A 67,346-nucleotide genomic window follows, 5' to 3' on the forward strand; every position below is an offset into this window, starting at 1 on the left:
AGTGTACAAGGAAATCATTTTTAGATGTTACTTTATGATAGAATCAAATGTAAAGTTCCCTGATTTTTTGGGTAACAAAGAATTTTAACATCTTGGATTTACCGGAGTAGTTGGGATCTCTACATTAAGCTAAAGATGTTTCCATCATGTTAGTTAAAGATACTTCCATCATGTTAGTTCGTAGTCTCTGTCACGATCGATGAATAATTCCAAGGTCAATCGAGCCAAAGTCTTGCCTAGAAGCCTGGAGTTTAATGCTGTTTAGAATGTTCAATCAAATGGCGTCTATTCTTATCTTCTAAGCAAAAAGCTTTCAGACTATACATCCATGGACATGGATATCCTTTCTTTCAGTGCTTGTTTCCTCATCATCTTCTCAAAAGCTTCCAACGCACTCGACAAGATTTCTCCTACTGAACCACTCATTGATGGCAAGACCTTGGTCTCTAGTGATGGAAGCTTTATATTGGGTTTCTTCACTCCGGGGAGTTCTAAGAATCGTTACTTGGGAATTTGGTACAATAACATCCCCATGCAAACTGTGGTTTGGGTTGCAAACAGGATAAACCCGATAAATGACACCACTGGCTTGCTGAGGATAGAAACCACTGGCAGAGTCGTGCTTCTAGGTCAGAACCAAACAACTGTTTGGTCAACTAATTCCACAAAAGCAGCTCAGAATCCGATTCTGCAGCTCCTGGATTCAGGCAATCTTGTTGTTAGAAATGGAAACGATGGTAATTTAGAGAACTACTTTTGGCAAAGCTTTGATCATCCAACTGATACAATGTTACCCGGGATGAAGATTGGTTGGGACCTGAGAACTGGTTTAAATCGAAGACTAGTAGCATGGAAGAACTCAGATGATCCATCTCTTGGGGACCTTACTTATGGGGTGGAGCTCCAAGGCAATCCAGAAATGGTGCTGCGGAAAGGCTCAGAAAAGTACCATCGCAGTGGCCTATGGAATGGCGATGGATTTAGTGGCGCGACAAATCACAGATCAAATCCGGTCTATGATTACAACTTTGTCTGGAATGAGGAGGAGGTGTACTACACATATTACCTCAAAAATAAATTGGTGAAGTCAAGGTTAGTTTTGAACCAAACTGAAAAGTTAAGACAGCGGTACACATGGAACCTAGAAACTCAAACTTGGGATTGGTATTCCAACTTGCCAAGCGATTATTGTGACAGATATGGACTTTGTGGTGCAAATGGGAACTGCGATAATTCCACGCTTCCAGCTTGCCGATGTTTGAAAGCGTTCAGGCCCAAATCGCTTGAAAGATGGAACTCCTTAGACTGGTCTGAAGGGTGTATACACAATAAGCCATTAAACTGCCAAAGCGGAGATGGATTTATTAGAATTGAGAGGGTGAAAACGCCAGATGCCTCACATTCTTGGGTGAGCAAAAGTATGAATCTCGAGGAATGCAAGGCGAGGTGCTTGCAGAACTGTTCTTGTATGGCATACACTAATGCAGATATTAGAGGAGGAGGTAGCGGCTGCGCCATGTGGTTTGGTGATCTAATTGATATTAAACAATGTCCATCAGCTGGCCAGGATCTTTACATCAGAGTCTCTGCTTCAGAAGCAGGTATCAGTTTAAAATCGCAACATATTCTTGTTACAGCTTGTGATCAGGGGCGGAGCCTCAAACAGTTTGACCTCCCAGAATTTTAAAATTTTTTTATATTGTAAAATTTTTTAAAATTTTTTAATATATTCTCTTCATGGTCTTTAAATAATTTTTTATTTAATAATTAATACAAATAAAAAATAATAAAAAATATCCCACATGCTTTATTTAATTTTAAACTTTTTTATTTTTTAAATTTATATTATTATTTATATTTATATTTTTTATATTATTTGCTTATATGTTCTAAATTTTTATAGATTTGTTTTTTCAAATTTCTACAAACCATCAATCATATTCTTTTTTTTTTTGTTATGTCATATGTAAGTTTTATCTTCTACTTATTATATTTGACTTTTTTTTTACTATGTGAATTTTATTTTTCATGATTTTAATTTTTAAAATTAATAAATTATTATACAATTTTCAAATATAAGTTGTAGTGATGCACTGTTGCTTAAAATTTTATTAATATATCATTTTTTGATTAATCTTAATTATGTAAGAGGAAATTATCTTGAGTATATATGTTTTATATGCTTTACGTTTTATATTTAGTTAAAAAAATTTTTCTTGAATATATAGTTTTTGAATAATCTTAATTATATAAGAAGAAATTATTAATCTTATATATCGTATTTAATTATTTATATTTTATGCATTATAGTTTCATGTTTAGTATTATAAGTTTAAATAGAAATAAAAAAGAATATTGCATGTTGAATGTATTAATTTGATTTTTCAAGTTTGATTAAAGTATAAGTAAGTTGAAAACAACTAACAAATACTTTAAAAGAAAAAATACAAATCGTCTAAATGATTCTCCTACACTTGAGCCATCAAGTCTTAATACTTCAACTCATGAATAAAAGCCATATGAATCAAAATGTCCAATACTCAATCTTAAAAAAATAGATTTTTTTAATATATAAATTTTAATTGATGAATTTGAATTTAGAAAATATAATCGAGCACAACTTTCTTAAAAAACTATTATAAGTCTTTTTTTTATTTACATGTTATATAAAATTATTTTTTATTAACAATTTTATGATTATTGATTAAATTCAATATATTAATTTTTAAAATTTTTAACTTTTCTTTGTCTGTTTCTAAACCCTTAACAAAAATTGATTAACTCCGCCCCTACTTGTGATAATTTCTTTTGAAAATTGTTTAATTATATTTGTGCTCCTTCATCAATATTGATCATCAGAACTGAACAACAAGCCTAAGGCGAAGCTGGCTGTGATAATTGCAACACCAATTTCTTTGTTCTTGGGGATTCTTGTAGTCATTTATTACATCCGGAGAAGGAGAAAATTAGAAGGTAACATCGACTATGGTCCTCATGAAGCGGGGGAAAGTTGGTATTTGATACAAATACCGAAATCATTTTTGCTCACAGCAGCGCTATCAAATCCCTGCCCTGTTTTCAAGAAAACAGTAATTCTGACATTTGCCATTTCACTTATATTCCTTATCAAATTTGATAATAGATGGTTTTCAATTTTGTTTTATGATCTGACAAAAGAGGGAGTCCATCAACAATCGGTTGGATATTTTTTGTTTTAGTGTTCAGAAGAAGCATACAGCCTTTTTTCTTCTATCTAAATCTATCAATATGCATAAGAAAGCATATTTCTATGTTGAATGCTAGCCTATTTTCACTACTGTTTCAGATGAAGCTGAAGAAAGGGATGAAATGGATCAAATGAACCAAGGCCAGAGTGAAGATATGGACCTTGCTGTATTCCAGCTAGGTACGATAGCCAGAGCTACTGATAATTTTTGTCTTGATAACAAGCTAGGTGAAGGAGGTTTTGGACCTGTTTATAAGGTAAAGTTGACAGCATATTACTGAAGTGATCTCAAGTACAGAGAATTCATTTTTATTGAAAGCTCATCAAAATGTTCTTATTCTCCAGGGCACACTTGCAAATGGACAAGAAATTGCTGTGAAAAGACTTTCAAAGAGTTCCGGACAAGGATTGAACGAGTTTAAAACTGAAGTAAAGTTGATTGCCAAACTTCAGCATCGGAATCTTGTAAGGCTTCTTGGGTGCTGCATTCATGGAGAGGAGAAAATGCTGGTTTATGAATACATGCCTAACAGAAGTCTTGACTCATTTATTTTTGGTCAGCAACCTTTCAATTCTATATTTTCTGCTCTCGGCTTGTGAAATAGTTTTCTTTTGCTGTTTCAAAAGGTCAAATAGATACAGAATTAACATGAATGCAGTACTTGACAGATCAAAGAAGATGCAAAGTATTAGATTGGCCCAAGCGTTTCCAAATTATCTGTGGGATTGCTAGGGGACTACTCTACCTTCATCAAGATTCCAGATTAAGGATTATTCATAGAGATCTGAAAGCTAGTAATGTTCTGCTTGATAGTGAGATGAACCCAAAAATTTCAGATTTTGGCACGGCCAGAACTTTTGGAGGAGACCAGACTGAAGCCAATACAAACAGAGTGGTTGGAACTTAGTAAGTCTACTTTTTCTGCAAATTTGATCTATAGATCCCCATGAAAATACATACTTTTATCTGACAATGTCCTGCAGCGGTTATATGGCACCAGAATATGCTATCGATGGCCTGTTTTCAGTAAAATCAGATGTTTTTAGCTTTGGCATACTGTTGTTGGAGATGATTAGTGGAAGAAAGAATAGAGGATTCTATCATCAAAAGCAAAGTGGCAACCTTATTGAACGTGTAAGCCTTTTTGTCATTATCTTTTGTTACTTATCTTCAACTGACAAATTGTAGAAATTTCTCTAATAAAAGAGAAAAATAAACTACGAAGAAAGTGAATCTCAGAAAAGGTAAAAAACAGGCGAGCAAAAATAATGAGGAAAACCAGAAGTTAGGAAGAGAAGCACCCACCCATTTTTCATATTTCATATATAAAGAAAGTAGCAAACAAAACCGACCACACAATTCGGTATTGGAGAATGAAATGCTGAGGAATAACAGCTAAGCACAGGATGCCAGACTTGGAATTCTGTGTCTTGCAACGGACACTACAATGGTTCTGAAAAATAGTCAAACTACCAGACAAAAAAAAATTGTGGCCTTTTAGCCTTACACGGACCAAATAAAACGACACAGTAAAATGGCATTTAGCCAAAGTACAAGAAACAATAAAACGACAAGCCTATATTGGTTTCATAAGTCATTAAACCAATAGCTGAAATGTCACCGTATATTTCTCCTTCCTTTTTTCAACAAGTTGTTGATTTGGCACCCAATTTCTTCTTCTTCTTCTTCTTTACCAGATGGAATTACAGAACTTTTAACACAAATGATAAATGAATTTCATGTTGCTGCAGGCATGGAGATTATGGAAAGAAGGAAGACCTTTGGATCTTGCTGATGATTTCTTGGCAGAGACTGGCAATCTATCACAGGTGTTACGATGCATGCACATTAGCCTTTTATGTGTACAACAGCATCCTGAGGAAAGGCCAAGCATGTCATCCGTGCTTCTGATGTTGGGAAGTGAAAACGAATTGCCGCTGCCTGAACAACCTGGTTTTTGGCATCACAAGAGTCCTTTTGAAGCAGATTCTGCATCCGGTAACTATGGATCATCTTCGATAAACGAAATAAGTCTATCACTATTCCAGGCTCGATAGAGGCTGATATGCTTCATTAAATCTATTATGCTCCAAACTATCAGTAATGATCCCAATCCCATATTTGGGTCATGTGCTTTTAACGCAAATGTTGGCGAGAAATGTTTCAAAAATAAAGAATGCAATCAAGTACAAATAGTTGTGTTCTGTTTATTCCATGGATAGATAGATTGAAGGACCAAACTGCAGCTCCATACAGTTGACATATACAAATTCAATGCAATCTCATCATTTACAAGTTGTTGACTTATCTTGTTTGCTGCTGCATTTATGTAAAATCAAGAGCCACCTAATCTTGTCAGCTTGAAAAATAATAATTGTAATGCATGATGAGCCCATCTTTCCCCTCAACATGAGTGTTAATTAGTGTGATAAATGAATCAACAAACTAATTTCATTGTCTTTATATCATTCTGTGCATAATCAAGCCTTTGTTATCAACAACAAGAAAAGATCATTCATAACTGTGATTCCGCAGTTCCTTTACTTAAATCCAGAAGTGAATTTAGTACCATGAGATTGTAAGCTCTTTTTGGGGCACAAACGAATGAACTTCACATACAAGATTAGTCAAGCTAACTAGCAATTAGATCATTAACAGAGGCTACAGATTCCGTGTTGAAAGAAGCCGACGGGGTCTTCAACAAAGATATGTTGCAGTTTAAGCCTGTAGAGTTTCCATCTTCATCTTTGGTTATGGCTTTACGGGGGCTTCAAAAGGCGCTGGAAGACGTGTTGTTGAGGCTGTGAGGGCGCCGCAAAACAAAAAGACAAGGGTGGAGCGCGCTGATTGTACGCGACTAACAGCTGATACGAGGTTGGCTTTGTCTTGTTCCAGACAAAGATTGGTGGGCCCAACACGTTTGCAATAATATGATTAAGAAGTGGCACTAGCAAATTTAGGAACGGGCCTAAATCATCTTTTGTAAATGGCGAAGACATGCTTAATGGGTTTGTAGTGGACTAGCAATTTTCTAGTGGACTTTTAGTGGATCAAGAAATGTCCTGATGGGCTTTCATTGGACAACAAATATTGCTGTAGTGAGTTTGTCAACGATTTCTCTTTTTTTTTTTTTGGAACGAATTTATTTATATTTTAGAGTCTGTTTGGTAATTACAAAATAATTTATTACAACACCCGATCAATTAAGTTGTTGATTAGTATATGATCTCCATCTCAAAATGAGTAAGACTCGAATCTTTTTTTTTTAAATACAAAAAAAAAAATTATTACGGAAATTTTTTTTCTTGTATAAAATATTTTATAGTATTTTTTATTTTTTTGATACACTATTGAAAATATTTTTTATTGTTTAGATCATCTTGTGGAAAAAAATTTCCACCCTCACTCAAATTATAAAAAATTTATAAAAATCCCAATCTCTAACATCTTTATAAGTCTAAAAATATTAATATTTATTAATTATGTGAAAAATTTAAAACTTAATTTTTAATAATTAAAAAAACCTATTCGCGAACCGCTTATTAAGTCACTAATTTTTCATGACTCATGAGTATATACAAACTTATAACGACATGATAATTACCATAAAATATTTATTTATTCATCTATTTTCTATCCAACATAATGAAAACTCATAAAAATATTATTATTATCATCATCATAGTTATAATTGAAAATGATGGTCAACACTATTTTCAAAAAAGTAATTATCTTTTTATTAATTAAAGTAACAGTAGGAGTAGTATAGTAGTCATTGGCATGTGAGTGGACCCCTTTGGAGAAAATAGCATAATTAAATAACCGATGGTTGCTGCTTGATGCCCGTATGGAAAGTCATAGTGAAGCTCTCGCTTTCAGCTTGATTTTGTCATCACAATAACGTTTACTTACTGATAACAAGTTAAACAGTATTAAGACATAAACATGGGCAAATCACGTTCCGATGTTCATTCACTCTGTATTTTTGTCGGTTTTTTGAAATTTCTTTTTAGATTTGCCGGCATGAAGTAATAAATATAAACAAAACGAAATTATATAATATATGTAGGGTATTATTTTAATTATTTTTAGTAGAAGGATTTCATAAATTTTGGCCTACAAAAGTCGATGTAAAGCATTGTGAATATTATTATATTAGATTCATTAAGTTATTATTAGGAGTAGATCCATAGGTTCCTTCTAGCACCTAATCTGTGGCAAAATAGGCATAGAAGTCTGGCAGCTAATAATAATTTAATTAATTTAAAAAAAAAAATTAAAAGAGAGAAAAAGGACCGCTCATGGATTCATTCAAGCTTCAAAACGACGCCGTACAAGTTATTCACATTTTCTTTGGAGAAAGATTAGCACTAGGAACTTCATAGAATCTCTCTCTGTCTCTTTGCATGCAAAAATCCAAAAAAGTTTGCTTTTTTTTTTTTTTTTTTCCTTAATTTAAAGAAATGGAAGTAATAAAAAAGGAAAAGTGAACAGCGGGATCTCTCCTGGTGTAGGTCCATTTGCATCAGCAGTTCAGCATTGACACCCACTTCACCTTTTTTATTTCACAAAATAATTAAAGAACCAATCTTTCTTTTGTTCTCATTTCCGTTTTCCACTTTGGGATTTTCAAACGCATTGAAAATCGGTTATTTTTTTTGCTGGAAAAAGAGATCTGATGTAACTGTGAACGTGGGTTCTTCAAGATTCGGTTCCTCTGTCTTTTGCTTCCATTTTCTCTTCCTTTCTTTCTTTCCTTTTTGTTTTGGTCCAAGGAAAAGAGCAAATATTGAACATTTATTGCAGAAAGACAGTTCAGAGTTCAGACAGAGAAGACGCATTGAATGTTTTGACACGCAAAAAGCAGTTGAATATCAGCGCTCTCTGTACTGTCTCTTAAAGGTTTTGGTTTTCTTGGTTTGTAAGGGTAGTTTTAATAATTCAGCGTGTAGTACCTGGATCAGGCTTTATTTTTTCATAAAAGAAAAGCTGAGGAAACGCCACCTAACACCGCGTGTTTGGCGTTTCCTCAGACTCAATACTCATACACAACAGAAAAGCTCTTACCTTGATTTATGCTAAAACTTGGGTTTTGTCTGAAAACTTGAAACAGGAATTTTTTTCCTGTTTAGTGTGTTTTTGTTGGTTTAAGTTCAAATGACAAGTACCTTTTCTTTTTTTGGCTTTTATCCTAGTTCTTGATTGAAGTGTTCATATGCTGTAGTTTAAGAGCGAGCTGAAAGGGTTGAAGATTTGGTGGGATAAGTTTGAAGACTTGGAAAATTGTGTCTTGTTCTTGAAGTTAAAAGATCATAGTTTGTTGGTTTCATGTTAATGTTATTTGAGATTAGTTTAGTGTTAGATGAGTGTTGCAGTAGATGTTTTTAAAGATTTGGGGAAGTAAGTTTTTAAGACAGGAAAATTTTGTGTCTTGTTCTTGAAGTCGAAGATCATAGTTTGTTGGTCTTTCCTGTTTATTGTTATGTAGGATTAGTGTAGTTTAAGGTGGAGTTGCAGTAGTGTTTGAGAGATTTTTGTGTGGGGGATTAAACTTTGAAAGAAAGATTTCAGAGGGTTGTGAATAGAGTTTTTAAAAATGGAGGAAAGTGTGGACAATGAAAAAGAAATGAGATCACTGGCATTAACGCCAACATGGTCTGTTGCTACTGTTTTGACAATCTTTGTTGCTGTTTCTTTGATTGTGGAGCGCTCAATTCATCGCCTAAGCCATGTGAGTAGCTGGTTTTTAGCTTCCAATTTTTGTTTTGTTTTTAAATCATGTTTGTTGCTTTTGTTAAAAGAGATGTATTATGCGATTATGACTATTAGAGAAAGATATTCAAAAGACTTTGGTAATGATATGTTTATATCTACTAATAGTTATTTTCGACAATGAAATTCTGTTTGGTTCAACATTGTTAATTTATTTATTCTATGACTAATTGTGTTGCTGGTAGCTGATAATCGGCCTTTAAGTGGTGAATTTGTTATTAATGGACAAAGCTCTGTAGTAGTTTCTTTGATTTGCTACCCAGTTCACTGCAAAAGCCATGTGTTTGTGGTGTCTATCTTGTACCTTTGGATATTTCTGTTCTTGTTACATTTGTTGACAGATGTGTACATTTGATTTGTTATTTTTGTTTTTAAATCATGTTTACTACCTTTGATAACACCTTATGAATTTTCTATTGCTTTGTTTCAGTGGTTAAGGAAAACCAATCGAAAACCTCTGCTTGCAGCTGTGGAGAAGATGAAAGAAGGTATTTCCATATATTTCTACCTGCAGCCTAGTGAAACGCCTGTATTTTCTGATTTGGTGTGGACTAAGAATTTTTCTTAAACAAACTTCTATTACCTTTCTTTTTGTATGTCATATTTATCATTGCTTTATTTTGTACTTTTGGACTTCCTTTTACAGAGTTAATGCTGCTTGGATTTATATCGCTCCTTCTAACAGCAACCTCTAGCACAATAGCCAATATTTGCATTCCATCAAAGTTCTATGATAGCACCTTTGCTCCATGCACCAGGTCTGAGATTGATGAAGAGCTTGAGGATGGTTCTTCGAAGGAGCGTAAGCTTACAATGGTTTCTGGTTTTCACTTATTCAGGAGAATGTTGAATGGCATGAATCAGAATACCTGCAAAGAGGCATGTGACTAATCCATATCTTGACTGCAGATTCTGCTATTGTCAGTTTAATTTGTTCATTTTTCCTTTGGCTATAATCATATTCTCTAAATATTTAATTATACATATAAGTATTTAATACTTACACGATGTTCCAGCTTGAAATTATTCTGTTCTGCAGGGTCATGAACCATTTGTCTCTTATGAAGGTCTTGAGCAGTTGCATCGCTTCATCTTTGTCATGGCAATCACACATGTATCTTACAGTTGCTTAACAATGTTGCTGGCAATTGTGAAGGTTGGGCCTTTTATTGTAATAAAGTAACTCCAACTTAAAAGTTTACAAATATTGTTCTTGTTGTCTGGCTGTTGTAGTAATCATAGGTTCTTTGGGTACTTGACATCTTTCTTCCTAGCAAAAATATTTTGCATTTCACAATGCAAAATTTTTTATTCCAAGTTGCTGATCAAATGCAATATTTGACAAGGATTGTACATACTAGGATTGTTATGTAAAGTATGTTTAGGCAATTGATTGGAGACAAGCTGTCTCTTCATTTTTTTGTCTTTGGGGGACTATCATGCAAATATGGCCAATGATACTCCCCGGGGTTGAGTTTGTAATATTATTATTGGTCTGTTGATAACAGTAGAAGGTGATTACCTAAAGCCATGGTTAATGATTCCAACATATGAGAACACTGAAGGAAAAGGAAATTATGCAATATTGATATAGCTGGTAAACAATCTTAAGCAGTCTATTGCACAGATGAGAATGATTTATTGCTGTAAAAAAACTGTAAACTCTGAACTAGTTATATTTCAGAAATGTTTTACTTCTGATGAAGGCATGAAGCTGGAACTATGTTGCTGTTATTTGCTTACATTTTGAATTGTAAATATTTGGTAGATTCATAGTTGGAGAGCATGGGAGGATGAAGCTCAAATGGATCGACATGATTTACTAAATGGTAAGTTCAAACAGTCTACTATTGGTAGTTTCAGATAACAGTTGTCTCTGTTCATTTATGTTGATTAATGTTTTCTGACGGAGAACTTATGCAGTAACTATACAGTTGCACGTTTATTAAATTCCTGATGATGTGCTTTACTGATTAGTTTGATTTCTTGATGTGTGTGATCAATTGTGCTTTAAGTCATGTAACAGTTTTTACAAATCCCTTTTAGATATTACATGATGATTTCAGTTTACTTTTGACAGAAAGAGCACGAGAGTCGATACTGCGAAGGCAAACAACATTTGTCAAAAACCACACATCAAACCCCTTGACCAAAAATAGTTTTCTTATCTGGGTGGTAGGTAGAGAACATTTTCTTCTTGCTTTCTTTACAATGAGAGTTGTTGCTCTATTAGATTGTGATGCATTTTTATTTCTTATAATTTGCATGATAATCCTGCAATTCTTTTGTGCTACACATGCACTAGGGTTTGCCACTTTTTTTTTTTGGCGGTATTCTTCTCTAATGAAACTATTACTTATCATGGAAAAAGAAAGAACATATAGTGTACATGGAGGGAGTATGAGAGAGATTTTCCCTAGTGCAGAATTCATTCTCACTGCAACTGGAAGTCGATCACATTAGTAAATTGCCTTAAGCACGATAGAATAGTTTTAAGTTTTCTTCCCCATTTCTTCTTCTTCTTTCAAAGTTCCCCCGTGTCCTTTGAATAAGCAGTTCCTCCCCTTTTTCTCCTTCAGTTTGATTATTAAGAACTTTTTAATTAAGGTTTTGGAAAGGCATTATTTCTTTAAAACTTCAGCTGCACTTAAAGAAGAGAAGCTTTTCTGTTATAAGTTCTTATTTTCAATTTGCAGATATGTTTCTTCCGGCAATTTGGGCGTTCAGTGGTTCGTGCAGACTATCTGACACTCCGCAAGGGCTTCATAATGGTATGTGTTATTGGTAATCTTATTTATGAAGTATTCTGTATTCCTATTGGATTCAAGGGATTGCTTTTCTGACAGAAAATTCCTTGAGTTTTTGATGTAATCGCAATTCATTCTTTGTCCATGATAAGATTTCTATTTAACTGTGGTGTTAATTTTGAAGATAAACTAAAATTAATTCATATGTGCCATGAATAATTGCATAGCATTTGTGCTAGTCTGCAAATCTTATTGGCCTGAAAATTCAAATATTTTACTATATAAGAAATTTAAATGTACAGCCAAAAGTTGGTCATCTCTTATGGATGTTCTTGTCTTTGTTGCAATAAATCTGGACGGGGGATGCTTGTGGATTGGGGTGTAAATGAGTTAAGCAACTTGTGATCTAGTCGGGCTTGACTTGATGAAGACTCAAGTTCGACTCATTCAATGTTGAGCAGAGCTCAAGCTTGAACTTGAGCTACTTGAGTAATGAGTCGAGCTGAGTTCAAGTTTTGTAATACTTGACTTGAGTGGCTTGCAAGCCTTAAGCTTTTGATTTTTTAATATTTATACGTATTTATATAAAATATAATATTTATTTACATATTTTTAAGTATTATTTGAGTTTTTATTTGGAAGCCAAGTTCGAGCTTGAGCTCAAGCAACTCTATTATTTTTTGAGCTGAGCTCGAGCACAAAAATATAAAGCTCAGCTGAGCTCGAGCCAGGCACTGTATCAGCTTAGCTTGAGCTCGAGCACAAAAATACCCCTACTTTTGGACCATGAAAAAATACTACCATTACTTTTTAAAACATGTTTACTGCTATTACTATTGTATTTGTTTGCTTTTCTCTTTGACTGGCATGATGAAGGGTAATGGGTACCTATTGGTTTTGTGCTTCTATCTCATTATTAACATTTACCATACTGAAAAACTTGGTTCCTTTTGTTCTTCCATTTCTTTTTCTTCTTGTATGCTGAGGAAAATTTAGATGTGAATACCTCTTGATGCTAAACTTCTGGTTGGTTTTGAAACAATTGCAGCATATGAATATTTATGCCTTTTGTTTTCCTACTCATGGCAGAATCACAACCTGATATCAAGCTATGATTTTCACAGCTATATGATTCGCTCTATGGAGGAAGAATTTCAAAAGATAGTTGGTGTTAGGCAAGTAATGTTTTCATATGATATTTTCTGATTATGTTCTCTGTCAAATTGCCACAAAAGTTTGTTATTGCTAGCACATAATTTATATAATGTTATCTTTTCTTCTCTATTGATGGATTCATGGGGTCATATATCAACCACAATGGCATATCTTTTAGTGTGATTGAATTATGAACATTTATTGGTTTATCTAAGGTGTTCAGCAACTGAAATTTACTAATTACATCATTTGCGTTATTGCTTACTCTTGTCAAATATTTATTCCATATAGAACTAATTTAAGATAAAAAGGACTGAAATATTTCTCATACAGGTTGTCTCTCTGAAATATACATATCTCACATTCATGCGGGTATCTATTTCTGCCAGTGTGTGTGTTCATTATGCATGAAAAAAAAAGCAAGAAAGTTGGTAGTTAAACCTCTTTATAGCAATATTAAGTATAAACTCAATAGCACATGTCTATAAATTTCTTCTCAGGCCCAGGCTAGCTGCTAATAACTGATATAGTTGGATTATGACCTAAAACTGGATGTATCCTGTAGAGTAAAATCTTGAAGGCAATCTTGACTGAATGGTTAAGATGTGTATCAAGACCTAAAACTGGATTTTGCAAAATCTGAAAGGTTTTTTTTAAAAAAAAAAAAAAAAATTGGGGAAGGGGGATTCTATCTGAAAGGTTAATGTAATAACTCATTTCATTTTAACCATGAAATGGATCAATAACATTAAATGAGCAGCACTGCAGTACGAATTCTACCTGCTTCCTCACCCTTATCATTTGTTTTTTTGCTCTTTCTGTGGTGTGGTAATCATAATTCACTGGAATTGTACTGTCAATTGGTTTATACCTTATTTGGGTGATTACTTCTTGGGTGTCATTGTGGATATCATGGTTGAGTTGATTTTGGGATTGCTAAAGTTCAGTTTGTTTAATCTCCTGCAGTGGTCCGCTTTGGGGATTTGTTGTTGCCTTCATGCTGTTCAATGTGAAAGGTGTGTGCAGTTAATATGAATTGAATTATAAATATTATGTTTTTGCTACCTAGCTGTACTTTTACCATGAGTATGCATTTCATGGTTGTTACCCTCAAGTGAGGATTTTGGCTGGTTGTTTAGAGCACAACAGACTATGTAGGAATGACAGTGCTCAGCTTGTTGCCTATTTGAACAGTGTGTTATCATATTGTGGCAGTTTTGCCAACTCACTGGATTAATGATTCATAGGCCTTTTTCCTTCTTACAGGGTCTAATCTGTATTTCTGGATAGCAATCATTCCGATTACTGTAAGTCTGTTGCCCTTGCCTTGCTTTGTATTACCTTGGTGTTCACCACCATGATGGATACCCTTGACTAGAATTTCTAAGGGTGCTTGCATACACTGACAAATGAACACTTGAAGAGCCAACTAGTGTTGTACTGATAGAAAATGTAGCTATTGTGATTTTTAGGAATATTCCTTTGTATACATTTTGTTAGATGGACTCCTAATATTTCATATTATTCTGATAATGTTCATAACTTCATATGCAGCTTGTTCTTCTTGTGGGTGCAAAGCTACAGCATGTCATCGCAACCTTGGCACTGGAGAATGCTAGCATAACAGGCTTTTATACTGGAGCAAAGCTGAGGCCTCGAGATGAACTTTTCTGGTTTAACAAGCCAGAATGGTTGTTGTCCCTTATCCATTTTATTCTGTTCCAGGTTGTTATTTAGGGCAATGCAGTCAAGTTGAAGATTTTTGTACATTCAGACTCTTAACTGCCTGCCACAAGAAGAAAAGCTATTTACAACTTCCTTTTTCATAGAACTAATGTTCTTGTCTCATTTCTCTGCAGAATGCATTTGAACTGGCTTCATTTTTTTGGTTCTGGGTACTTCCTCTTTCCTGACTGGATTATTATCTAATAACACTGCTGAGGATGATATTAAGTTGAACATTAAGCAATCTAAAATTGCCTTCAAACTTCATTTCTGTCATTCTCCTGGGCTTCTGTGCTCTATTTTTTTGACATCGGTTGTGTACTCATTGTGATTTCACAGTCTTTGAACATGTATAAAAAGCCCTCAATAAAACATGAAATTGAAGAGGAAATATAAATATAAAAAACAAACTTTGAGTTTATGGGCGGGGATGTACGAGTTTGGCATGTTAATAACTGTCTGTTACTATCTTTGCAGTGGCAGTTTGGCTATAATTCATGCTTCATCCGGAACCATACTCTTGTTTATATAAGACTTATTTTGGGGTATGAATACATTTTAGTTAGTCTTGATTTTATTATGCAAATTTCATCAATTATGGATCCTTAAGTATTTGTCCTTATCTTATAGGTTTGCTGGGCAGTTTCTCTGTAGCTACATCACTCTGCCACTCTATGCTCTGGTTACTCAGGTAATATAATTATTTATTAACATCTCTTTCTCTTGGGGAAAAGTAATAGAACCAAATTGCAGCATGACCAAGGAATTACCGGTATGTAGAGGATTAGTTGCTAAAAAAGTTGTGCTGTCTACTGTAATTCATGATTAGTAGCATATGCAGGTCTGATGAGTCTTCAAACTTCAGCCATGAATTTAACATTCTGACCTTAACCATAAATAATTGCTGTTGAACATATGCTTATGTTCAGGGGTGGAGCTACATATGCTATTGGAGTGTTGAATATAACTCCTCACCCCCCCTCCCCGCCCATCCCCCCTTCTTTTCTTTGTCTTTTTTTTTTTTGTATGTATCTCTTTTCAAGCAATTGGCTTTAATCCTATGTCATGCTTTCTTATACTTTTGCCCAACTGGATGCTGTTATTATTGCAACCATTGCAACTGAGGTACTGCCAGTTTCAAATGATTCCATAACCTCAGAGTTTATCACTTGAAGGAATAAATTTATGTCGTCCAAATTCTTGAGCATTCTGAATTAAATTTTTTTCCCCTTTCTTAGGAAGTTCTTAGAAAAGCTTGCATAGGGCAAAGTTATGTTTTTCCCTTAGAACTTCGATCAGTTACCTCCTACCAAGGAAGCAGCTGTCAAGTAACTGCTTAAAGTAGACTCTTATACTAAATTTTATGGTAATATTATTTACCTTGATGTGCAAAGTGAATTGTTTCAGTGGACAAAACTATTAGCAAGAGGTGCTTGTGTCTGAATTCATTAGAAATGGTTTCGGGCAGCACTTACTAAAGTTTCGCTCCTCCCTTCAGATGGGAACAAACTACAAGGCAGCACTAATTCCACAAAGGATAAGGGAGACAATCCACGGATGGGGTAAGGCAGCAAGGAGAAGGAGGAGGCATGGGCTTTTCCCTGATGATTCAACCATACACACAGACACAAGCACTGTAATGTCGCTTGAGGAAGAAGAGCACCAATTCATTGATATTAATGAAGCTGGCAATGGTACACACACTGAGATAGAGTTGCAACCACCGGCCAATGTCACAGCCAGTCCTTCCCCAGTTGCTAATGAAACTTCGAGTAGGGTTGGTACACCTCTACTTAGACCATCAGCTACTATTTCGTCATCAACTATGTCTAGTCTTCAGAAGGAAGATTTCCTAAGATCATCTTCTATGCCTGTTAGAAGAGAATGACACCAGTACAGCAATTGTGTAGTGTTACTTGTAGGCATACGGAAAAAAGACAAACAAAGTGTATACTATTACTGAATTAGGCTTTGCATGGTTTTTAAAATGTATGAGGAAATTATATGGAAAGTGCTTGAATTATATTCCTTACAGGCACGCAATTTCTTCACATTCCCCTCTGTTTAAAATACTCGTAGGTTCGCAGATTGTACCATGTTGTAAGTTGTAGCTACAAATTTATAAAACAAGGAAACCGATACGTGGGGTATATAGTACTTGATTCTCTCACTTTCTGATTGTCAATTTGCATAGATAATATATTGGAATGAGCTTGCACTGTATTTCCTTACATCCCAAATACATGAACATATGTTACTATGTTTGGCAGGAGAGAGAAGGAAAGAAAGTGCAAGGAAAATAGTCTAAAAGTTCCCAGTTACCACTATGTTTTATCCTTTCTTCCTCCAATGACATGGTGTAAAATTTAGATGCCTACATAGATCAAAATAAGAATAAAAGGCTTTAATATGTTGCAAAAAAGTTACCAAAAATTATTTGAGTTTTAATTGTTCTTATTCTATTGAGTCAGCTCGGTTATGTTGTAGACCTTTCAAACATCAAGAGCAATATAGAGAAAGAAAATGAAATATTTATTCTGAACTTCACCTGAAGCTCATGATTCTTATTAGACAAGACACAGATCAGTTCTACTCATTCATGGCTTACTACTATTGGCTACATCTGGTGGATAGGGCTCACTAACTATGTTGATAGCCTCTTGTGTCTCTTTGGCAGCTCCATTTTTGGATCCTTTTGGTATTTTATGGCCACAGCCAGGATATATTACATGTGGACACTTTACAGTCCCATTATTACATCTTGGATCACAGCATGGATCACAGGGGATCCCAATGTCACTTCCTGTACCAACCCCATCACCAGACCCGTATCCAGTTCCCTCACTTCCAACACCTGTCCCGGATCCGGATCCAATTCCACTTGATCCACCTCCTGATCCACTTGTAGCTCCAACTCCATACGAACCATACACACTTCCACTTCCACTTCCTGCACCAGAGCCTCCCTTTGACCCACTTCCACTGCCATAGCCAACACCAAGTCCTTCCACATTAGGATTTTTCACTGCTCCGTAGTGAAGAGTGTCCACAGTTTTGTAGTCATCAGTGGCTTGATCCAAGAGGAACCTATGAGCCAAACTGAAGCTTAAGGACAGAAAGACAGACAGAACTATGCATGCAGATTTTAGTGTTGAGGCCATTTTGCAAATTTTTGGTCTTTCCCGTGCTCCAAAATGAAGGCTAATGATTACCTTTTATAGAGTAAAAATGCCCAATGGAAGAGAGAAGAAGCAGAATTGCGTGCAAAAAATGCTAACTGCCTACGGGGGTTGTTCTTCGAACCCGTGATCATGGACCTTGCATGAGCAGCGATTTACGTGCTTATCCTGCAAAACCGATCCCTCACCATTCAACAAGCAGGATAGAAGGGAGCAAAAACTAAATGGAGAGCGAAAGTAAAGAAAACAACCCTTTCCTGAATTTAACGTATCACCTGTTGTTTCATTTCAGGATCACGAGATATGCTCAACTGTAGCCTTAACTAATGCTTTGAGATTTTCATTGATGGTTTGGTGAGTGGGTGATTTGAATCTGCAACTTCCTCTTGATGTTTATTAGTATTAATTTAAATCTTGGACACAGTGATTATGGGAGATTTAAGATAAACATAATGTAGTAATTCAGAGTTATGATGAGTAAAGGCTTGAGTAACACTACTCGTTACTGGGCTGCATATAACCATGTTTTCAAAGAAGAAAATGTCTGTAGAGTGTAGACTGACTCTGCGTATGAACAGGACAAGCTCTATGTTATATTCTGGTGGTTGGGAACAGGGAAGCGAATGAAAACCTTATCCATTTTTGCAGCTTTGATTCGATAGTTAGACTTAGATCACAGGGTTAAACCTCCACCATTTTTAAAACCCGATTCCTTTCATTTTGTTTAAACGCTTAAGTATGAACCAAGGTGGCTGTGCATTCTATCCTCAAGAGTTAGTCTTCAAGAGTTTCTCACAATTCTATGTACTATCAAGACGAACAAGATTGAGAGCACATGACTAAGGGGCAGGTGACCATTTCTCGTTCATATTCCAAGTAGACATTTATCATCGGTTTCAGAACATTTTCATCTGTTTAAAATTGAGAACAATCTTCACTGAATGGTTAAGATGTGTATCAAGCCCTTTGATTTTGCATTATCTGAAAGGTTTATGGAATAACTCATTTCATTTTAACCATGGAATGGATCAATAACATTAAATGAGCAGCAGTGCAGTACAAATTCTATCTGCTTCCTCACCCTTGTCATTTTCTTTTTTCTCTTTCTGTGGTGTGGTAATCATAATTCATTAAGATTGTACCGTCGATTGGTTTATACTTTATTTGTCTTTACTACTTGGTGTCATTGTGGATTTCATGGTTGAGTTGATCTTTGGATTGCAAGAGTTCTCTTTGTTGTTGCCTTCATGCTGTTCAACGTGAAAGGTATGTGTGTTTAATGTGAACTGAAATTGATTTATTATGTTTGTGCTACTCGGCTGTACTTTTACCATTGAGTATGCATTTCATGGTTGTTACCCTCAAGCGAGGTTTTTTGTTGGTTGTTTAGAGCACAACAGACTATGTAGGAATGACAGTGCTCATCTTGTTGCCTATCTGAACAGTGTGTGATCATATCATGGCAGTTTTGCCACTCACTGGATTTATGATTCATAGGCTTTTTCCCCTTCTTACAGGTTCTAATCTGTATTTCTGGATAGCAATCATTCCCATTACTCTTAACTTTTTTGCCCTCGCCTTGCTTTGTAATACTTTGGTGTTCACCACTATGATGAATACCCTTGACTAGAATTTCCAATGGTGCTTGCATATACACTGACAAATGAACACTTGACGAGCCAACTAGAGTCGTATTGACAGAAAATGTAGCTATTGTGATTTCTAGGAATGTTCCTCTGTATAAATTTTGTTAGATGACCTCCTAATATTTCATGTTATTCTGATACTGTTCATAACTTCATCTGCAGCTTGTCCTTGTCGGTGCAAAGCTACAGCATGTCGTTGCAACCTTGGCACTGGAGAATGCTAGCATAACTGGCTATTTCCTTACGTCCCAAATACATAACCATATGTTACTATGTTTGGCAGGAGAGAAAGAAGGAAAGAAAGTGGAAGGAAATTACTCTAAAAGTTACCACTTACCACAATGTTTTATCCTTTCTTCCTCCAATAACATAGTCTAAAAGTTAGATGCCTACATAGATCAAAATAAGAATAAAAAGCTTTAATATGTTGCAAAAAGGTTTACCAAAGATTATTTGAGTTTTAATTGTTCTTATTCTATCAAGCCAGCACGGTTAGATTGTAAACCTTTCAAACATCCTGAGCAATATAGAGAAAGAAAATGAAATATTTATTCTGAACTTCATCTGAAGCTCATGATTCTTATTAGACAAGACACAGATCAGTTTTACTCATTCATGGCTTACTACTATGGGCTACATCTAGTGGATAGGGCTCACTAACTATGTTGATAGCCTCTTGCGTCTCTTTGACAGTTCCATTTTTGGATCCTTTTAGTATTCCATGGCCACAGCGAGAATCTATTACTTGTGGACAATTTATAGTCCCATTATTACATCTTGGATCACAGCATGGATCACAGGGGACCCCAATGTCACCTCCTGAACCACCCCCAGTTCCCTCAATTCCAACTCCTGTCCCGGATCCGGATCCAATTCCACTTGATCCACCCCCTGACCAACTTGCAGCTCCAACTCCATGCGAGCCATACCCACTCCCACTCCCACTTCCACTTCCTGCACCAGAGCCTCCCTTTGACCCACTTCCACTGCCATAGCCAACACCAAGTCCTTCCACGTTAGGATTTGTCACTGCTCCGTGGTGAAGAGTGTCCAAATTTTTGTAGTCATCAGTGGCTTGATCCAAGAGGAACCTATGAGCCAAACTGAAGCTAAAGGACAACAAGACAGACAGAACTATGCATGCAGATTTTAGTGTTGAGGCCATTTTGCAAGCTTTTGGTCTTTCCCGTGCTCCAAAATGAAGTCTAATCATTACCTTTTATAGAGTAAAAATGCCCAATGGGAAGTGCATGCAAAAAATGCTAACTGCCTTCGGGCGGCCGGGGGGGGGGGGGGTGTGGGGGGGCGGCGGTGTGGGGGTGTGTGGCTGGTGGGGAGAGTGGTTTGTTCTTCGAATCCGGGATCATGGACCTTGCATGAGCAGCGATTTACGTGCCTTTCCTGCAAAACTTATCCCTCACCATTCAACAAGTAGGATAGAAGGAAGCAAAAAAGAAATGAAGAACCAATGTTAAGAAAACAACTCTTTCATACAGCTGAAGCCTCCTCATCAGCTCCTGAATTTAATGCATCCCTTGTTTTCAGGATCATGAGATACTTGACTGTGGCCTTAAATAATGCTCTGAGATTTTCATTAATAGTTTGGTGAGTGGGTGATTTGAATGTGAAACTTCCTCTTGATTTTATCAGTACTAATTTGAATCTTGGACACAGTGATTATGGGAGATTTATGTAGTAATTCTGAGTTCTTCAATTGTTTTTACGTCTCCTTTTCTGTTGCTCTCCATGTTTTCGAGGAAGAAAAGTCTGTAGGGTGCAGACTGACTCTGCATATGAGCAGGACAAGCTCGATGTTATATTCTGGAAGTGGGGGACAGGGAAGCGGATGAAAACCTGCTCCATTTTTGCAGCTTTGATTCGATGGCTAGACTTAGACCATAGGGTTATATCTCCATCATTCATAAAACCCGATTCCTTTCATTTTGTTTAAACACTTAAACGTATGAATCAAGGTGGTTGTGCATTCTAACCATAGTGTTGTGAAATCTGAACAGGTCCCAGTTGAATCTGTAGTCAGGTAACATCTAAATATGGTGTCTTAGTCTTCATCTCAAGCAATCAACTGCTTGCTTAAATGCTATAAACATTCAATTAGACTTGTTATTTCGCCTCTAGGAGGAAAACACCTTCATGCAAGGCAGACAAAATTATGGCATTTACTAATGGTTTGGGGGGTTAAGAACATGCCCAAAGGGGTAAGGCTAGGAAATATGCTCATTTCACAAGTGATCATTTCTCATTCATATTCCAAGTAGACATTCATCATCGGTTTCAGAACATTTTCATCTGTTTAAACTCGAGAACAAACAAATTATTACCATAGGAGACAAAATCCCTCCATTCCAAACATCAGAAACCTTCTACACAAAAGGGAGGACCCCATAGAAAATGTTGGGGAAGCTCTTTAACTAGTTTGTGTTACAAAGTAATTTATGAACATCTAAGCATGCCAACATTCAAACTTGCTTGCCGCTTCCTTCTGATTCAATGGCCTTTAAACTTTCAGCCATCATTTTGTCTCTGTTCTGTTTTTGTCTTTCCACAGCAACCATATACAGGCCTACACAAGAAATGGTTGTGAACTATCAGATGAGCTAGGAAAGAAAAATAACGTCTATGATTCAAGAGCATAAAGAATTCAGTAAATAGTGGTTCAGCAATCATATAAATTATGTCAAGCAATAAACCCAACATCAAGTGTCTACATTACATACCGATTGCACTTCCAATTGCACAGACCCAGAGAATCCTCATAGACCACTTATCTCCAATAACTCCTCGGGTACCCATAGCTGCAAATACCCATTGAACTACTTAGTATGAAATCAATCTAGATACCAAATATTACTGCTAACAAAGTCAAATGCAAAGTAAAGATTCAGAGGGGAAAAAAAATACACTTGGTTTTAACTTTATGGTTAAACTCTTCATGTAGTCTCTTTTTCTACCAAATTCATTTTATATCATGATTTGCGCTCTCAAAGAAAATCAGTAACTATTACCACTTTAGTTGCTGAATCATTTGATACGAGGCCTTTTTAATTGCATGATAAGTGATACCACTTGACATATGGCCTTTATTTGCATAATAAGATAAAATAGGTGACCAAGCTTGTTAGATTTGAAATCTATTCTGCAAGATGAGATGGTCAGAGCTCAAATTTACTATTTCTTTTGATACATGGAGCTTTTATACATATTTAATAACGCAATATGCACTCATTTCTATGCTCAAAATGGAAGAGGCCCTATGAACTTTAAATTTATACTAATTTCAGTTAACCAAAGCTACTATCAATAAGATAGTTGCACTTAGAATCTGCATACAGTAATGTTCATTATATCATCAATGAACTATGCCTGTGAAACATTAGAAAAATCTGATAACTCATATGCAAAAGAAGGGGCAAAAATATATGGTGCACTAGCAGTGAGAAATTCCACAAAATCCCTCTCAAAGCCAGGAGAGACCATTTTAACGGTTCAAAAGAAGTTTGAAATTGAAGTAAGCCGCAAGAAGGCATTATGTTTCTGATAGGATTTGACAAAGGTGAAAAGTGTTACACTTCAATCTTCTCTATAATTTGAAATCAGTTAATCCGAATTCTTAGTCTCAACAAATTTAGCACTGAAAAAATGTAATGTGGATTGTTTCTTCATATGTTACAGGCCCCAGAAACTAACTCAAATTAGAAAGATGGTATTAGATTTTAAAAGCAACATGCTTGGATTCAAACTTGTATAGAGTCTAACGAGTACCAGCGCATATAAAAGCAACCGAGTGCTTTTGTCAACTTTAACAAAACAAAGAACAAAGCATCTACACCTTTCACAACTAGCTGGAATACCAATCAACATTCATGAGCACTTTGAGGAAACCGATATAAATGAAAGGAAACAAGATCTTAGAACTCCATATTCTACACTACTGTGGTTCCACATACCAAACAAAAAACCCGCAAAAAGAAAATGCCTTTCAAGTCAAGCACCTAAGCTTTCCTGGGTCTACATGGTTACAATCTAATAACATTCACTGCTCTATTTTTTTTTTCTAATATTAAATTCTGCTTTCAGGAACTGACTGCATTTCAATGATACTCATTTCTTCCCCTTTCTTGGAAATGGAAGTGCAAAGATATGAACTTATAACTACAGTTTCAATACATTAAAAACCAAAGCGTTTTTAGCTAGAAATATCAGAGTAGAAAATAAACCAAAACCCAAAATCCAAGTTCCAAAAACACAAAGTAGAATTCATGTATCTGACCAGTTAAACTAAACAACAATTATAAGCTATCAAGAAAAAAATACCCAGAAAAAGTATCAATTAATGTAAATAAAGAGAGAAAGAAAAGAGATTACCTTTAAAGAAGCTAAGCTGGAAAATGCAAGATTTTTTTGCTAAAGGTGTGGAATTTTGCTTTTGGGTGTTGCTTTAGGGCTTTACAGCGAGTGAAAGGGGCTGAAAGTGGGTTTATGGAGCGTGTTGGCAACGCTCTTTAACATCGCGTGGTAACTCTATCTCTCACCTGACAAGACAGAATGCAACCGCCGTGGTTTTGCATTTTTCTCTGAATTATTTTATTTATTTAATGACGTCAGCATTCAAACTATATAAACATCCCCCTTCACAGCTTAACCTGGGGAAGGAAAAGCTAAAAAGGAAACTCCTTTCAAGTAAGCCAATACCTCTTTGAATTCTCTTTTCTCTCATGCATTTTATTTACTTAATCGTAGTAATTATTAATCTCTCAATCCTTCATTAAATGACTTAAAAGAACTTGATTAATCACTGCTTTACCTCAATGACCAACTTTAATTTCCTCTTTATTTCCTTGCATTGTGAGTTTCGATCGTCTGTTTGGTTGCTGAGAAACCTGTGGACCATAAAATGCAGAACGAAAGTGAAACTCTTTTGATCTTTTACGGTTTTTTTTTTATGTCATTTAATGTCACGCATTGTTTCTGTACGTGGGTTTTTGTAGTCATTTCTTTTGCATGATAGTTGGATTTGTTGTATTCTTCAGTCATCTGTTTTGTTACTGGGAAAGTGGAAAGAAAATTGACAGAAAAGAAAAGTAATTTCCTTGGTTTTCTTTTTGTGTTATCGTTTATGATTAATATGTTTAATGGGGTATCATATAAAGTACATTACTTTTTCAAAGTTACAATTTATTTTGATTTTTCATGTCTAAGACTTGCTGCTTTAGTAAGAAAACAGAGGTAAAGGAAAAGAATGAATTCTGATTTAAATTTTTTTTCTTGCAAACTGGAAAATGGAACAAGTTTACATTACTACATATGTGGCAAAGTTTGACATTGTGATTGGCGATTGCTATAAAATATGGTTTCGCTTTGCTTTTAAGGATCAAATTCAGCAACTGCAATCAAATGCAATTCCAATCGCAATGCCAAACAGAAATGATATTCTTAGAATGGTTTTTGGTTATTTCCTGATTACTGGTGGGTTGATGCTTGAAATGAAAGTCATTTGAATGTCTCTAGAACCATAAATAAATTAATAATCAAAGAAATTTGTATATTGTTTGTTGTTTGTAATTTATACCATAGCTACCTAATTTGCTAGACCCCTTTTTGAATTGCATCCTGGATCATGCGACCCCAATTGTGGTGCATATGCAGTCCAGAACGTGGAAAGAGATGAGCTGTCGTTTCAACTTTCAAACTCTTAAGGTTCAATTGTCTGCTACATTAAGTTTTTTTTATGATTTTAATTCAATGAAACAAATCAGATAGTAAAGGAATATTGTGGATTTCAAAACTTGAGAAGGGGTTGCAAATCTGGAAAGTGTATCATTACTTTTATTGAGTTTAGCTCATCAGCTAAATTAGCCATTTTCTTCTCTTTTTTTGAGTATTTCTTTCTCAACCGTTATTTTCTTTGAATTAACATACTATGTTTATATAGTTTTGTATGTATGTCTCTTAAATCATCTGAGCAAATGTTTCTTTATGTTTCAGAACCCTAAGTAATGGTCCTATAAAGCCTACCACTCATACCGCATACTGATTAAAGTGCCGCATCCCATTCCCGCACCTGTTCTTCAAACCCTAGTGCACTCCAAATCTGTTTGCCTTGATTTATACTCCATTGTTTTGGTCTTCCTCCAATATCCTGGCTGTTTACCAAAATTTTTATGTTTTCCTTTTCCCCTCTTTTGTGAAGGATATATAAAAATGAAAGGAACTGTATTTGCTGCACAGCCTGATGAAGAGGCTCTCAAAAAGCTGCTTGATGTATTTGGTTCTCAGTTTTCTCTTGAGGACATAGCTTCTGCTTATTACGAGTCAAAAGGGAATGTCAATGTTACGGGTGAAATTCTTTGTGCAAGAAATGATGGAAGGACCTTAAGTGCTAGGGCTAATACATTTGAAAATAAGTCAGCGGGATGGGAAAGTGTAAGTGCAGTGTCTTCAGAATATACATCCAGCAATCCCAGCACTGGTGCATTAAAGTCGAAAAAATCTTCTGTATCAATGGGCAGTGTTACAGGGGTGATAGGAAAAAACTTTGTCAAACCAGGGCCATCAAGATTGGACTCTCCTGTGACTACCAAACCTGTGAAAATAGATTCAAAGAAATATCCAGTCTCTGTGATATGGAGTGAAGAAGGTTCAGCAAGTAGGACAACAAGGAATGGCACCACACATGGTGATCTGAAGGAATTTCTGTTCAAGATGCTAGAAGATGGTTTTCAACTTGACAACTCTGTAATTGAAGAAGTACTTGGTAACTCTGCTACCTCCCTTTAGCCATTTGAGTTGTTTACTGCTCCTGTCATGCAAGTTGCAATACTGTCTGAAAGTTTAGTGACAGTATGCTTCCAGGTGTGTTTATTATCTTTCAATGGAGATATAAGTGTATGAAATATCATTTTGGATCTTATTAGATTTTTCTGTCTTGGTATAACTGCTTTGACATTATAAGTAACCGTATGATGAAATGAATTAATAAAGTGGAACGAATACAGACAAAGGAGAGTATCTTATGTTATTTTGAATTTCTGTTGTCTCAAGTATTTTTAGCTCGCCACTTAAATTATCCTTGGCATGAAATTTTATGTTTCAAATTTTATGTTATTTGGCATGTGTTTTTTTCTTCATTCATTATATCTTGTAGATCTTGCAGTGTATCAGTAATTTGTTCCTTTTATTTTATGTCTGATTGTGTGAGTTTATCCCAGGCCTTTTCTACCTCATTGCTTGCTTTTACCTTTGCTAGGATGCCATCTCTTCATGCCCTGGTCTTCACTTTTTCAGTTTTCCAATTTGTTATTGCTAGTTTTTAGCTTCAAATTTATGCAGTCAGTTTAAGATAAAAATTTTTCTTTATTTGTGTACATGAGATTGTAACTATAAAGTTTTATATTTTCTATTGTTGCTGCTTATTTAAGTTCATAAGATGCTTAATCCAGCCTTTCATTTGGTTTGCAGATTGTTGTGGTTATGATGTGGAAAAGGTGAAGTGCTTATATCCTTTGAGTTACAAGAGCATTCATAATGTTTATTTCATTTTCTCTTGTTTTAAAGAATGTATTCTTTTGTAATTCACAAATATATTTAGAGATTACCTTGGACCATAGTTCTGCATGTATTGTTTCTAAGGGACTAGAGTTTGCAATGATCATGTCTTAAACACTCAATGTTGGTTGTGCTCATTAAGAACAAAAGAAGCAAAGAAAAAAGTCAGCATCATTCATACAGTTTAAAAATGATAGATTACAATAAAAAGTGCTTTATAAGTTACCTTATGTAATTATTTGTGAAGACTTTGAGAAACTTCTTTCTTTATGGAAAAGGGAAAAAAAGCAAGATTTCATTTTACTGATTTCTGACATATCAGTCTAGATATGTGTTCATAATGATGGGTACAACAGTCAACTGAAAATTAGACACCTAATGTAAATTAACAAGCTTGTGTTATCATAGGATACTCTAAATAATTTTCTTCAGGAGCTACTTTACTACAAATAGATTGCTTTTGAAGACATTTTGAAGAAAGAGAAAAACATTTAATGTTTTCTCAATTCAGCCTGTATGTTGTATATCATACTCAATCCATTTTGTCTTCTTCTTTTTAATGGCATCCTTTATCTGTTGATATATGATAATTAATTAATTTAGCATCCTAACCTAGCTCAATGATATCAATTTGTTTTATTGATCATGTAGAGCATGGACAAACTGCTTGACTTGTCAGCTTCGACTCTAGAAAAGTCTGATGATGTTATTGCTATAGCTGCTGATAAGGTGAGCCCAAGTTTAGCACATGTCAATACCTAGTATTTTTTTATAGTATCTAGTAAAACATAACTTGTTTAAAAAAATTATCTAGTAAAAAATACTATTAAACTCTGAAATTCAGATAATTCTACTGGTTCTTCTTTTTTATGGTCTAATTGCGCAATTGTTCATATTGACATGATGTGTGTGTCTTGTATGTCGTTAAGTCCTCCAGTTTACAGGAATATTAACTGTTAGCAAGTTACATGTTCTTTACTCATCTCTCATCATAATTCATGCAACAGTTTACAGGGAAATGTCCAGATGACCAATTAGTTTTAGTCCAAGACAAACCGCAATGCAAAGAATTTGGTCGCAGGTGTGTTTTCCAATTTCCTTTTTTATTAGTGACGTTGCTACATCTTATTTTGCTGAAACAAAGGTGTTCTTTAGGAAAGGCTACCATAGATTCTTTCGTATTTTTCATCACTATTAAGCAATGCTATTCTTCTTTGCACCCCTTACAGCAAAGAAGCTACATCTATGATAAGAAAGCCGACAAGATCTCCAAGAAGAAACAAAGATAGACTCGCTCTGGAGAAAGAAATCTTAGAATCATTATTCAGTGTTCCTGAGAGATCTGAGGAAGCATCAAAAAGAACTCGTTTAGTTAGGGTGGTGAGGAGATCAAGGGCATTTGGTGAATTGGTGACTGAACCTCTCAAGGACACAGATACCAGTCTCACAACTAATGCTGTGGACCTGCAGAAAATTTCGAAAGATGGTATAAAATTTAAACTATGCTTTTGTTAGATTGATTATTTTATCTCCAAGGTTCTCATGAACAATGAATAAAGTAAAGGGGTTATGGCTTCAAATTTAGGAGGTTATAAGTGAATTCACTTTGTGGCCTTACCATGACTAGGAGTTGATTGATACTGGTTCTAATTAGCAATGCTGCACTTCTGTCACCAAATTTCATTTGTTATTTGACTATAGACTCACGTACCGAATAAGGAAACAAAACTGTGCATACAAAATTTCTGGAATAAGCATAAATAATCTGCCCACAAATTGTTGTTAGTTTTTCTTACAACATAAAGACCGGGTCTGACTATGTGCTGTGGTACACTTTTGGCTGCATGATTGACATACATACATCTGATAACCAGTCCATCATATCCAATGGCCTAGAGCTACTCTTGTATTTCAAGATGATTTGTGATATAATATGAACCCAACTTTGATGTTAAAAACCATTCAAAGTTGCGGCCTAATTATACTTTTTATATTGTCTGATTTTATGTCATATGTTTATCGTTTCTGTTATTTCTGTGGCAACTTTTTCTAAAATCATAGACTTCTTGTGCTTGGTTTCTTCTGCAGTGGAAGATGGACATGATGACGATGAGAATAGCTATGATATGTTACGTCAAGCTGTGAAGGAGTATTGGATCACAATGAAGGAGTACTGTAAAGCTGTAAGTTGTTTAATCTGCAAAAATTTTGGAAGCTGTACTTGATGAATATTTTGTACAAACTATTCATAGAACTACTTGTAGAAGAGCAAGTCAAAAGTTGGTGAGATTGGTGATGATCATTATGTTGTTTTAATTCTAAAGAGATATGCTGGGGTCATCTAATAAGTTTTCCAAGTTTTTGGTTTGGTAGCATCTCAAGAACTTGCTTTTCCTGGCATTCATCTTTGTTCTGCACTTTTTGCAGCATTACAGTGCAGATATTTTATGCTTGTGTTGGATGCTCTTTTTAATTGGAATGGCTGATTGGTACTAACAGTCTTGATTAACTCCAGGCTATTGAGGCATTTGCTGAGGGTGATAAGGCACGAGCAAGCAAACTCATGGAGCTGGTATGATTTAGATCTTTTGCCTTTTCTTTTTAATATCATGTTCAACACTTAATCAACTGAAAATGAGAAGGCATTATAATTATATAAATGCCAGCCCTTGAAAAATTTCTTTCCCCCATATGAATTAGGATGTTCATGCACCTTTGCATGTCTGGTGAATGGAGTCAATTTTTCTTTTGCATGTTTAATGAAAAAATTTGATTGATTTAAAAATGCATGTGTGAAATACAAGCACCTATTACATCATTGAGGCAAGTCTGCTGAGTATCCAACTTAAACAAGTTTTTAAAGCAATGATATCTTTCCAGTAGATATAACTGTTGATTTTTTTTTGGTGGACGTCTAGGTTCATTTTTTTAACAAAAAGGCCCGAGAGGCAGATGAAAGATCTGCTGAAAAGATTCTTGAAACCAGGTTGGTGCATGTTGAATTCTTAGTTCTGTTGCATAATTGCTGTCTGTTGCTTCAGAAAATGGTGTCACAAGTTTGAATTCAGTTGCAGAGATGATGAAGTTTTACCTCTTGACTTGCGTAACTTTGAGCCCAAGGACGCTGTTAATCTTCTCAGAGTGCATTTAACTTCTGTTTCTGGCATCCCTTGTAGGTTACAGTTTTCCTCTAATTTTAGTCTATGTATTAAATAAACTACCATGACTTCTTATTTACTCATCTTGCCAGCTATCAAGTATCTGAAGGTCATAGTGGGAACCATTGAAGAAGATACTAAAAAAGGGGCTCGAAAACGACTGGTATGACTGTATTTGTTTTTTTTCTTTTTGGAAATCAATTTTCTATTTTTTATTGAAGATATTTAGATACAGAGGACCATTACAAAAATCACCCAAGATAGAAACTGCCAACTCCTACTAAGCTTTAACCCTAAAACAAGACACCCCAATCTTATATTAGTTTCTTGAGAAACAGGCTTAATGCTTGATGCAAGCTCAAGACAAAGGCCTAATGTAGTAACTGGTATGACTGTATTATTATCTCAATCAACTTTGGACATGGTCAAGCAATTAAGGAAGTCTTATATCATTGCAAGTTAGCTTTTGATTAATCTTCTGATAGGTATTGCAAATGAGCTCCTTGTAACGATCTATTTTATGTTTTTTCTTTTATTTACTTTAAGCTATGAGTTAAGAAATTAGCACTTAAAATTTCTTTTGCAGGTTAAGAAACAGCTTGAGAAGGAATCAATTAAATGGAATGAGGAGGATAATGGTCGAATATTTTCAATTCGAGTCGATGTAATCAACCCAAAGCACCTGAGCTTTGCAAAGAATAAGGATCTGATGAACATGTGATCCTCCTAAACAGAAAGGCTGAATCATTTCAAGGTTTTTGGTAAAACAGACTCAGCCATAGCAGTCATCTACAAAAAGGGGAAATTGAACAGCTTAGACAAAACATGGCAATTCTTTTTCTTTTTTTCCATTCGAAATCTGAAAGAAAGTGTGCATGTTTGAGTTTTCTCCTTCTCTTTTTCCTTCTTTTTCTTATAAACATGGTGGTAGAATGTCATGCATCTTCCATGGCTGCAATATTGGAACTTTGTTCTAATACAATTGGCATTGATACATAAGCAAATGTTCTTCAAGTTTAGAAACCGAGGTTGCTGATCACAAACTGCTAGATGCTGCAACTTTGAGAAAATCTCCCCTTCCTGTCATTTTTCATAAAACAGAATACAGAAAATCCTGAGTTATACGGATTCAGCTATGATAGTTATATTAATACCTTACACCTTTTTCTATAATTATGTTTCAATATACATAGAATTGAGGATTAGAGCCCTGCTATTGATGTAGTAGCAAGACAGGAACAACAATCCAGCCTCATTGGTTGAAAAATGCTGGACTCCTTGGGGAGGAATTTCTCATATGCCTTTTTCTCTCCCTGAGTAAGAGTCAGATCCAATCTGTGCAAAGCACATGGTGAATCTATCAGTCTAAATGACGGTGGTTTGACAATCTCTTCCCATGGCTACTACTGGATGGCACCTTTGAATTTTGGCAGCATTTTTCTGGAATAAAGGTTAGCCTATACATAAAAAGTAAAGATGCCACTGAGGGATGGTGTCCCTCTTTGGCTCCTTTTAATGATGCTGCTTTATAAAGTTTGACTTGTTCGCACCCCACATGGCCACCCCAGAAATGAGTGACTTTGAAAAGAAATTTCCCTCTTCCCTTTCCCCAAAGGAAATTGAGAATAAATTATCAGTCCAAGAACCTCTGCTGTTTATGACAAAATTTGTCATAATATCTATATTTTACATCTCTCTCATTTCAAGTAGAAAATTGTCTGACTTTTACATTACATTCATCGATGGTGCAGTTGAGCCCTGCGGCCCTACTTCGTAAAGAAAAAAAAGGAGCAAAGATTGGATTCCAATGCATCCACCGACCCATGGATATCATCCTGACACATAAAAGAGAAGCAGATATATTCCTCAGGACCAAAAATTTTCACGTTCATGATCATCAACTATATACAGGAAAGGATCAAAACATTTTATGCAGAAAGCAACCAGAAATGAAACGATAATGAAAATGTAAAAGCACTATAATATATTAAGGATTCATGAATTCTATGGAACATTATACATGGAATAAGATCATTGGGTAAGTCTCTGCATCTCATTTTGGTCATTGAGAGTTTCAATGAGAAGGGGAGGTGCATATTGGGCTGTCCCTTGGTGCTCTTCCGAATCCTGGCAGAATGAAAGAATTATGGTATCGATTGACATCTCCACCACAGCAAAGAAGAGAGTTGCAACTACATAACCAAGAGCCCAACAAACCTGCAAAAACATAATGTAAGCAGGAATTTTAAACACTAGTCCTCATATTTCGCTTTGTGGGACTGTTTGCATACTTATGGTGCAAGCATGTGTAAATTTCAATCTCTCACCTGTCCTATCTTGTCCTTTATCTCTAAGTATGCATTTTTAAGAAGATTTGGCAAAAAGATATATCCCGAAAAATGTCACCTAACTGAACTAAGAATCAGAATGTAAACAATTTTTACTCTATCAAATATTCTTCCAAATGCTCCAAGTCTCTGATCCAAAGCCAAGGAAATTATATGCCTCGAACTTTTCTTGCCTCATTAGGCAATACGTAATGCAAGACATCTCGAAAGTGGAAATCGATGTGTATGGAAAAGTCACTTCAGGGGGCAGCATTTCATTCTTGCATCAAACTTAAGAGGTTATGGACATGCATTTCATGCTTGATGACAGGCTTTTCACTTTTTAACTCTATGCACTGGCATGAAACATGAAGAAAACAAGACCTAAACAGTAGCAGTCTTAATTCCTTGATTAGTTCTTGCTTTACTGTCCATTACCCATTACCTTGTCTTAAGTAAAATTGCAATTGTTTTTTCTTCAATTATTTATGTGAAGCAACTGAAGGTTGGATTTAAATGATCACAAAAAATTTACAACAATAACATACCAGCACAGGAAGCAGCGGGGAGGATATTTTGTTATGACCAGAGCTATACTTGTGGGTATCCAACATGAGGAAACCAAAAACAGCACTTGAAAGGCTGACACACAACTTCCCAAGAAATAGGATAACATCTCCGACAACATTCACCCTCCCGATTCGAAGGATGTTGTTCATGATCAATTCTGTTGCAATTGCAGACGCCCTACAGAAGCTTTTCCCTGTTATAGCAATCTGAAAGAGCAATAAATTAATATTTAGGATAAAGTTCAGAGATACAATAAAAATAAAAATTCACTAAAAACTTGTCAAATAGATTCTTAATAAGGTATAAGTGCAACCTGATGATAAGTCCTACACATAGTTCTCCAATGTATGGAAAAAAATGAGATCACGACATTGGCAGTTACAACAACAAAATTGATAAGAAGGATTACAGAAAGCAAATCTAGATTTCGTTCTGCATTCTATTCCCTTTTTTCTGTCCTTGTAGAATATCTGTTAAGGTAGATGGATGTAAAGAAAAATGTACAAGCTTTTGCAAATTTATGGACATTTTTATTTTTCTCAAAACTATTTCTGGAAAATTACCATTATATAAGCATTGCGATTGACTGATTTGATTGTCCACTCAACACATCTCCAACATCCTTGGGAAGTGTGATATCCCATCTTTCCAAACCAACTATCTGGTGTAGTGCCAGCAACTTTGAGTTTACGACGAATTGACTCAAGAATGAAACGAATTGATTCCACAAAGGACACAAACAATGAGCCAAGGGCCATGGAACCAAGGCTGTATCGCATAAGCCGCTTCATAGACGCAAAAACAGGAAGAAATGGGATCTCTGGCTGCAAAAGTGAACCACAGTAATAATAAGGGAAAGAATAAATCATTGGGAATAAATTCCTCCAAAATGAAACATAGAAGAAAACGAGACAGAAAAATTCTTAAGTAAACAGTCATGGATACCTATAAAACTATACAATGTCTTAGAAGCTTACCGATGTTTCACCACGAGCCCAATAGTAAGAGGCAACAGAACCCGCAATCACAGTTGAAGAGCATGCTATAAAAAATTGTGTAGCCCAGTAGCACCCAAACAGGTGGAAAAAGATGGCAACAGCAATATGAGGGGTGTAATGGATGCTATAACCACAGCAACGATCACAATTCACCTTTTTCGACACAAGATCATAAGCACAGCAGTTGGAATTACAGTTGTTCTGGACAACCTGACCTGAACTGAACAGATGCAGGGCAGCTGATATCCAGAACATGTAAAAAATTGCAAGAACTGCATATGGCATGATTGGAAAAATGATCAGTGCTTGAACTTCTCCTATGACCTTTGCAGCAACCTGTATACAGTTTGAAGCATAAATTATTTTGTCCTTTCGATAGTATGGAACCAAAATTACCATTATAACAAAAAAAATCCAAAAACCAAAGAACTGCATTATTGACCAAGCAAAAGTGACAAGCAAAAATATGCAGTGGTACCCCTAAAATAAGAAAATACATGATTAGAAGGAGCTTTCTCTTGTCTATTCTGATACACCATTGGTAATGGCAGAACTTTGCATTCGGGAAAATTTTCTGATTCTAGAATAGGGGTTCCCATGCTGCCTATTGCTCAATCTCACAGTAATATCTAGCTGGTGCTGTACAAGTGCTAACCTAGATTAATACTTGACATCTAGGAAGACACAAAATGTATATTGGCACTTCCTACCTCCAGACAAGTTATTGCAAGTCAAAAAGAGCTTAACATCTAGAAAGAAACAAAATTGGAATTAAAGCATCATGAACTAAGCAATTGAATCATTTGCCTGCTCCTCGATGCAGAAAGCACTATTTTTCCTTATCCGTTCTTTTTAAAGCCAAGTGAAATTATCCATTGCTTTCAATGGAAAGCAATGGCTCCTCACCACATATGATAATTAGATCATACTTACCTTGAGGACCGATGTTGCCATTAGGATGCGGCGAACAATTGCAATTGATGTTAGGATGGAAACAACCATAACAAATGTCATAAGAATGGCAACAGCACGGAGATGATTTAGTTCCTGAAATCAGCAAATGTTTAGCACGTAACATATATAAATATACCTGTTATTAAAAAAGCTTCCTAACATGAACAAAGACAAAAACAATAACGCACCCGTCCAAAAACATGTATGTATGGGTCGTGCTCACCAATGATAGGGGAGATGGCATCATTCCCAATCCATCCAGCTAAAAAGCAAGAAGGACAAGATTAATATAGCATTTATTGAAACTAGTAGCTCTCCTTGCATTTAAATACATACTAGAAAGGAATTAGACCATTTGTAGTATGAGTTCCAAGTTTATGGCATCCATAAAGAATACTAAGACGTAAGAGGTATACTTCTAACCTTTTAAGTAGTAAAACATCGTAACTGTGATTATGAGAATGTTAAAGAGGGCAACTGTGAACCAAGGCATTGCAGCAACAAAATGGCGAATCATTAACAGCCATATTACTGACAGAAACAGTGGCAGCAGCCCTCCACAAACTATCAATACTGGCCATGACTTTCCAATGTCAGCCATGTAACGCTGCAATAATACATGAAATTAACTTCAAATTGTAGAATATCCATATTCATTTTCCACAAAGTTGGATAAAGACACTTTTCAAAAGGTATGAGCTATGATATTGCTTGACATAATGTAAATGAAATGAGGAACCACATTGAGGCCGGCTTCACGCAAAAACCAATCAGTCGAAAGAACCTAGAAGAACATACCAAGACAAAATACAGAAATGTAATAACAAACTTTATTATACAGGCAAAGCAGAGTAATCATACTGTGTATTTACACATCTCAAGAAGTTTACAGTTCAAACCTCAGCCCCCCTTTCACCCCAACTCAGAAAAGCAAGGCAAGAAGTTGATATAGGCAAGATAGTTAAGAAACATCCTTGATAAGCAAAAAAGCATTGCAAGAGAGTTTCTAACCTTTAAGACAGACGACCGAGAATTGATGAAGCTGTGAATGGATTTATCTATTACAATATCTTCATTGATATTCACTCCTCCCATCTGTTGCCAATGGCGCAAAGATGTGTTTGATGCACGAGCAATGAATTGGCAGCTCCAGTAAACTGGAACAGCATACATAATACAATTCATAAGATGGTAAAAGGAAGCATATGTATGAGTTGACAAAATAAATATTAAACCATTAAACAAGCATTTCTCATTCACCCACCATTTACACTTGGAAATATAACTGGGTAACATGGACCTTGAAGTTGAAGAGAAGCATTTCTCATTTCTGGTGTAAGGAATTCAAAATAATCATAATTTCTATCGATCCAGTCATCCTTTGAGAGGCGGATATCCCCCTCCGGATAATCACAGACCCAATTGAGAGAATCTTCTGATGGAATAGGGCAATCCAACAAGCATATACTCCGAGCATTAGACAATTTGAATTGGCTGTCCTTCACACCACTTTGATAAACCTGATTTGGATTCAACCAATACTTGAGCTCCAACTGACGAAGGCTAGGATCTGCATGCTCATCACCACATAAATTCCCTTTGTAGTCCAGCCCGTATGTAAGCCTGATATGCCATCAAACATCAAACAAATTATCAAAATCACAAAACAGAAAATAGAAAAAGTAGAATAAAAAACATAGAGTAAGAAAGCAGAAAAAGTAAAACTAAATTAAGCTACAATACATAGATGAATAGGAAAGAGCACCATTTAGAAGATAGTGCCCCAAAGAAATGGAAAGAACTGTATTTTCCCCAAAATATCAGCGATTTTCATAGGTTCCAAGGTCAGGAGGTGTTTCCTAGATCTGAACGAATAGATCTGCAACTGACTCTAACATTTATAAAAAAATGAGGTGCTGATGGCCAAACTCAGGTTTGTCACCTTCAAAATAGCTGAAACTCAAACATAGGTACTAGTATTGTCCAATAGAAATTCCTGAGTATCAAGAAATGCCACTGGATTGCAGATTGATCATCTCTAGCTTAGCTAAGTCCTTGCAACTCTCATTTTTAATCTTGTTTTACAAATAGCTCAGTTAACTTGTAATTATTAACTACTACGAGCAACTACGATGCAAAATTCTAAAGTATGTGCTTATATTCCATAGACACTGCCTCTTTTCTGTGTAAAAAATAAACAAATCCAGTCAAACAAGTCTGAACTTAGTAATTACTGACAACTTGAAACCTGAAATTAGATACTAGTATCATCTCAAAAACATAATTGAAGAACATGTTTTTAGTGTTAGACAATTGGCAGCTGGCAAGTATAACCTCTATAAAATTGTGCAACCATTGTTCCAACCAAGAATTTCCAATTATCTAGAAAGGCCATTACAAGCTAAGATGGAAAATGACACAATCCACAGTAGTTATTTTTCCTAACTTAAGCTATAAACATAAAACTAGAATAGGTGAATGGTCGTAAACATCTAAATGGAGTCACAGATTGTTCCAGACTAATTTCAGGTCCAACTTTCACAAGTGTCTGACTTCAAAAGCCTCATATTTCCAAAATGACAGTGCCTTGAGTCTTCGTGTAACTTGGGAGTAATCCCAATAGGTGTCAGCCAGCCCTCAGCTTCTCACACATGGAATTACTTCACGTTTGATCGAACCTAATAGAGAAAGCAAATCCCTATGTGTTCCTGCCATTTTCTATCAGAATCCTCAATTCTCTTAGCAACCAAATAAAAGAAACAAGAAAAAAAACTGACTGAAAATGCAATAATTTTTACTATGTAATAATCAAAATACATACTCACACAGTAAGCAAAAAATGTAGCTTGACAGAAAATAAAAAGACCCTTTAGAGTTAAAACTATTAAGGAAACCAAACCAAGGATTCCATTTAAGAGATAAACAAAACATACCATAAAAATGACCCCAAAAATACAATCCTTACCAAAATAAAAGATACCCATTTTGAGATTCAACAAGAATGTTAAGTGGGTAAAGCTAAAAAAGGAAGCCAAAAAAAAAAAAAAAGAAAGAAAGAAAGCTTACCTTAATGGGTTTCCTTGGTTAAACCCAAAGCTAGAGTTAACAATCATAGCAACCCAAAATGCTATAAAAATGATAAGAAAAGCAACATCTCTACATTTCCTATTGTGCTTAATGATCCCTCCAATTTGTGTAGTTCCATCACTTGATGGGTACCTTCCTATTACTGCCCCCAAAGGACCCCTCATTTTTTTTTTCTCTTAGAATTAGACAAAAGTTTTAGAATGTGAAGGAAGACAAGTTGCAGAGATAGTGAGAGAGAGAGGGAGAAATGGGGGGAGCTTTTTGGAGAGTAGAGTGGAAGGTTAGGAAGTGTAGAAGTAGAGAAGAAAGGGTTTTAGATTTGGAGTATTTTTCAATTTTTTTTTTTGGATGGTTTTGATTTTAAGACAAAGATTTGTTACTTTTAATTAAGAAATTTAGTCGTTGTCTTAAAAGAATCCATGTCTGGTCGTGGCTTAGATTTGGACAGTTGTTTGTTGGCTTGGCTTCGGATTCTTTATTTATTTAGCTTAATGTAAAGCACATGCTTTGATTAATTACAATAATAATCAGGTTACATAGAGATTGAGTTGTAGGAAGTTGTTGCTATGAGCCGTTTAAGCCAAACGGCCAAAGACTACAGTCCTCTAACAAAACAAGCCATTATGGAACTATTTATTTAATTAAACTTGTTTTATTCTTTATTCATATAAATAATAAATTAATAAATATATACTTAATATAAAAATATCTTTCCGCCGCTTCCATTGAAAAGGACACTACTCCGAATCATATCAGTGGTCTTTTCTGTCTACATATTCCCTACTCAAAACCGTTGATCTTCTTGCAAAAGTGCTTTTGGTTCACATTTCAACATCCATCCAACGGTAGAGAATCACCTCCTAATTTTCCTTCTTTTCCTTCTTTGTGGGGTAGATGGGAACTTAATAGATTTACATTGGTTTGTTTAATTATTTATTAATGTGGTTTTTAATTTTTTTTACCACCTCAGTTTGAAGTCAAGCTCAAGAGCATTGGAGTAACTTGGGATGGATTCTAGTGTCCCGAGAGAACATGGACCGTCTTGGGGCACATACAGTGTCTGGAAAACATTAAACACTGGAACTGTGACAGTTAAACCCTCAACCATGTCCAGTGTCACTTGCAGGCCTTTTACAAGGAATCTTAACCCGACGGCTCTTCATCTGTTTTCCAGCTAGAAAAGATGATTATGATGATTTGGACAATGGCAAGAGGTAGAATGTTTCTGTCACTGGACTTCAGCTGCTTAGGGGTATCTCTAATGCTTAAGTTCCATAGCCTATGTAACCATTCTATGAAGGTTAGCTTGCTCTGCTTTTTATGTATTCTTATCTTATTATGATTTTTTCATCTTTCTCATTCAAATATGGAGATATTTCATTTGAAAGAATGAATGATGCTTTCTTGAGATATACAAATTGAACTTTGATTTATAAACCTGGAGTGATCCTCAATCATGTTGAACCCAAAGGTTCCTCTAATGAGGAAGGCTCTCTACAAAAGTCTCGGCATGAATAGCTCTACATCATGTCTTCAATAGATTTTGACTAATGTTTTCTCTGTTATGTAGGTTTTCTCCCTTGTAAATCGTTCTGATCTGCCTGTGTTTTGTAATATGACTCAGCTGAGGCTGGGATGAAATGAATACTGTAGTCTTCCGCTGCCAAAGTTGCTTGAGAAATTGCCTAGTCTAGCAGTTCTTGTCCTTGGGAAGATCAGTTATGTTGCAGTGAGAAACTTCTTTGTTTCGTTGGTCTGGACGATGAGAACTACACGGTGCATCACATTTGATATGAGTGCCATTGCAGTGTAGCCATTCTTTGCTTCTGTTTTGAACTTGTCAGGAAACTGCACAATTGAATACCAGGGACCTTGAGAAATTCACATGGGAGGCACCACAGCATGTTCCTGAATGTTTCTTACATCATCCTAAAGCAATTCAAATTCGGAGATTCAACAGACAAGCAAATGCAACGAAGTTCACAAACTATTTGGAAGAGAATGGCAATGTTTCTAGAAATTTATTGATTCTAGAATCCATAAGCACTAACTCAATATACGTACAGCAAAGATTTTAAATAGAACTTGTTCTGATAACCTAAATAACAATTTAGCCTTATAAATGTAATGGAGAGTGGAAATTAATTACCTAGCAGGTTGCAAAGAACGAAGAATCAGTCATTGCTGAGCACAAATTGGTGGAGTGAGTCAAGAAAAGATCCATGTACATGACTCTTTTCCCATGCTTTAAAGATTATACTCCACAAGAGTTTGTTCCAGTAAATCATCAGGCATGATTCCATTCATGAACATTTGTTCGCATAACAGCATGGCCTCCAATAATCTGCCAACTTTGCAATAACCACGAATCAGAATCGTAAATGCAACTACATCAGGCAACAAATGTATATCTAGAGCACAATGGAATGCAAGTGATGCTTCTGCCATTAATCCTCGTTTGCAAAAGCCGTCAATAAGGATGCTATAACTGACAATATTTGGACATATTTTGTTTTCAAGCATCTCTTCGTGAAGGTCAGTTGCAGACCTCATATCTTGGGATTTGAAGTAGCCATCAATTAGACAACTGTATGTTACAACATTGGGTTCAGGACCCTTCTCCAACATTTTGGAAAACATCAACATGGCATCATCCATTCTACCCTCCTTGCAGAAAGCATCAATCAATATGGTAAAAGTAATTGAATTGGGTCCAAACAGGGCACCGTTCAGCTGTTTAAAAAGGCTAATTGCCACATCCAATCTTTTCAAAGAGCAGTAACCACATATCATTGTGTTGTATGTTATAATATCAGGTTTTGGCCCTTTCTCAACAAGTTTCCTGAACAGCCCTGATGCCTTTTCTAGAAGACATTCCTTGAAAAACATATTGAGGAGAACATTATATATCGCAATATCAGGAACTACTCCATTCCTTTGCATCAGCTTGAAAATCTGCAATCCAGAAGTTAAATTTTTGTGTTTGCAATATCCAGCTATGATGGTACAGTATGTTATAGCATCTCCAGGGAAACCCCTCTTAAGCATTTGAAAAAATATTAAAAGTGCTACATCCAATTTTCCTTGCTTAGAAATCTCTCTGATAAGCACAGTGTGGGTCACCATATCTTGTTTTATGTTATACATCCCCATTACAGTAGACACCTTCACAGCATTCCTTAACTGTTTCAACCTACAATAACCATCCATCAAGGAGTTAAAAGTAAAGATATTGGGTTTTAGACCCCTGCTTACACAGTTAAAGAAAAGCATGAGAGCACTTGTCATCATCCCTTCTTTGCAAAGGCCATTTATTAACGCACTGTAAACAACGACATCAGGTTGATGGCCATTCTTTACCATATCATCAAATAAATAAAACCCATCCCTCAAATTTCCCAACTTGCAAAAGCCATCAATGAGACTACTATAGGTTACAATGGATGGCTCAAAACCCCGTTTGATAATTTGACCAAATACACCACAAGCTTCAAGCATCCTACCATTCCCATACAGCCCATTTATGAGAATGCTGTAACTAACCACATTAGGTGATAAACCTTCCTCCAACATTCTCTTATAAACCTGAACCACTCTTCCCAAATCCCCTACCTTCCCAAATGCATCCATAATCAAGCTGAAAACAACTACATCCAACTTGATACCTCGATCTAATGCCACAGAGAGAAGCTTCTCTCCCTCATCCAATCTCCCTGCCTTGAAAAAACCATCGATAAGAATAGCATACATAATTAAATCTGGTAATATGTTCCTCTCTATCATAGCATTGTAAAGCTCAAAGGCTTTATCTAATTTCCCATCCTTGCAATACATGTTAATCAATGTGCTAAAGGTCACCACATTTGGCGATGGACCAAGACTTAGTATCATATCAAACAACTTAGAAGCAATTCCTATTTCCTTATTTACAGAAAGACTGTTCAAAATCTTGTTGCATGCAACAATGTCAACCCCTAAACCTCTCTCAATCACCCCTTTATGAAAATTCAATGCCTTGTCAACCTTCCCCTTCTTCAAAAACCCTTCCATTACAATCCCATAAACACAAAAATCCTGTGTTCTAAACAGTCTACACAATTCACCATAGTTATCAACAAGTATGTCAATACGATTCGCATTAACCAAAGAATACAACATCCTATACACCAAATTAGGCGACACGTAAACACCGCATCTAGACATTTTCACAAACACACAAAAACTCATATCCACCATCCCTTTCTTGCAGTAACTTTCCAACAAAAACCCAAAAACAACATTCGGGTTGGAGTCAAAATCCTTGATTCCTTCATTAAAAGCTTCAAAAACATCGATATTCGTACCGAAAAGGACCATCATTTCATCGAACACCTCAGCTGCAGCACCAAACACTCGGTGGCGAAGCAAGAGGGAAATGAGTGCACAGTAGGAGGGTACAGCGTGGGGTAACTTTAAGAAACGTTGGGTCCATCGAAAAAAGTTAAGGGCCGAACTGGGTTTGGATTGGAGGGTTAAAAGTATGGGTTTAACGTGAGATGGTTGGAGTTTTGAGAGTAAAGTTGGGTTCAAGTCGACAGAATGTTTCTGGTGAAGAAAAGCCGGAGAAATTTGGTCTATTAAGGCTTTAGTTGAGCAGGAAGAAAAGGGTTTCTTTAGAAGCTTCGAAAACAACATTTGCTGGGAAGTTCCATTTGGTTTAGTTCAGTTCTGCTGTTTCTGATACTGAGTTTGGTACTTTGGTTGCTCTGTTTTCGCCTTCCAGTTGAAGCTTCATGGCTTTTAACGGTGTAAAAAGTATTATCCGAATTTGTCCCCCTTTGTTTGAAAGGGTAGACTTGGAATTTCCGCCATGCTATGGGTTAAGCAACTACTTTGCTTAATCCAGGTTTAATGGGTTCTCTTCTGCTGAGTAAAGAGTTCAGTGGTAAATCAATCAAGGCCGGTAAAATTTAGTTCTTTGCTTTGACCATGGTGAGTTGGTTTACATGAGAGCGTAGAAAATGTTTTAGGAGTAACAATTAGAATAATAAAACAATAGTAATTGCAATCCCATATAAAGCTAATCCACTTACAATGTTGGAGTAACAATTAGAATAATAAAACAATAGTATCATCTTACAATGTTGGAGTCATATTAAAGAGCTTGAACGTGGCATAGAAGCAGTCTTTTCTGACAAGTAGGTCCATAGCTTTGTTGCCTTTCCTAAGCATAAGCCAGTTCAAAAGGAACCTGCAGTCATCAATTGGGATACTCTGTAAGGAAGCAACAACATGAACAATCAAGGGTTTACTTCTACTTAACTATCTAATTATGAGGAATGAGTGTTTTCCCACTGACTCCTCCAAGGATCATGAAGGTGGAACTTAAAGAGGAAATGCAAATGGATTAACAAAGGCAAGTGGTTCTTTTAGAAATCAATTGTTCCATTTGCTATTTGACAGAAAAACCAAGGCAACATTTTTTAGCTGAAAATGAAATGCTAACAGCCTACATTTCAACCTCAAGTTATCATATCAGACAATTTTATTGTAAGAACTACAATTGAAAAAAGGGGTAGAAAATCAGGACTTAACTGTATCCTTGAGACAAAGATTTCAGTTGAATTGAAGTTCACATGCCTTGGAGCCCCTTGGGAACATTAATAATTTCCTGAGCATATCAAACTTTGAATCCGAAGGAGGATCACTGATACCATTAGTACAGATTTCCATCATCTTCAGAACTCGAGCATTCTTCAAAATGAATTTTACCACTCTCAGCTGATATGTTAGACCTTCAAACCCTCTAAAATAGACCAATGTTAGGGGAGACAGCAAACATTTAGGAACACTTTTTGGGGGTCTCCAGCAGCATTCATGTCCAAGTCCACGGCAATTGGCATTCTGGTGAGGAAAGAACAACCAAAAAAGAATTCACTAGACCAATGATTAGAAGAAAAAATGACCAGTTTTATCCATTTTTTAGGTAAATTTGACCCACCTTAGCAAGAACAAGAACTTCTAAATTGTGGGAATTTTCAAGGAAACGTGATACCACACTCCATCCACCACAACCAATACTTAGTTCCAATCGGACCAGATTAAGAAACAATGGAAAAGTTTTGCAAGAACCCAATGTCTGTGAGAGGAGACAATTAAAACAAGAGAAACCTTTGAGCATTGACGATACAGTAACTATAAATTGTCACTTGTCAGCACATCCTACTTACCAAAGATGTATACCAATCCCAGTTGATGGAAAGACACTTGACATTGGAGAGAGCTTTGACAAGTGGAATGTGGCGATTTTCAAGAAATGAAACTGTTACATTTGCTTCAACCAAGCTGGAGACATTCTCAATATCATATTCCAGGGGCAGGTTGTCTTGGAGATTTAGGTACTCAAGAATTGGGGCATTTATCTTAAGTTTGTGTGCTCCACGTCCAGTGGAGAAGCTTATGGACAAAGTCTTCAATGTAGAAATAGAAATATTTAAAGCCAGTGCATTATCACCATCAAATTTTTGAACAAGCAATTCTTGAAGAACAGGACAACCAGCAAAAAGCCTGGAAACAGATGCATCACTTGCGTACTTAATCAAGGCAAGATGCAAAACCTTGAGACCTGGCAAAGAAACTGTTCCAGGAACATCAAGCACAATGCCATGAGTCAGTTTCAAAATATGTAGTGTTTTTGCTGTGAAAAGGGCACATGGCAACTTCAACAAGGGGGAAAACTCATGGATTGTGATGTCTAATTCTTGTATCCCTCTCGCAGCTGCAGCCCAAAGCCAAGTGTTAACACTCGAGGGAGGGTAAACACGATGGAATTTGAGACGAAACTTGTCTAAAGAAGCCACTTTGTTAAGGATTAAAACTTCAGTGACAAATCGGATGAAATCAGTTCTAAGTTTCCCATTACTTTTGCAAAAGAGTGAGTCCTCAAGATCAAGAACAGGAACTGAAGTCCAAAGCCAAAGCCATCTTTTCGATAGAATGGAAGTGGCCATTGCTTCTTTTGTTGGAAGAAATGATAATATGTGTTGAAGTAGAACATCTGGCAATTGGCTAATTCTGTCAAGGAAGGTCTCTTGATCAGATAGTTTTTGACACTTTGAGCTAACATTGCTTTCTTGACATGCAGAGTTTGCCATGGATAACGATAACTGCGGGAAATGAATGGAGAGACAGGGAATGGAAGTGTGAGATTGAGGAGGAAGAAAAAGAAAGATATATGTATGGAGGGAAAGGGGATGGTTCCAGACTATTTCCCAGTACTGTACTCATATTCTCATGCACTTGGCATGGAGAAATTATGAACTAGTCTTGTATAACCAATTAAAAAGCTGACACTTATCAAACTTTTCATGTCAATGTAAATAAAATTACACCAATTGAAATGATAATTATACAAAATAAATAAATACCCAAAGTTGCAATTATTCCATATGCTTGTATGAGGATAACTTTTGGTCTGATTCTTGTATATTAATGAAAAGCTGTTCCTGATTATATTTGTTTGGCCATCTTAAAGGCTCAAAGCTCATATCCAAATTTACTTAAATCATTTTAAACTCTTCTTTATGTTGTACATTTCATTGGGATGAGCTGAAATTGGTTGCTCAAATCCTCAATTCAAGCTTGAAAGGAAGAATAAATTCTTAAAAAAGTTTTTAAATTATTTAAAAAAATTTAAATCAATGTTATTTTTTTATTATGTCTAATTAAGTTTTTGTATTTTTATTTTAAGTCAAATAAGCTGTTATGATTAATAGTTGATTACCTATTATTAATCAAAATATCACTTGTCATTTTATGTCAAATGATGCTAATGTGGCATGCATGTTGACATGTAATGATGGATGATAATGTGATATGCACTAATATATCCTAATGACATAATTATGTGACATTTTTATCCTTTCACATTATAAACATGTTAAATTATAAAATATAACAAAAGGACAATTGAATGCTGCTTGCAGTCAAAAGCTAACTTAAAATAATCATAAAAATATGACTACTTTCAAATACATATTTCTCCATATTTCCTTGGCATAAAAGGAACTTCATAAAATATTGTAAAAAACTTATCCATGGATTGATCAAGAAATGAGTCTTCAAGCTGAAGAACAAGGAGCTTTAGTTAAGTTGGTAAACTCCATTTGCATGACTGACTCAGCCTTCCACTTCCATTGTTGCCTCCTGGTTTTACTGGCCTTTCTTGCTTGCCTTAGCAAGAAGGTAAAGAAGGGAGTGTGTTAATTTGCTTTCCTATTTGGACAAAAAGCAAAAGTTTATTGAAGTCAACCTTTCTTTTGACTAAATTGCATAATGAAAACCTCTTTTTAACTTATGGATGTTCATGTCATCATTAAAATACTTTTCTAGTTTTTATTTTGAAAAATAAATTAATTTTGTTAAGAATATTTTACTTTTTTATTGTATCGTCAATACATTACATTCGCGTAATTGCATTGAAATCAAACATTTTTTTTTTTCAAAATTGAAAAGAAAACACAATTCCAACACTATTTGACCTAAAAAACCCATCACCAATATGTATAATGTACAAGATTTCTTCCAAGAATGAGACCAAAAGGAAAAAGTTGATGCGAAGGGGCAATGCAATGGAGAGCTTTCTCACCATACTGGACCCCTCATTTTCCACCAGACCTCTTTACTGTATTGCAACTTGACATGTCTTGGAGCCCCATTGGAACTCTGACAATCTGTTCCGGACAAAGGACTTCGAGTCCTGAGACATACCAAGGGTACAAATTTGCATGATCTTCAAGACTTTAGCATTCTTTAAAATATATTCTACTGCTTGCATTTCACTTCGTAGACCTTGAAATACTTTGAAAGACGCTGTTGTTAGACGTGATGACACACATGTTGGAACATGCTCTGGCTCTGTCCATCGACTATCAATTGTTGAGTTATTCTGGGTAAGCACAAACACACATACAAATTATAAGCAGCAAGTTAGCAAACATAAAATAAACTTTTTTTTTTGATAAATTACCCGATTGATCATCTTAATTTTTATTGAATAAAATCTTCGGATAATTTTTTCTTAATTTTATGATATACTATTATTGAACTCACCTCAACAACAAGAGTTTGTAGGTTATGAGATAGGGTAAGCAAGTGTGACAGTACATCCCAGCCAGGCAAACCAATTAATATCTCCAACTGGACCAAATTAAGAAACAAGGGATAAGCATAGCCATGGGGCACCTGTAAGAGAAGATATGCAATAATAAATACTACAGAACAGTCTCTGTTTTATTCTTCTTGTCACAATCTGACTTTTCTAACATAATTATTAGTTCTAATTTGTTATTGATTTTTAAAACCCAAATCGAAATTTTTTTATTGGAAAAACGAATCAAATTGTGACAATTAACAGCATTTTGTAAGAAATAGATAGAACTAGTACAATTTTTACATCATTGGAAACACATCTTACCGGTTCAGAATAGCTATATGAAGCTAAGGAAAGAAGCTTGACATTGTAGAGCACTCTGATAAGCTGGTTTAGGCTAATCCCATAATTAATATGAATATTTGCTTCAACTAAGCTAGATAAATTTCCAATGAAAGAGACTTGGTGGTAACTTTCTTCGAGTTCCAAGTACTCAAGAACTGGGGCGTTTATCTCTAGTTTGTATTCAGCATAGCGAAGATTAATGGACAAACTCTTCAAAGTTGATGAGCAGAGTTTGATATCAAGTGTATTTTCATGGTAATCTGTTTTCAGAAGCAGTGTCTCAAGAACAAAGCAACCAGAAAAGAGCTTGCCCAGGGATTCATCATTGGCGATGTTGACATACAAAAGATGCAAGGTTTTGAGGCTTGGGAAAGAGACTGATGACTCACCAGGAATATCAATAAGAACCCCACCACTGAGTTTCAAGAACCTGAGTTTCTCTGCCTGGAAAAACCGACAGGGCAGCCTCAAGAATCTATATTTCGGAGTCGTGGAGATGGAGATATCGATTTCTCGGACACCTTTGTTGATAGCAGAGCAAACCCAGTTGTTAAAACATTTGGGTTCATAAATCGGACGGCAGTCGAGACGAAACTTGTGCAAAGAAGCAGCTTCGTTAAGCAGCAAAACCCTGGAGACGAATTGCTTGAACTTGACCCTGGTTTGTCGTCTGGTTTCGCAACGGGTTGAGTCCTCAACATGGAGAACTGGTAGTTTAGTCCAAAAGGGATACCATCTCTTGGAGAGAATGGAAGTGGCAACGGCATCTTTGGTCGGCAGAAAGGATAATATGTGTTCTATCAAGTGATCTGGCAATTGGCTGATCCTATCTAAGCAGCTTTCGGGTGATCGTTGGTGTTTTGAGTTTGGGTCAGCTGAGTTTTCAGCCATCATCGATCAAACTGGCGAAATCAAGGTTTCTTGAATTCCGGAGAGTTTCCAGGAAGGGGAAAGTGATAGGGAAAGAATCAAATTTCAATATATACTATTCCATAAAGTAATCATAATGGGGACTTGACGTAGTCAAACAGTAACTGACCAACAATAACATTCCATGATTCTGGTAACATAAGATCAATCTTTCATTGTAACTTTCTCACAAGATTGAACCCACCGATCATTTTTATTTATTAGTTTTACTGGAGGGCCCTTTTAAAAGCTCCAATTTCTTACAACTCTCTCATATTTGTTGTGCAAAGCTCACTTACAACTCATTTAAAGGGATTATACACAAACCAAACTACACTAATGCTGGCAATAGCATGAAATCTCATAGCTATAGATTCGATAAAATACTTTTTTGGATACTAAAGATGATAAAAAACAAGCTACTCCAATGCAAAATTCAATGCGAGGGAGAGCAGAAGGTACTTAAAATACTGTTAACCCAGTAATGGATACAACTTTACTCAATCTGATAAGAATAGAAGGAAATTCTTTCTCCTGATACTATGCTCTCCTGGGCAGTAATTACAAAGCTTATAACTGATGAGATCCCCATGCATCTTACACGGCCAATGTGGAATGCATGATTTCAGAGTAGTTGAAACCCATATAGGTTATCCTTCTTACATAGCAACATCTGGATCCAGCCTTTTTTGTATGGCAGCTGCAGCCTGTAAAGATAAAACAGCAATATTACATCAATTATTAAAGATGAAATTATTCAAAATTTGCACAGATAAGACAAAACCCAGAGATCTTCCTCACCTCAAAGTTGCCAATTTTGTACTGGTAAGCCATCTCTTCCCGTAGCTGAGCTTGTTCTTTCATTGCTTGTGCCTGCAAATTCAGATAAGGAGGTGAGAAAACCTAACTTGGTCTTGAGTTTAACAGATTAGCAAAAGAGTAACTATGCTTAGAAGGCCAAGGAAGAGCTGACCATTCCACTCTGCATAGCACACTTCAAAGCTTCAACCTGTTCTTCCTTCTGCTTTTCACGGGCTATAAGCATTTCTTGCCTGAAAATACGGAATTGAATTATGAGCCAACCCCAAGAACATAATGCATGTAATATTAATGACCTAATCATTGTTAACAATTTCAAATTTCACATTCCAATTCTCAAACCATGGAACTAAAGAGAACAAGGAATTCAATAATTATTTTCTCCAAAGAGACAGAAATTAACCTTGAAGCAAAGATATACTACAGTAATGTAGGACCACTAAGCAGATATTACAAACAATTTTTGATAGGAACCTTTATGCACTATAAATCAAATCGACCTAATTACAATAGAGTTTTACCAACACTTGTCCTTGTTTAGGTTCAATAACATCCTCATCATCTTATTGGACATAATTATTCAATGTCATACATTATAGCATCTTAAGTAATTTCTCAGATAGATACTTAAATTTTGAATTTGCATGCTGTACAAGAGCATAGAATTTGACAGTCTCTTAGAGTGATTAAGGGGTGTGTAAATAAACAGCCTCATAAAATTACAGATGCAAGATCAGTAAGTTGACAGAACCATATAATATTGAAATTGCATTTAAGAAACCATCCCAATTACAGATTGAAGAAGTTTAATTTAATGATGCATCTAACAACCGAGCTAACAGATACAGCAAATGGCAATTTTTAAGCCATTATACCGATGAATTGCAAATCTAACTACAAGAATTGAGATTAAGACATATATGCATGCATGGGTGATCAAACATAAGTCCAATTCAAATATAGCTATATTCAAGAAAATGCAATAAAACTGGGTTACCAGCTACTTCCAATATCAATATGGTATAAATGATGCAGTGAGCGTTACAACATACCGGCGCTGTTCTTCATCATTAAATACAGTACGCTCTGAATCGAGGACCCTTTTAATACCCTTTTTCTTTTCCTTCTCCATTTTACACTTGTAATAAGTGTCAAGGTCATAATATCTGCAACAACCAATAATGAAGGTATTATTGTCACGGGCAATACTGCAATGTACTGATGCTCCTATAAACAAAAGCTGAAACATGCCCAAAGATTGGAGGGGAAAAAGGCCTATAACCATCATGAACAGGAATAGAACAATACGCAGCACATTAGACCAGCAAAAATTGACTCCTTAAGTAATGAAATGGTCTACTTTACTATTGTTGCACAGGGCAAGTCATGTACCTAAGTAGACAAAGGAACACAAAAGAAGAAAGACCTAAAGCCTGCCCATGTCCTTTTTATTTCAATAAGAATTTATTAACACATATTCTTGTTAAAACAAGAATCTATATCATTAACTATAGACAGCCTTACTTTTTGGAAGGAAAGGTGGCCGTGTTGTGATCCTCCATAAATCTGCAAAAATAAACAAATTTTAGATTTGCAAATCGGATTTAAATATAAAAGAGTTACATTTTTATACATAATTATAAGAAGACCATAAGAAGAGAACCATATACAGATTGATGTACATACTCTTTAAACAACTGCTTCTCTTCCCAGTTGGGCAAACTTTCCAAGTTAATCTGTGCAGAGAGATCATATATATAGTTATAAACAAACTCCAAACCATCAATAAAAGGAGAACTGATTGATAAAGAACATGTATATTTCTCTCACTACCATGAAAGATGTATTCAGCAAATTCAACAAATGAATAAAGTATCAAAATGCTAGGGAATAATACCAAAAATGATGCAACCAAATACCTGTTTCACTTCTGCTAACCATGCCGTGAACTCAGGTCGCTTGTTCCTACATAGTACAGAAACAGTAATTACAATAAGAAAAGGAAAAGGTTCCAACTGTCACATTCATCAGACATTTTCAATCTACATAACCTTGGAATCAGCATTTCTTTTGACATAAAGAACAACCTTAGCAACTGGAATATGGCATTCTACAAGGAATATATCAAGCATTGCAATAAAAGGAACAACTTTCATATTCATTTCCCTCCCAGTTTCAGATATGTAAATTTGTCTCATTCCCAACAATTTTTAACAAGAACAAAAAAGTTGAATGAAAATTACCACATGTCAGTTTCTCTGATAACTCCATATTTACCCCAAGAATTAGTAACTGCACCTTTCTTCCCTCTCTCCAACTTCTCCTTCTTTTTCTTTTCTTTCCTTTCCTTCTCTTTTCTCTTCTTCCTTTTCCTCTCGTCTCTCTCTTTTTCTTTCCTTCTCCTCTTCTTTTCCTTCTCTTTCCTCCTCCTTTTCCTCTCCCTCTCTTCTCTCTCTCTCCTCTTCCTCTTCCTCCTCCTCTCCTCCTCCGAATCCGAATACTCTGATTCCGAATCCGAATACTCCGACTCGGATTGGGATTCAGAATCCGAATACGAGTCCTCGTCTTCACTGCTACTGCTGCTGTATCGTTTTCGTGATTTGCTTGGTTTTTTCCCTCTGTCGCTTTTGCGGTGGTCTTTGGGCTTCGTCTTTTCGGGTTCAGGTTCGGATGTAGATTTCGGATTAGATGGTGTTTCTGTTTCTTCGTCGTAGTTTTCTGGGAGAGAACCGTCTCGAGCTTTGCCCATGCTTTCGGGTTTTTTGAGTTTTTGAGGTGAGGGGAGGGAAGAAGTTGAGGGCTTTAGTAGTTTTGGGGTCGACCGTGTGGAGGGCTCGAGAAGGGGAAAGGTAATGGGGGTGTGCTTGGCTGCAGGGAACAGAAAATGGAAATTGAGAATGGGTTGGGCTAACCTGATGCAACCCACTTTTGAATCCTCCCAGTGGGCTTGACTAATACCATTTTAGCTGAAGGCAATTATCAATAACCATGATTTTGTTTTGTTTTTTTATATGAATCTTGAATTGTTCCATGGCAGTTGCTTGTGTTAGCATCCAGTAGTGAACAGTTTGGTAGCTGCTCCAGGAGCTTTAGGCTTTTTGATGCATTGCCTTTGTTAGTTTATCTCGATCCAGCTAAAAAATGGTTATATGCTTTTATAATGAGGAATGGTACATGGCAACTTGATCAGTTTTCAGCTTGTCTCGTGATGTTTCTTAAATTCATCGTTGTGCTTCTTCATTGTCATGCAACTCCATGACCGTCTTGTACAATGGATGCTCATCAAGTGCAGCTGCTCATATCAAACATAGCACAAATGGAAAGTGAATGAACATAGTAATGAAACAAGACAGCGCCCGAAATCACTTAATCGAATGTAACTATAACATTAGGATACTTATTGTTCGCATACTAGATCCTTGGAATATATTTTGGATATATTGCCTTCACAGTGAAACTGGATCATTCAACCAGAAAACACAGAATATTTGATCCTATACATGTCCTAATCTGTCTTCCCTCCCCCCACCCCCGACCTATTGGCATGAACAAATAAGCCAACTTGCTCCCTGGGGAAGGGTAAAATGATCTTTCCAAAACTTACAATGTAGCAAGTTCAGGTCTTGAGAGCTAAAAGATTCTGTACCATCCACAACCAATACTTCAAGTGCCTCTAATTGCAACTCCACCAGTGACTTGAGGGTGGCTTAACGGGCCAGTATAGTGGATGCTGCCATATTAAAAACCGTTTTAAGAGTTTTGCCGTCGAAGGCTAAGGATCTTCATTGTTTCCTCATCTTCATCTATTTTGTAAACCTTCATGCACTGCAAAAGCCCCTCTACTTCTTTGCCATTTCTGATGCATGCCTTCAAGAGGGCATGGTACATTTCTCTATTCGGTGGAACCTTCGTTATCAATAATTTCACAAAAGCTTCTGCATCTTCAACTTCTCCATTCTCACCGAGCCAACTCAATATGCTAGAAATCAAACTTGCTTTTGGCCTCCAGTCTCTATTTTGTGACTGTGCAGCTAGAGCTTCCTTAAAGCACTCAAAAGCCTTCTCCATATTGTTCTTATTCAAATATCCTGCCGCAATAATGGACCAACTGTTCGGAGTTGCAGTCTTCCTTCTCCTGATTATATCCTGTAGCTTTGCTTCGGCCTTTTCAATTAAACCTTTCTGACAATATCCAATAAGAAGTACATTTGGCACTCGGAAATCAAAAGTCTTACAAGCCAACTCCCACTCCTCAAGCAACTTTTCAGTTTCTTCAAGCTCACCAAGCTTCACCAATGAACCCAGCATTGTTATGTAGTCTCTGTTGATTTGCTTCCTACATTTGGCCTTTTGAAGATCCCACAACCTTTTCATTTCATCTTTGTTTCCCAAACTAGCATAGAATGAAATCAAATGGTTGTAGCCTACTGCATCTTTACCTACGTTCTTCTCACATTTCTTCAGATAATAAAGTGCCTTCTCTTTAAGACCTGCTTTTATGTAGTGGTTTGCCACTGTAGAATAAGTAACCCAATCCATTTTGATGTGCCGATGGCTTTTCATTTCTTGTAGAACTTTCTCCATGCTGTTAATATCAGCTCTTGCCCCATAAGAATTGATGCAAATTCTGTAGCTGAACTTGTCAGGGGAGACACCATTCCTCTTCATCTCTAACAATACATCAGGGACTTTTTCAAGCTGACCTGTGTTTGTGTAAAGGCACATTAGGTCATTGTAGTTGAGAGGAGAGGAAAGAAAACCCATGTCCCTCATCTTCTTCATAAGGGAAAGGGACTCATCAAGAAGGCCTTCTCGAACATAGCAATTTAAAAGAGCACCATAAGTCTTGACAGTTTTTTCTTGGTCTCTCATGCTACTAAAGAAGCTCTTTGCCGACATAAGCCCGTGAACTCTACCAATTAGATCCAACTGCACCGCACAGTCACTTGATGAAAATTCAAGGTCACTGTTACTCATCCATTTGCAAACCTGCTCTGCCAAGAACCCAACATAAACATACAAGAAACATACAAACTTGAAACTACAGGCAGACCATTTGGTAATAGGACAGAGGACTTTCTACTTTACTGCATCCATATACGGAAATCAATTGTTGCAAGAACAAAAGAAAGACATTTGCAGCGTCTAAACATAAACACATTTGCACATCTACGGTTAAAGACCAAACTATTTTTTTTGTAAATCTCGGTGTTGAAGTAATAGCTTTCAGTACTTTCCTAATTATGACGGTAGTCCCAACTCCCAAAGCTAGAGGGATTGCAAAAGCTAGCAACTTACAAGTATTGAAGTTGATTTAAATCAGAGTTGGAGTCACTGATTAGTTTGAGGATTTAGATAGTGTCATTGGTTATTTCTTTCTTTCTTCTTCTTTAATTATCTGCTGCTTACAGCTTAAGAACAGCTTCAATAAATTCCAATTCCACTTCTCCATTGCAGTCCAAAGCAAGTTGTAGCCCTTAGTAAATGTTCAGATCAATTCCTACCAATTAAGGTTTCCCAAGAAAATGCCAACACTATAATCATGAGTTTTAATCTACTCTGTCTTAAAACCCCAACTTAACGAAACCTCACTAAACTTAATCACTTGTCCATTAAAGAACAAAAACAAGACATTTTCTTTTCCTAACTATTCTCAACAACAAAAAACAAGCTTAATTGACCTCAATTCAATATTTTTCAACGAGAAAACAGCGGAAAACAAAATACCCACAATTTCTTTTCCTCCCTTTTCATTATATTTGCAATCAACCCCCATTTTCCAACCAAAACATAAGCTATGCACCAGAAAAATCTCATTCAGTGACTCAAATCAATCAACTCCCTTTACCTCCAAGGCATGACTATAACGCCTACGAGCACGTAGGTCACGAATGATACGCTGCAGCTGCAATTCATTGACATGTCTTCCTTCTTGAACCCACTGTTGAAGAACCGGATCTACACCGCATCTTGGGTCTCCTACCGCATTGATTCTTGAATAAAGGTTGTTACTATTTACTGTATTTGGTGTGAAACAATATGATTTTGTTCTTGCCAGGATTACATTTGCAGTTAAAGCGTTGGTCTTCTTGTTGCTGTTTAAGATTGCGAGGAAGGTTCCTGCTGCCATTGAAGCAAAGGCTTAGGCGGCAGAGCCTTGGTGCTGAAATTGATTGACCAAATACAGTTGATAGAACGGAATGGGCCTGTAAATTAACGTGAGCTTTTGTGTCCAAAAGTTCTGCACTATAACTAAATTATAGATAAGTGTTTTATGATTGAGTCCAACCCTTTTAAGTTTTAGTTAAAATTTTAAGTGAGTTTATTAAATTTTAAAATAAATAATTATTTTAAAAGATAAATAATATTAATAAAAATTAAAAAAATTAAAATATTTTTAATAATTTAAAAAATAATTATTATATTTTAAAAAAATTGGTGCTCCCTAAGAAAAGGGGATCAGTGCTCCTAACAGAAAGGAGCACCAAGTGCTCCCTTAGGGAGCCTCGATCGAGCTCCCCTTGGGGAGCACCGAGGCTCCCTTTGGGAGTCTGATCTTGGGAAGCCTCTATACTCTTCATCTTGGGAGGTTTTTTTTTTTTTTAATTAAAAAAAATATATAATAATTATATAATAATAATTTTAAAAATTAATTAAAAGTAAAATTATCATTTTACCTTACCACGTCAACAAGTTGATGAAAATACTAATAATTGACTAATATTATTCAACGGAAAATATTTTTAATAACTAATTAATTATTATGTTAATGATAACCTTTTGTTTTAATGGAAATTTTGTAATAAATAACATGGAAAGCTAACCATTGTGCTTTCATATTTGCTGCTTTAATGTCACAAATAAAGAAACGCTTGTGGTTTAAGATTCAGCAAGTTAATTCATAAATTGTAAATACGTAATACTATTGAACCTGAAATCTCATTAAAACATTTTTTAATACATCTTACTCTCTCCTTCCTCATGGTTATCCTATAAATAAACATTTTTCGGACAAACTAATCCTTGCAGTAGTACTAAAATATTCTGCCAACCAAAACGAGAGATATAAATTTTTCCTTGAGTTGCAATGGCAAGTTTTAATGTTTATGTTGTTTTTGGAGTTTTGGTTATTATGGCAAGCAGAGCAGTCATGGCTCGTGATGTTGATCCCATCAAGGCAAAAAATTGTGAAACTAAGATGACGTTGCATTGTGTCATTGAAGTTTTAACAAGTATTTTCAAAATCGGAATTGTTACGGATAATTGTTGCGTTGAGCTCATAGGACTTGGTCAATTTTGCCATGATGCATTAATCAAGAAAACACTTCAAAATCCTCTATTTAAGAATAATGATATATCGATGATCTTATCAAGAGGTGCACAAGTATGGAATAAGTGTGCTTTAGTTAACAAAGATGTTTCGCCTTCTCCTTCTCCTTATTAAGAAGGTCGAAAATCTAGTTTTAACAATAAATTTTAAACATATTACCTTTGTCATTTGTGATGTATCCCATGGTATCAAAGAAATCATTATCCTAAACTTTTGATTCTAATGCATTTGTTGGGCTTTCATGATTTGGAGTGAAAAATCTTCAAAGAGTTAAGTGTATCAAGAATTGGACTCTACCATACTGATGATATATAACAAAAAGTCTATTAGTTTTAAATGTTGTATTTAAAAGAAATTAAATAAAAATAAATTTTTATTAATGTAATAATACCTTGAATTGGATTCAGGTTTGAAAAATCTTGTCCACTGCTAAACCCAATATTTCACATTGCCTATTTTCATTACTATGTTAATTATTGAATGCCAGTCCCAAGTATTTCTTTCATGGTAGAGATCCACAATACATTATTTAAACCATCGGGTCTTAAATTTAGGACGTTTACCACCACAGACGGCGAACCCCCCCACCATTGCCACCGCGGCTCGCTCTTCAGTTCTCTGCTAACGCAACCTACCTCAGAAAACAATCCCTTTTCTTTCTCTCCACTGTGTCCTTCAGCCGCCGCAAGTCAGTCCACCGGTTTCTTTATCGTTCGCCATTTACAAGGTAATGAAGTGATTCTTTTGTTTCTATCTAGGATTTTTTTTTTCCTTTTCGTTTCAGGCATTTTAGACTTTTGAGGTAAAAAATTATTTTGTTTGCTAAATTCATGAAAATTAGATGAATCTAGTACAGTTTTTTTCGAATTTAGGGATATAAAATTATCAACTTCCGTGTAATTTTTCATGAAAAAGTTGTGAATAATGTCTTTGCTTTAGGTTTTGTATCCTCGATGAAAATTAACATGTGCAATTGTCAATGTAATTGGGGTTATAATGATGATTAGAGCTGTAGAATGTGATGACATGTGCTCCTTTTGATTGAAATTATGATTTTTAATTTCATTCTCATGACAGAAAGTGTGATCATATCCATGGGAATTTTGTTATGTCGATGACTAGTGTTTTGATCATGGATCATAAGTCGGTTTAATTAATAGTAAGGATTTGGACTGATGTTAGTGTAAAAGCTTCTTTCAGGTGATTGGAGCAACAATTGTGAGCGAATTGAAGTTCATCTTGCTTGACTAGGGATCTATAAACCTTAGTTCGTGTTTCCATTATGATGACAGATTCAAGTGAGCCCCAGTATCCAGGAAAAGAACCACAGCAATCTGAAACAGAACCTCAGCAGTCTGAAGGTACAAATTGTTCCTTTCTTTATTTTTGAAGGTATATGTGGTTATTTTTCCTGAATAGGTATAGCTAACTCTTTGATTTTTCAGTCTGCAATTTCTTTAGGAAGCCAACAAGGGGAAAAAACATAAGGAAAAGGACAATAAATGAAGATGAAGATGAAGGCTCCAGAGATGAAACATCTCTGTTGCATATCCATAAAAAGACTGTGAAGCCCGATAATAAGTTACACTTTTCAACTGGACCCTCCAAGAGTGCTGCTGCCACTGAATCAACTATAGAATCTGGCAAACCCGTATTCCTATTTGAGTCTTCAAAGGAAATTCAAGTTCAAAATGATAGCAGAGCAACTGCAACCTTAGAAACTGAGACTGAGTTAACAAAAGATGCTCGAGCTACATGTGAGAAAGTTTTTAAAGGAATGCATGGCTATGTGGATGGGTTTCGAAGGGAGCAAACAGTTGCCATTGGGAAAGCTGGTAGGTCACATGGACCTCGGAGGGATTTGGCGCACATCAGGGTGTCTGCAAGATTTGATTATCAGGCGGACATCTGTAAAGACTACAAAAGTACTGGTTACTGTGGTTACGGAGATTCATGTAAGTTTGTGCATGATCGAGGAGATTACAAGTCTGGGTGGCAGTTAGAGAAGGAGTGGAAAGCAGAAGACAAAGCAAGGAAGAGAGCCTATGTGATATAAACAATTAAGTTTTCTGAGAGACTATCCATCTCTGGCAGATAAACCCTCAGCCCTGGACACATTCCAGTGTGGAATATTCAGTGAAGAAATGCTTTCACATATACCTTGTTAGCAACGTCTTGTTTGCAGCTGTAAATGAGTCCTAGTTCTCAAATTCACAATTTGAAACTCTTTTTGTTTTCTTTGTCTATTATCCTATTAATATTCATACATGGATGTTTTCCTTTTAAGAAATGGAAATACAGATGTTTGGAACTCATTGAATGCGCACATAACTTTATTTCATTGTTTTTATTCTTTCACAACATATGTAAGTAAAAATTTATATCCCCAAACCAAAAGACTAGTAAAAGAGTAAAAAACAAAAGACTAGTGAAAGAGAGAAAAATCTATGTAAAAAAATATAAACGAAAAATTTTCCATTTTTACCTTCTTCATTGCTGCAGTAGAAAGTGCATTTGTCAAGCCATTTGAACTCATAATATATAATAATACTATCAATTGTTTTTTTTTTTTTGGGATATATAAGGATTATATATAGTAACAAACATAAAGAATAAGATTAAAACTAGTTGTAATTTATTAACATATCCTGCGGAAAAAAAATTGCTACTTATCCATGGAGGATAGGATAGACCCACCCCAGCTTGTAGAGGCACCAATGAAATCTTTTTTTTTTTCTTGAAATTTTATTTGGCTATCCATCCGTGGAGAAAAAAAAAATTACTACCTTTCTGTTTTCTATGTTTGTGATGTGTTATACATTTTAGAGTTATTGTCGAAAGTTTTACTATCTTCTTTTTCAAGCAAAACATCGTGACTTCATCGAAAGTTCTCAATCTAGAACGGAATCTTTCAAAATTTCGAGTCTAAAAGAGGAAGCAATGTAAAATTGTTTCACATTTTAAAGATATTTCAACTTCAATAGTATTCATTTCAAATTCAATAGCATTTATGAATATATCTCTCATCAGGTACATACATGCCTCTTTTTGTTTTCTATATTTGTGATGTGTTATAGATTTTGGAGTTAACGTCCAAAGCTCTACTATCTTCTTTTTCAAGCAAAACATCAAGACTTCATCGAAAGTTCTCAACCTAGAACATAAGCTCTTAAAATTCTGCATCTAGAAGTGGAAGCAATGTATAGCATTCATTTCAACTTCAAAGTCATTTATAAATATTTCACCTGATCAAGTTCACTTCATCTTCAAGAGCATTTATAAGTATTTCACCTGACCAAGTACATACACGCCCCTTTCTGTTTTTTATATTTGTGATGTGTTATAGATTTTAGAATTATTGTCGAAAGCTTTACTATCATCTTTTTCGAGCAAAACATTGGGCCTTCAATGAAAGTTCTCAACCTAGAAAATAATCTCTTCAAATTCTACATCTAAAAGTGGAAGCAACGTAGGATTGCTGCAAATCTTAAAGATATTTCAGTTTCCATAGCATTTATAAGTATCTCACCTGATCAAGTACTAATGGGCATAAACTCTCAATTATATTTGTTTCTTAAGAATTCTAATGAATGCATTAAATTAAGAAGGAGAAAAAGAGACTTTTCTATATGGAGAATGAGCAAATAGACGAAGAAAACATAGCCTAATAAAAATTAGATTATGCATCTAATCTACACAATTTTAATGGAACTAGTAAATACTATTATGAACAATTTTAATCGAACTAGTAAATACTATTGTTAACAAAAATTATATACACAATTTTAATTGAACTAGTAAATACTATTGTGAACAAAAATTTTGTGACAATTTGTTAGCAAATTAAGGAATAAAGAAGAATTCAAAAATGGAGAATGAGCAAATAGACAAAGAAAAGATAGGATTTTCCTAATGGGATTTCCTAAGCTTAAGTTGCTTTGATAATGCAAGAAATTAACATTTAAGATTTTGCAAGATGATGTAAGTTTAGATAGGATTGGGGATTTAAATGTTCAATATTATCATGTAATTGCTGCCTGATTGCTTGCAATGTGCTTTAATCTAATAAATAAGGACTTCTTTTGAAATTTTACCTTTTTTTTTTATAAGCCATTAGTTATTTCATCGACTAAATGAGGTTACTTAAATTTGTAGCATTCCATAGGGAAACAGAATTTGATCCAAATATAACCACCCCATACAAAACCTGCTAGAATCATCTCTTTACGAAGTGCAGGGAACCCACCCTACACAAAATCAGCTTTCAGCCTCGTTTTGAAATTGTACTTGAATATCATTTCTTTTTATAAATATCATTTTTCTATAATTTTTCAACTTGTAAAAAACTTAAAATTTTAAATTGAAAATCTTGAACTCGAATTTTGAAAAAAGCTAATCTTGAGATTGGAGATTGAAAAAGGAAAAAGATTTATAAAACGAAAGATGACCATCTCTTGTTATATAATCCAACATTGTTTATTTGTATGTGTCCAAAAAAGTATAGATAAATAACTAATTAATTATTATGTTAATGATAACCTCTCGTTTTAATAGAAAAATTTTGTAATAATAACATGGAAACCTAACCACCGCGTTTTCATCTTTATTGCTTTAATGTCACAAATAAAGAAACGCTTATGATTTAAAATTTAGCAAATTAATTCATAAACTGAAAAACTTAATGCTATTAAACCTGAAATCTCATTAAAACATTTTTGAATACATCTTACTCTCTCCTCCGTCACGGTTATCCTATAAATAAACATTTTCCATGCAAACTAATTCTTGCAGTAGTACCAAAGTATTCTGCCAACCAAAAAGAGAGACAACAATTACTCCTTGAGTCGTAATGGCAAGTTTCAATGTTTATGTTGTTTTTGGAGTTTTGACTATCATGGCAAGTGGAGTGGTGATGGCTTATAATGTTGATCCCATCAAGGCATATAATTGTGAAACTAAGATGACATTGCATTGTGTCATTGAAGTTTTTCAAAGTATATTCAAGACCGGAATTGTTACGGATAATTGTTGCATTGAGCTTATAGGACTTGGTCAATTTTGCCATGATGTATTAATCAAGAAAACTCTTCAAAATCCTCTATTTAAGAATAATGATACATCAGTGATCATATCAAGGGGTGCACAAGTATGGAATAAGTGCACTTTAGTTAACAAAGATGTTTCGCCCTCTCCTTCTCCTTATTAAGGAGATCGAAAATCAAGTTTTATCAATAAATATTAAAAAAATATTACCTTTGTCATTTGTAGTGTATCTCATGGTATTAAAGAAATCATCATCCTAAACATTTGATTCCAATGCATTTGTTGGGTTTTTTAGGATTTGGAATGAGAAATCTTCAAAGAGCGGAGACATTAATGTTGCATAACAAAATGTTTTAATAAATAATAACAAAATGTTAAAATTGTAATGCCTTTGTATTGCAGCTTTTTTTTCTTGTGCTTTTTGGCTGCGTTGAGGTATTGCTGTGTGCTTATAATGCTTCATATGGTGCCTTTCATGTTTTTGGGGTTGTTTCAGAAGTGTTTCATATATACTGATTTTTTTTATAGGGGCAATTATGTCACAAAAAGGTTTGTGTTGTGTAAAGTTTTGATTATGATGTTTCTTTGGTATTATTGCTAAAGAGGGCATTGTCACACCAATGTGACGTCTAGTGTCCTTGTATTAGACTTGAATCGATACTTATGTATTTTAATTTGAATTTCAAATTAAATTGCAACTTCATTTTTCAATACTAACTTTTGTTATGAAATGTGGATTTGAATTTTGAGTCGAGATGAGAAAGAGATTATTTATGATGATTTTTATTTATTTTATCGATGGAAAAATCGATGGAATTCCATAGATAATTAATTAATTCATCATCGATAAAATTTCATAGGTAAATTTAATAGTTTTCGATGGATTTGATACTAGTTTGACCATTTTTTTCTTTCTCATTGAAATTTTCCATTGGAAATTTCAAAGTTTTATTGATGAAATTTTTTAATTTTTCAACCATCGGCATTGCTTATTACGTTTTCAGCCACGAAGGTTTTGATGAACTTTTTCTTGGGAATTTTTTGTTGGAAAAAGTTGTTTTTATAGCGTTAAAATTGGATTAATTATTATAAAATGGTCTTACTCTAATTTAATTTCAAAATTTATAAAAATGACCTTGAAAAAAAATGGGGTGTCTACAAATATTATTTTATATCAAGATTTGAATAAAAATAGTGTTGTATGTATGGCAATTTGATTTTTTTTCCTACAGAAAATATTGTTGGAAACAACAAGTTTCTTCGTAGTATTAAAATATTTAGTGACCTATAAAAATTGGTCTTAAATTAATTTAATTTCAAAATTTACAAAATGATCCGGAATAAAGTGGATCGTCTACAAATATTATGTTATATCAATATTTGAATAAAAGTGCTAAGATATGTATGTATATTTTTGAAATACTTTTTGTATTTATGAACATCATCATTTACCCAAAACTATATTCACAAAAAAAAAAAAAAATTTACTTTTCATTATCATGGCATAAACAAGCAAACTGATGATTAAAATGAAATTGATTTGCTTTTATCCAGAAAAGAACAAAAATGAAAGTATGTTATTTCTTTAGAATTTTTATTAATAAAATAAATTATTAAACTTCTCAAGGAGAAGGAGTGGGCGAAATATCCTCGTCAACTAAAGTACACTTATTTCATACTTGAGCCACTTTTAATAAAATCACTGACGTATCATTCTTTTTAAATAGAGGATTTTGAAAAGTTTTTTTTCACCAATGCATTATGACAAAGTTGATTGAGTCCTATAAGTTCATGACAACAATTATAAAAAATGGTTCTAATCTTGAATATACTAGCAAAAACCTCAATAAGACAATGCGTTGTCATCTAAGTTTCACAATTGCTTGATTTGATCAGATCAACATCACGAGCCATGATCGCTCCACTTGTCATAATCACCAAAACACCAAAAGCAATATAAACGTTGAAACTTGCCATTACAGTCAAGGAATATGAACTTCTCTTGTTTTGATAGTTGGTAGAATGCTTTTGTATTGCTGCAAGAACTTATTTGTGACAATTTGTTAGCAAATAAAGGAATAAAGAAGAATTCAAAAGATGGAGAATGAGCAAATAGGCGAAGAAAAGATAGGATTTTCCTAATGTGATTTCCTAAGCTTAAGTTGCTTTGATAATACAAGAAATTAACATTTAAGATTTTGCAAGATGATGTAAGTTTAGATAGGATTTTGGGATTTAAATGTTCAATATTATCATGTAATTGCTGCCTGATTGCTTGCAATGTGCTCTAATCTAATAAATAAAGAATTGTTTTGAAATTGTACCTTTTTTTTATAAGCCATTAGTTATTTCATTGGCTAAATGAGGTTACTTAAATTTGTAGCATTCCATAGGGAAACAGAATTTGACCCAAATATAACCACCCTATACAAAACCTGCCAGAATCCTCTCTTTACCAAGTGCAAGGAACCAACCTTATACACAGCTTTCAGCCTCGTTTTGAAATTGTACTTGAATATCATTTCTTTTTTATAAATATCATTTTGCTATAATTTTTCAACTTGTTAAGAACTTAAAATTTTAAATTAAAAATCTTGGACTTGAACATTGAAAAAAGTTAATCTTGAGATTGAAGATTGAAAAAGGAAAAAGATTAATAAAACGAAAGATGACCTTTCTTGCTCTATAATCCAAGATCGTATGTGTCCAAAACAGCATAGATGAATAAATAAATAATTATTATGTTAATGATAACCTCTCGTTTTAATAGAAATTTTGTAATAATAACATGAAAACCTGACCACCACACTTTCATCTTTGTTGCTTTAATGTCACAACTAAAGAAACGCTCATGGTTTAAAATTTAGCAAATTAATTCATAAACTGAAAAACTTAATGCTATTAAACCTGAAATCTCATTAAAACATTGTTGAATACGTCTAACTCTCTCCTCCCTCGTGGTTATCCTATAAATAAACATTTTCCAGGCAAACTAATTCTGGGAGCAGTACCAAAGTATTTTGCCAACCAAAACGAGGGACAACAATTACTCCTTGAGTCGTAATGGCAAATTTCAATGTTTATGTTGTTTTTGGAGTTTTGACTATCATGGCAAGTGGAGCGGTGATGGCTTATAATGTTGATCCCATCAAGGCATATAATTGTGAAACTAAGATGACATTGCATTGTGTCATTGAAGTTTTTCAAAGTATATTCAAGACCGGAATTGTTACGGATAATTGTTGCATTGAGCTTATAGGACTTGGTCAATTTTGCCATGATGTATTAATCAAGAAAACTCTTCAAAATCCTCTATTTAAGAATAATGATACATTAGTGATCTTATCAAGGGGTGCACAAGTATGGAATAAGTGCACTTTAGTTAACAAAGATGTTTCGCCCTCTCTTTCTCCTTATTAAGGAGATCGAAAATCAAGTTTTATCAATAAATATTAAAAAAATATTACTTTTGTCATTTGCAGTGTATCTCGTGGTATTAAAGAAATCATGATCCTAAACTTTTGATTCCAATGCATTTGTTGGGTTTTTTAGGATTTGGAATGAGAAATCTTCAAAGAGCAGAGACATTAATGTTGCATAACAAAATGTTTTAATAAATAATAACAAAATGCTAAAATTGTAATGCCTTTGTATTGGAGCTTCCTTTTCTTGTGCTTTTTGGCTGTGTTGAGGTGTTACTATGTGCTTGTAATGCTTCATATGGTGCCTTTCATGTTTTTGGGGTTGTCTTAGAAGTGTTTCATATATATTGATTTTTTTGATAGGGGCAATTATGTCACAAAAAGGGTTCTATCGTGTACAATTTTGATTACGGTGTTTTTTTGGTATTATTGCTCAAGAGGACATTCTCACACCAATGTGATGTCTGGTGTCCTTCTATTAGACTTGAATCGATACTTATGTATTTTAATTTGAATTTCAAATTAAATTTCAATTTCATTTTTCAATACTAACTTTTGTTATGAAATGTGGATTTGAATTTTGAGTCGAGACGAGAAAGAGATTATTTATTATGATTTTTATTAATTTTGTCGATGAAAAAATTGATGAAATTCCATATATAATTAATTACTTCATCACTGACAAAATTCCATAGGTAAATTCAATAGTTTTCAACGGATGTGATACTAGTTTAACCATTTTTCACCTTTCTCACCAAAATTTTCCATTGGAAATTTCAAAGTTTTATTGATGAAATTTATTAATTTTTCAACCATCGGCATTGCTTACTACATTTTCAGAGATGAAATTTTTGATGAACTTTTTCTTTGGAATTTTTAGTTGGAAAAAGTTGTTTTTTGTAGCTTTAAAATTGGATTAATTATTAAAAAATGGTCTTACTTTAGTTTAGTTTCAAAATTTATAAAAATGGCCCCGGACAAAAATGGGTGTCTACAAATATTATATTATATCAAGATTTGAATAAAAATACTATGATATGTATGGAAATTTATTTTTTCCTACAGAAAATGTCGTTGGAATCAACAAGTTTCTTTGTAGTATTAAAATATTTAGTTACCTATAAAAAAAGTCTTAATTTAATTTAATTTCAAAATTTACAAAAATGATCTTGAATGAAGTGGATCGTTTACAAATATTATTTTATAATTGTACTGAGAATTCTACATTTTTTCACTTAACTCGTTAATTTAGTTTGACTAATATTCTACAAATGCAAGCTAAAACTTAAACAGAATTAAATTGAATTTGGCCCAAATATAACCCCCTTATTCAAAACTCGCCAAAATCCCCTCTTTACCACCCTATACAAATTGAATCAGCTTTCGGCCTCGTTTTGAAATTATACTTGAAAATCTCGAGCTCAAATATTGAAAAAATAGTTAATCTTGAGCTCGAAGATTGAAAAAACAATAAGATTTATAAGACGAAACATGACCATCTCTTTTTATATAATCCAAGATTGTACGCTAATTATAACTAATTAATTAGTACGCTAATCATAACCTCTTGTTTTAATGAAAAATTGTAATAATAACATGGAAAGCTAACTATAGTACTTTCATATTTGCTGCATTAATGTCACAAATAAGAAACACTTGTGGTTTAAGATTCAGCAAACTAGTTCATAAACTGAAGAACTTAATGCTATTGAACCTGAAATCTCATTAAAACTATTTTGAATACATCTTAGTCTCAATGGTTGTCCTATAAATAAACATTTTTTGACAAATTAATTCTTGCAGAAGTACCAAAGTATTCTGCCAACCAAAACAAGAGATAGTAATTACTTCTTGAGTTGTAATGGCAAGTTTCAATGTTTTTGTTGTTTTTGGAATTTTGGTTATTATGGCTTAAATTCAAAAAAATCTTAATTTATTCAAGAAAATTCAAATAAACACTTGTATTTTTATTGCGTTCAATAAAGCTCTTGTATTTTTATTTTGATCTAAATAAGCTCTTATGATTAATGATTAATTTAATTAAAATGTCATTTTTTATTTTTTACTGTATGACGTTGACAGGGCATGTTAACATATCATAATTGATGATGATGTGGTATGTTGACATATCATAATTGATGATGGCATAAGATGCTAATTTGACATGATAACATGATCATGTAGTGTTTTTCACGCTTTATATCAATATCATGTCGGTGTTATGTTAATATAAAGTGACA

General features: G+C 34.9%; 11 protein-coding genes across 18 annotated transcripts; 4 read left to right on the forward strand and 7 right to left on the reverse strand.

Moving 5' to 3' along the window:
• Positions 1-254: 254 nt before the first annotated feature.
• Positions 255-5,522, forward strand: LOC108662947 (G-type lectin S-receptor-like serine/threonine-protein kinase SD1-1). 3 transcript variants are annotated; one of them, XM_088808098.1, is made up of 7 exons: positions 255-1,601; positions 2,860-2,973; positions 3,326-3,483; positions 3,572-3,782; positions 3,896-4,133; positions 4,211-4,361; positions 4,979-5,522. In XM_088808098.1, the coding sequence occupies exons 1-7, from the start codon at positions 329-331 to the stop codon at positions 5,282-5,284; spliced, it is 2,451 nt and encodes an 816-aa protein (XP_088664224.1). In that variant the 5' UTR covers positions 255-328; the 3' UTR covers positions 5,285-5,522. The 3 variants fall into 3 exon arrangements, with proteins under 3 accessions (XP_088664224.1, XP_088664225.1, XP_088664226.1); XM_088808099.1 differs by lacking the exon at positions 2,860-2,973 and having other exon boundaries at positions 256-1,601; XM_088808100.1 differs by lacking the exons at positions 255-1,601; positions 2,860-2,973 and adding an exon at positions 3,072-3,089.
• Positions 5,523-7,727: 2,205 nt separating this feature from the next.
• LOC18593903 (MLO-like protein 11) lies at positions 7,728-16,796 on the forward strand. The gene is made up of 15 exons (XM_018125214.2): positions 7,728-8,958; positions 9,430-9,487; positions 9,646-9,878; positions 10,039-10,155; positions 10,768-10,828; positions 11,080-11,174; positions 11,696-11,770; positions 12,836-12,921; positions 13,868-13,917; positions 14,168-14,208; positions 14,456-14,626; positions 14,761-14,796; positions 15,104-15,171; positions 15,257-15,317; positions 16,125-16,796. Exons 1-15 carry the CDS (start codon positions 8,824-8,826, stop codon positions 16,512-16,514), a joined length of 1,677 nt encoding a protein of 558 aa, XP_017980703.2. The 5' UTR covers positions 7,728-8,823; the 3' UTR covers positions 16,515-16,796.
• A 4,887-nt stretch (positions 16,797-21,683) lies between these two features.
• LOC18593906 (HrpN-interacting protein from malus protein) lies at positions 21,684-23,996 on the reverse strand. The gene is made up of 3 exons (XM_007021327.3): positions 23,835-23,996; positions 22,187-22,264; positions 21,684-22,032 (listed from the first exon to the last, which is right to left on the reverse strand). Exons 2-3 carry the CDS (start codon positions 22,260-22,262, stop codon positions 21,929-21,931), a joined length of 180 nt encoding a protein of 59 aa, XP_007021389.2. The 5' UTR covers positions 22,263-22,264; positions 23,835-23,996; the 3' UTR covers positions 21,684-21,928.
• Positions 23,997-24,077: 81 nt separating this feature from the next.
• On the forward strand, positions 24,078-31,176 carry SDE5 (silencing defective 5). The gene is made up of 12 exons (XM_007021328.3): positions 24,078-24,149; positions 25,660-26,223; positions 26,928-26,953; positions 27,666-27,743; positions 28,022-28,095; positions 28,244-28,500; positions 29,103-29,197; positions 29,530-29,586; positions 29,933-30,000; positions 30,083-30,186; positions 30,265-30,335; positions 30,759-31,176. Exons 2-12 carry the CDS (start codon positions 25,671-25,673, stop codon positions 30,891-30,893), a joined length of 1,518 nt encoding a protein of 505 aa, XP_007021390.3. The 5' UTR covers positions 24,078-24,149; positions 25,660-25,670; the 3' UTR covers positions 30,894-31,176.
• An 832-nt stretch (positions 31,177-32,008) lies between these two features.
• LOC18593908 (Plasma-membrane choline transporter family protein) lies at positions 32,009-38,445 on the reverse strand. The gene is made up of 10 exons (XM_007021331.3): positions 38,088-38,445; positions 36,286-36,644; positions 36,033-36,178; positions 35,445-35,628; positions 35,210-35,283; positions 35,001-35,114; positions 34,047-34,403; positions 33,633-33,893; positions 33,048-33,275; positions 32,009-32,389 (listed from the first exon to the last, which is right to left on the reverse strand). The coding sequence occupies exons 1-10, from the start codon at positions 38,270-38,272 to the stop codon at positions 32,204-32,206; spliced, it is 2,094 nt and encodes a 697-aa protein (XP_007021393.2). The 5' UTR covers positions 38,273-38,445; the 3' UTR covers positions 32,009-32,203.
• A 1,038-nt stretch (positions 38,446-39,483) lies between these two features.
• Positions 39,484-42,977, reverse strand: LOC18593909 (Tetratricopeptide repeat (TPR)-like superfamily protein). 2 transcript variants are annotated; one of them, XM_007021333.3, is made up of 2 exons: positions 40,258-42,977; positions 39,484-39,956 (listed from the first exon to the last, which is right to left on the reverse strand). In XM_007021333.3, the coding sequence occupies exon 1, from the start codon at positions 42,780-42,782 to the stop codon at positions 40,356-40,358; it is 2,427 nt and encodes an 808-aa protein (XP_007021395.3). In that variant the 5' UTR covers positions 42,783-42,977; the 3' UTR covers positions 39,484-39,956; positions 40,258-40,355. The 2 variants fall into 2 exon arrangements, with proteins under 2 accessions (XP_007021395.3, XP_007021394.3); XM_007021332.3 differs by having other exon boundaries at positions 39,484-40,037.
• A 246-nt stretch (positions 42,978-43,223) lies between these two features.
• Positions 43,224-45,241, reverse strand: LOC18593910 (F-box/FBD/LRR-repeat protein At4g26340-like). The gene is made up of 4 exons (XM_007021334.3): positions 44,318-45,241; positions 44,089-44,226; positions 43,728-43,991; positions 43,224-43,361 (listed from the first exon to the last, which is right to left on the reverse strand). Exons 1-4 carry the CDS (start codon positions 45,239-45,241, stop codon positions 43,224-43,226), a joined length of 1,464 nt encoding a protein of 487 aa, XP_007021396.3.
• Positions 45,242-46,559: 1,318 nt separating this feature from the next.
• On the reverse strand, positions 46,560-48,678 carry LOC18593911 (F-box/FBD/LRR-repeat protein At4g26340-like). 2 transcript variants are annotated; one of them, XM_007021336.3, is made up of 3 exons: positions 47,563-48,678; positions 47,199-47,285; positions 46,560-47,034 (listed from the first exon to the last, which is right to left on the reverse strand). In XM_007021336.3, the coding sequence occupies exons 1-3, from the start codon at positions 48,475-48,477 to the stop codon at positions 46,768-46,770; spliced, it is 1,269 nt and encodes a 422-aa protein (XP_007021398.2). In that variant the 5' UTR covers positions 48,478-48,678; the 3' UTR covers positions 46,560-46,767. The 2 variants fall into 2 exon arrangements, with proteins under 2 accessions (XP_007021398.2, XP_017980216.1); XM_018124727.2 differs by having other exon boundaries at positions 47,199-47,330.
• Positions 48,679-48,866: 188 nt separating this feature from the next.
• Positions 48,867-52,179, reverse strand: LOC18593912 (nucleic acid-binding protein). Its single transcript, XM_018124728.2, has 8 exons — positions 51,555-52,179; positions 51,231-51,276; positions 50,998-51,047; positions 50,836-50,877; positions 50,364-50,477; positions 49,466-49,544; positions 49,294-49,365; positions 48,867-49,199 (listed from the first exon to the last, which is right to left on the reverse strand). Exons 1-8 carry the CDS (start codon positions 52,058-52,060, stop codon positions 49,152-49,154), a joined length of 957 nt encoding a protein of 318 aa, XP_017980217.2. The 5' UTR covers positions 52,061-52,179; the 3' UTR covers positions 48,867-49,151.
• Positions 52,180-52,648: 469 nt separating this feature from the next.
• Positions 52,649-55,555, reverse strand: LOC18593913 (pentatricopeptide repeat-containing protein At4g21705, mitochondrial-like). 2 transcript variants are annotated; one of them, XM_007021338.3, is made up of 2 exons: positions 55,160-55,555; positions 52,649-54,300 (listed from the first exon to the last, which is right to left on the reverse strand). In XM_007021338.3, exons 1-2 carry the CDS (start codon positions 55,439-55,441, stop codon positions 53,062-53,064), a joined length of 1,521 nt encoding a protein of 506 aa, XP_007021400.3. In that variant the 5' UTR covers positions 55,442-55,555; the 3' UTR covers positions 52,649-53,061. The 2 variants fall into 2 exon arrangements, with proteins under 2 accessions (XP_007021400.3, XP_017980215.2); XM_018124726.2 differs by having other exon boundaries at positions 52,649-54,305; positions 55,160-55,302.
• Positions 55,556-57,046: 1,491 nt separating this feature from the next.
• On the forward strand, positions 57,047-58,954 carry LOC18593914 (zinc finger CCCH domain-containing protein 1-like). 3 transcript variants are annotated; one of them, XM_088808380.1, is made up of 3 exons: positions 57,047-57,368; positions 57,842-58,002; positions 58,087-58,954. In XM_088808380.1, the coding sequence occupies exons 2-3, from the start codon at positions 57,924-57,926 to the stop codon at positions 58,695-58,697; spliced, it is 690 nt and encodes a 229-aa protein (XP_088664506.1). In that variant the 5' UTR covers positions 57,047-57,368; positions 57,842-57,923; the 3' UTR covers positions 58,698-58,954. The 3 variants fall into 3 exon arrangements, with proteins under 3 accessions (XP_088664506.1, XP_088664505.1, XP_088664508.1); XM_088808379.1 differs by having other exon boundaries at positions 57,145-57,443; XM_088808382.1 differs by lacking the exon at positions 57,047-57,368 and having other exon boundaries at positions 57,500-58,002.
• Positions 58,955-67,346: the final 8,392 nt, after the last annotated feature.

The sequence above is a fragment of the Theobroma cacao genome, chromosome 7 (assembly GCF_053813885.1).
Source record: "Theobroma cacao isolate CCN51 chromosome 7, ASM5381388v1, whole genome shotgun sequence".
Lineage (NCBI taxonomy): Eukaryota > Viridiplantae > Streptophyta > Magnoliopsida > Malvales > Malvaceae > Theobroma > Theobroma cacao.

What these genes read in the sequence shown, in the direction of transcription:
- LOC108662947 (XM_088808098.1), top strand. Translation starts at nt 329, where the DNA reads ATGGACATGGATATCCTTTCTTTCAGTGCTTGTTTCCTCATCATCTTC. An exon ending in GAGAAGGAGAAAATTAGAAG is followed by an intron (nt 2,974 to 3,325) that starts GTAACATCGACT and finishes CTACTGTTTCAG; the next exon opens with ATGAAGCTGAAGAAAGGGAT. An exon ending in GTGGCAACCTTATTGAACGT is followed by an intron (nt 4,362 to 4,978) that starts GTAAGCCTTTTT and finishes ATGTTGCTGCAG; the next exon opens with GCATGGAGATTATGGAAAGA.
- LOC18593903 (XM_018125214.2), top strand. Translation starts at nt 8,824, where the DNA reads ATGGAGGAAAGTGTGGACAATGAAAAAGAAATGAGATCACTGGCATTA. An exon ending in CTTCATTTTTTTGGTTCTGG is followed by an intron (nt 14,797 to 15,103) that starts GTACTTCCTCTT and finishes CTATCTTTGCAG; the next exon opens with TGGCAGTTTGGCTATAATTC. An exon ending in TCTATGCTCTGGTTACTCAG is followed by an intron (nt 15,318 to 16,124) that starts GTAATATAATTA and finishes TCCTCCCTTCAG; the next exon opens with ATGGGAACAAACTACAAGGC.
- LOC18593906 (XM_007021327.3), bottom strand. Translation starts at nt 22,262, where the DNA reads ATGGGTACCCGAGGAGTTATTGGAGATAAGTGGTCTATGAGGATTCTC. An exon ending in TGCAATTGGAAGTGCAATCG is followed by an intron (nt 22,033 to 22,186) that starts GTATGTAATGTA and finishes TTTCTTGTGTAG; the next exon opens with GCCTGTATATGGTTGCTGTG.
- SDE5 (XM_007021328.3), top strand. Translation starts at nt 25,671, where the DNA reads ATGAAAGGAACTGTATTTGCTGCACAGCCTGATGAAGAGGCTCTCAAA. An exon ending in TGTAATTGAAGAAGTACTTG is followed by an intron (nt 26,224 to 26,927) that starts GTAACTCTGCTA and finishes TTTGGTTTGCAG; the next exon opens with ATTGTTGTGGTTATGATGTG. An exon ending in CAAGCAAACTCATGGAGCTG is followed by an intron (nt 29,587 to 29,932) that starts GTATGATTTAGA and finishes GTGGACGTCTAG; the next exon opens with GTTCATTTTTTTAACAAAAA.
- LOC18593908 (XM_007021331.3), bottom strand. Translation starts at nt 38,272, where the DNA reads ATGAGGGGTCCTTTGGGGGCAGTAATAGGAAGGTACCCATCAAGTGAT. An exon ending in CTCGGTCGTCTGTCTTAAAG is followed by an intron (nt 35,629 to 36,032) that starts GTTAGAAACTCT and finishes GTATTATTGCAG; the next exon opens with CGTTACATGGCTGACATTGG. An exon ending in GGGCTCGTGGTGAAACATCG is followed by an intron (nt 33,894 to 34,046) that starts GTAAGCTTCTAA and finishes TCACTTTTGCAG; the next exon opens with CCAGAGATCCCATTTCTTCC.
- LOC18593909 (XM_007021333.3), bottom strand. Translation starts at nt 42,782, where the DNA reads ATGTTGTTTTCGAAGCTTCTAAAGAAACCCTTTTCTTCCTGCTCAACT.
- LOC18593910 (XM_007021334.3), bottom strand. Translation starts at nt 45,241, where the DNA reads ATGGCAAACTCTGCATGTCAAGAAAGCAATGTTAGCTCAAAGTGTCAA. An exon ending in GGGATTGGTATACATCTTTG is followed by an intron (nt 44,227 to 44,317) that starts GTAAGTAGGATG and finishes CTCCTCTCACAG; the next exon opens with ACATTGGGTTCTTGCAAAAC. An exon ending in TGTTCCCAAGGGGCTCCAAG is followed by an intron (nt 43,362 to 43,727) that starts GCATGTGAACTT and finishes GCTTCCTTACAG; the next exon opens with AGTATCCCAATTGATGACTG.
- LOC18593911 (XM_018124727.2), bottom strand. Translation starts at nt 48,477, where the DNA reads ATGATGGCTGAAAACTCAGCTGACCCAAACTCAAAACACCAACGATCA. An exon ending in CATATAGCTATTCTGAACCG is followed by an intron (nt 47,331 to 47,562) that starts GTAAGATGTGTT and finishes CTTCTCTTACAG; the next exon opens with GTGCCCCATGGCTATGCTTA. An exon ending in TACAAACTCTTGTTGTTGAG is followed by an intron (nt 47,035 to 47,198) that starts GTGAGTTCAATA and finishes GTGCTTACCCAG; the next exon opens with AATAACTCAACAATTGATAG.
- LOC18593912 (XM_018124728.2), bottom strand. Translation starts at nt 52,060, where the DNA reads ATGGGCAAAGCTCGAGACGGTTCTCTCCCAGAAAACTACGACGAAGAA. An exon ending in ATCAGAGAAACTGACATGTG is followed by an intron (nt 51,277 to 51,554) that starts GTAATTTTCATT and finishes TGTACTATGTAG; the next exon opens with GAACAAGCGACCTGAGTTCA. An exon ending in GAGAAGCAGTTGTTTAAAGA is followed by an intron (nt 50,878 to 50,997) that starts GTATGTACATCA and finishes TTATTTTTGCAG; the next exon opens with ATTTATGGAGGATCACAACA.
- LOC18593913 (XM_007021338.3), bottom strand. Translation starts at nt 55,441, where the DNA reads ATGGCAGCAGGAACCTTCCTCGCAATCTTAAACAGCAACAAGAAGACC. An exon ending in GTTATAGTCATGCCTTGGAG is followed by an intron (nt 54,301 to 55,159) that starts GTAAAGGGAGTT and finishes TTGGCAGAGCAG; the next exon opens with GTTTGCAAATGGATGAGTAA.
- LOC18593914 (XM_088808380.1), top strand. Translation starts at nt 57,924, where the DNA reads ATGATGACAGATTCAAGTGAGCCCCAGTATCCAGGAAAAGAACCACAG. An exon ending in AGAACCTCAGCAGTCTGAAG is followed by an intron (nt 58,003 to 58,086) that starts GTACAAATTGTT and finishes TTGATTTTTCAG; the next exon opens with TCTGCAATTTCTTTAGGAAG.